Here is a 72,089-nt window from a genome sequence, read left to right on the forward strand (position 1 = left end):
GCCTCTGGATTTTCAAAACTTTTTCTGGTTAAAATGAGTGAGGGGGAAGCAATAACAGTTGGGCAATTCTTTGTCCCTGGTAACTAGTTAAGGGACCAGTAGTGGAAGAAGCTAGAATCTTTATCTCTCCTGTATAATCATTGTAAATAACTCTGGGAGAGATATGTAGTCCCTGGAGAATTGAACTAGTGAGACCAAGAAGTAGTACAAAGGTGCCAGGAGGCAAAGGGCCAAAAAATACCCTATGCAACACCTGAATTCCCAAGTGTTAGGATACTGCTGGTGGATAAAGACAACTCCAACCCTGGGCTTCCAGCCTGTTGCTATGGGTAGGGAGGGATGGCCTGATTGTCTGGGAATGGGGGAAATATTTGAGATGCCTGAGCTTGAGGGGTTGAAGTTTGGGGGACAAACCCTGTATCCCCAGAGGGACCTCAATTAGAAGCCAGCTGGTGCTCAGTTTTATTGGCCTTGCAGTCCATGGCCAAATGTCATGGTTGTTTGCAAATAAAGCAAGCTTTAGGGAGGGTGCCCTGAGTTAGGCCCTGGAATGCAGCTCCAACAGCTATGCCAATAGAATGAGCTGAGCTGATGCCTTCCCAGTACCTGATATAAACAGAAATGTCTTTGCCTTCAGGGTATGGCCATCAGGGAGCTTGGCAGGGAGGTTTGGCAATTTTGAAAGCCAGACCTTTCATGAGATCACTCTCATTTTCATGTGAGCCCAGAATCCGTATGGACATGTCAGTAAGATGGCTGATGAAATTATTATAGAGCTCCTCTGGTTCTTGCTGGATTTTAGGTAGGGAGTTTGTTACAGCTCCCTTAGGGGGATGCTGTTTCCAAGCCTTGAGTCCTGCAGTTTATATTTGATAAAGAAGACCAGGAGGATACTTGACTTGTTGCTTTTTGGTGTCATAGGGGCTATTAGCTCATAATTTTTTCAAAGTCCAGTGTTTGGAATCTCTGCCAGGCACCTCGTTACACCATGAGGTTTCCTTGAAAAATTCATTAAAATCTGACTTCCAGAGGACAAAATCGCCCCCTGATAATACAGCAGGAATCAAAAATTACCCATCATTGGGTGTCAGCCACTTTTCACTAGGAGTTTCATTTATGGACAGTGTGAAGGGAACAACTGTCCCATATTGTGAAACTGCATTTTGTAGTTCTTTTATATATCTAAGCCCATTGCAGCAATACTGTTGTTCATATGTTTCATCCCTCTACCCAGCTGAGGTGGCAGAAATTTCATTTTCATCTGCAGGGGCCCCTTCACTGGAGGTAAGATTCTCCTCCTCATCCTCTCCTTCAACTACAGGGCCTGGGGTGGACTGGCCCTCATTGGCAGGGGGTAGGGCAGGAGCCTGTGCTCTTCTAGGAGTTACAGGAAAATCCTGCAGGGTATAAGGAACCTTGTTCTTTGTCTTTGGAGGGAGGGAGATAGCTTCAGTTAAGGGTTGGGTCAATTCAATGTCCAATTCCATCAGTTCTTCTTTTTTTATTTTTATATTTTTTTAATTAATTATACTTTATTCACTTTGTATCCCCTCATAAGCCCCTCTATCCTCCCCTCCCTATCCTACCCTCTCACCCCCTTCTTCACACATGCCCTTCCCCAAGTCCACTGAGAGGGAAGTTCCTCCTCTCTATCCTTCTGAACTTAGTCTATCAGAGCTCATTAGGAGTGACTGCATTGTCATCTTTTGAGGCCTGGTAAGACTTCTCTCCCCTCAGGGGGAGGTGATCAAAGACCAGGCCAATCAGATTATGTAAATGGCAGTCACTCTTCCCATAACTATGTAACCCAATTGGACAAGAAACTGCCATGGACTACATCTGTGCAGGGGTTCTAGGTTATCTCCATGCATGGTATTTGATAGGAGTATGATTCTCAGGGAAAACCCCTGTGATCAAATTTCTGGTTTTGTTGCTCTCCTTGTAGAGTTATTTTCCTCTCCAGATCTTACTATTTCCCCCTTCTTACATAAGATTCCAGGCACACTGCCCAAAGTTTGGCCATAAGTCTCAGCATCTGCTCTGATAGTCTGTAGAGAACAGCCTTTCAGAAGCCCTCTGTGGATGCTTTTTAGTTTGTTTCAGGTTTCTTCTTCTTCTGATGTCCTTCCTCTTTGCTTTTCAGGATACGGAGTTAGCATTTTAGTCAGGGTCCTCTCTCTTGTGTAGTTTCTTTAGATGTACAGAATTTTAAAGTTTCTTCCTAAATTACATGATGGAATACATGAGTATAGACGGTGTGTGTCTTTCTGCTTCTGGTACAGCTCACTCAGGATGATTGCAGATCCCACCATTTACCTGCAATTTTCATGATTTCCTTATTTTTCATTGCTGAGTAACACTCCATTGTGTAGATGTTCCACAAATTCTGCATCTGTTCTTCAGTTGAGGGGCACCTGGGATGTTTCTAGCTTCTGGCTATTACAAAGAAAGCTGCTAAAAATATGGTTGAGCAAATGTCCTTATGTGTAATTGATCCTCTTTTGGATATATGCCTAGGAGTGGTATGGCTGGTTCTTGAGGAAAGGCTATTCCTAGTTGTCTGAGAAAAAGACATATTCATTATCAGAGTGGTTGTACAAGTTTACATTCCAATCAGCAATGGAGGATGGTTTCCCTTTCTCCACAAACTCTCCAGCATGTGTTTTTGCTTGAGTTTTTCATCTTGGCCATTCTGATAAGTGTAAGGTGAAATATCATGGACTTTTTGATTTGCATTTCCCTGATGGCTAATGACATTGAGCATTTTTTTAAGTGTTTCTCTGCCATTCTATATTCCTTTGCAGAGAATTCTCTGTTGAGCTCTGTTCTCTAGTTTTCAATTGGATTACATGGTTTGCTCTTTTCAGCTTCTTTATTTCTTTATATATACTGTATATTATTGCTCTGTCAGAAAAAAAAAAAAGTTTGTGAATGTCTGACCTGAAGAATATCATTAATCAAAATCCAGTAATAAAATATCTGGACAGGCACCTTTTGTGGACCAGAAGAATCATAAATTTTTTAAAGACAATTTCCAACTTTCTGCCTAAGTCTTAAATCAATAGTGCCTTCTTGTGGAAACTAGTGGTAAATATTAGTAATTGAAACAAGCTAACTATGTCCTCTTTCTTAACCCTTACTGAAGGAGTCTGGTCTCCTAAACCCTTTCTCCTGGTGCCAAAAAGTAGAGCTTTTATAAGCCCCTTCCCAGGAAATTGGAAGGTCCTTCATATGCCCTTGACCAGAATGCAAACTCTCCAAGTTTCGCCAGACTTGGAGAGCCAACCAAAACCAAAAACCAAAGCAGAAAGCCAGCACACAAAAACAAAAAAACAAAGACAAAGAGAAAGAACAATGTCAGTACCTGCTTTTTAAACATTTACATATTTTTTTAGAACCTGTTTTTGTAATATTAAAACAAAGCATGCTCTTTAGGAGTGAAATCATAAAGCAGACTTTTAATTTTAAAAGAAAACCAGACTTTAAAATTTACCGGTGCAAACAATCAAATTTTATTATGGTTAATTTTATTTATTATTACTATTACTATTATTATTTTTATTACTATTAATATTTTTATTTTAATTGTTCTAATTTTCTTAATAACTGAACTTGTTTCCTTTGCAATTGCGCTTTCTCTTGAAGAACAGTAATATCTTCCTTCAGTGGTCCTGGATCTACTGCATATATGGCAGGGAAAGTCATGGCGGGGAGGGGGAGGGCAGAGGGCACAGGCAGCCCGTCTGAATTATGTGACTTGGCAGTTTCTTCCTCTGACTCTCTTTCATCCTCACTATCTAGCTCTTAAATTAATTTCTGCTCTCAAATTACGCAAATCTGTTTGGGCTCCTTTATCAACATTTGAAATAACCTTAGGAGTACTTTTTCTTTTTACTTACCTCTTTGGCTGCTCCATTTTCATTAAGCAATTCTTTAGCTTGTGAGATCAAAATTTTTCATTTTATCTGTCTCATGCCTAGGATCCAACACATCTCTAATTAGATTCCACAGAGGAACAGATATAACAGGTACCTTCTCTGGACCATTATTGGTGTAATACTCTTGCAATCATTTCCCTAAACTTTCCCATGTTTCCATATTTACATACCTTACACTAGGAAGAAGGGACATACTTCATTTACAAACTAAAGTGTATAAGGGCATTTCTCCCAATTCGTCTTGTTTATTTTAACTTTGACTTTAAAGTCCCATAAATAACTCCCTGCTACTGCTCTGCCCAATGATTGAGCTGCCTGCCTACCTTGTCTTCCTCTGTGCAATGGGCAGTATCTCAAAGTACTGTTTTTACTTAGGCATCTGGAGCTCCAAAAACCAGTGTTTCTCACTTTTGACCCTCTTTTTCAAGGTCCCTTTTTTGGGCACCAACTGACCCATCCCACAGGCTAGATGAACAGGATCCACCTGAAAGAGGGAAATTGAGAGACAGAGATGTGAAGAATTGAGGCAAGACAGATTCCTGATCAAGTCTCAATTTACTGAACGTGCAAACAACACTTATAAAGCAAAGGGTACAAGCAATTTTTTTTTCAAGGTAGCAACACATCTGTGCCACCTGGCAAGGCATGCAGAATTAACTCAAGGTTATACAAAGTTTGCTGTCTGGATCCCAAAGTTGAAGGGAGCTTGCTATCTACTTCTCAGTTTCAGAGAAGCCCACCTGTAGAGACTGACCACCAAGGTCAATCTCTGAGCAATAGAACTATTGATAAGACCAGCATCTGCCAAGGCCAGGAGGCAGAATTCCAATTACCAGACTCCTTCACCTTACTCCTCACATCTTGAGGGACTCCTTGAGACCCTGTAAAAATAAGCCATGATTACACCCATTATTCATCATTCTGACTTACCTCTTACTAATTTACTGCTGCAGAAGATTGCAAAACTGTTTTATGGTTTGAGATACCTCCTGCAAGATATCTCAATGTTTCCTTAAGATATCTCAAAGATGATCCAAGACTGAGGAGCTGATGTTCTCACCTAAATCTATCACCCATGACCTAGATTCCTAGTGTAGCTTTTGGTAACTTTTCCACTAATTGGCATTGGCTCCACTAGTTGCCTTTGGCTTCAGTAAATAGCTTTGTATACAGGCATGCCTGTAGTTCCCACCCTCAGGAAGGTACAAACAGGAGGATCACAGAAAGCTTGAGAAGAGCCTGGACTTCATGGCAGGATTTGGTTTCAAAAATGGGAAGAATTCAGGTGGGCGGTTGGTCAACTATCAAGGGAAATGTCTCAGCAATAGCTACTTGCCCCATCTGCACAAGACTCTGACCTCCACCAGCCCCTCCTCTTTCTACTTTCCTCTCTTTCTCCTTCTCCTTCTACACGCCCTCTCACACAAACACAGAAAGAGAGAGAGAAATCTAACTATTTATGTAAAAATTGCCTGTCGTTGTAGTTTTATCAAGCAAAGCATTTTGCAGGCAAATTCAGGTCACTGAAGTATAGTAGAATTAAGCTTCTCAGGATAAGGAAAGAAGTAACAAAAGTTAAAGGAAGTTAGAAGGGATTTCGTAGTCTTATAAAGTCTTCTGTATAAGATGAAATTTTCTGTAAATGGAAAATAAAATTAAGAGAAAGAATTAAGATTGAACTAACATTTCAAAGTTCCTTTCACCCTAGTCAGTTTGCATCCTGGAATAACTTCCTTTGTAAATAAAATGTTTTCAGTCAATTCTTTTAACTGGCCAAAGAAACTAGCAGGACTTCCATAATCATCAGTGAACTGCATATGGTACCAAAATTTGCTAACTAGAAATCTGAGGCTTCTTTTCCTAGGTGCTCATCCCAGAAGAGATCTATGTGGCTCCTTACCAAACCTACTTATGTGACTGGACCAGATGCTTGTCTATTCCATCTTCCAAGGCGACATCATTGTAAGTAACATGTTCTCTGCAAAACCATTTTGTCAAGCTGTCTAGCAACAAGGGTCCCCTTATTGTCTAGCCTGTCTTTGCAGGAATACAATCTGGCAAATGCAATCACGGCTGCAGTTGCTTACCCAGTGTTTGATCCAAACGATGAGGCCATCAAGAAGTATGTCATGGAGAAGAAAGCCATAACTCTATTAAGTGTCAACAGCAGCAGTCAACATTTTTACTTTAAGATTTCTTTTCAAAGCCAGATGCAATGGTGCACACCTGTAATGCCAGCACTTATGAAGGAAATGTCATGAGTATCTCTACGTGTTCAAGGACAGCCTGGTCTACAAAGTGAGTCCAGGACAACCAGAGACACTCTCTTTCAAAAGACAAACAAAAAAGTTTTTTTTCTGTGTGTTTTAAATTTTTTTTATTAATTTTTATTACATTATTTTTTCACTTAGTATCCCAGCTCTGGGCCCCTCCATCATCTCCTCCCAATATCTCTCTCCTTTCCTCTTCTCTCCCTATGCCCCACCCCTAGTCTACTGTTAGGGGAGATCCTCATAACCTTCTATCTGATCCTAGCCTAGCAGTTGTCATTATTAGTGGATGCATTGTCTTCCTCTGTGTCCTGGCAAGGCTGCACTCACCCCCAACCCCCTCAGTGGCAATGATCAGAGAGGCTGCCCATGAGTTCACATTAGAGAGAATCCCTGTATTGCATACTAGTGAAAACACTTGGAGACTGAGTCTATGGCCTACATCTGAGCAGGGGGTTTAGGTCCTCTTTGTGCATGGGACCTCAGAGCCCACAGGTAGGGAAAGGATCTTCCCAAACCTGTATCTGACAGAGGGAGGTGCTTTCTCAGGCAATTAGGACTAGTCCTTCCTCAAAATCCAGCTATACCACTCCTAGGCATATAACCCTTTATTTTTATTTTTAGTGGTGTTATGTGTGCATGTGTGTGTGCATGCCTGCATGAGTTTGTGTGTGTATATGAGTACAGATAGTCACAGAAGCCAGAGGTATAAAATCCAAAAGTGGTATAACTCCCAGAAGTTCCAATATTCATACCAGGAGCTGAACTAGCTTCCTACTTCACACTAATACCAACATTTAACCAGTGAGCCAGCTGTCAAGTGTCATCTACATTTCAATTTTTCAGTCATATGCCATTTAATTTTTTTGTCAAAACCTGTTCATTCAGCACTGCCTACTGAACAGAAAGACCCAAGCATGTCACAAACCTTCCCATGTCACAGCTACTGTGAAAACAAAGAAAGAGAGAAACTAAAATATTTAACAACAACAACAACAACAAAAGGTTCAATATGTACAGCCAAGGTCTAGATCCTCTCCTGCATACAATTGTTGAATGACCTGAAGGGATACAGAAGACATGGTTTCTATGACATATTTATGAAATCAAGTAATCCCCATCTATGATTGCCTTCAATCAGCCACAGTTGATTTGGAAGATTGTTGGCAAGTCAAATGAATACTGACTTTAACTTCTGTGAATATAGAGACAAGCCGTGTTTGGATCAAATGTTAGAAGTGTTAAGAGTGGGGACCTAGAGGTGCTGTCCCAACAACCAGAGGAAATTAGCTCTAGCCTATAAGCTTGTATTCTGCTATGCACAGGGTGTGCTTGGGTTTCACATGATTATAAAATATTGTACACTGTTATATAAAATATACACACTTGCCTTATAAAGCTCACATAGCAGGTGATACTGTTACAGTGAAAAGAAGTGGTGTTACTCACTTCTTCCCTCACCTGAATAGTGTTATATCAGCCCCAACAGGAGTGTGTTAAACTTTCAGAATCCATTCTCAACATCGTTTCTCCAACTAGATATGCTTCTGTTTTACCTCTGTTTTACTCTTGTGGTATTTTTCCTCAGTTTGAATGCTTTCCAAGCTCTCTTGCCCTCCATCAATGCCCACAGTGTCCCATTTCTTAAAGAATATTCTCAGAACATTCTAAACCCACTCCACCCTTTCAGAACAGTAGCACATTTTTCAGATTTTATATGAAGACAGCTGGCATTTTCAGGTCCTTACATGTTTGGTGGGTTCCTCCTTTTCCCAGGGTGCAGCAGAATTTATTGGGAAATTTCTACACACAGAACAGTCCTTAAAAGCTTTTGTTTGCCAAGTTGTCTCAGACTTCCCTAGTGAGCAACTGATCTCCCTATGAAGGGCTCTATGGAATAGTTGTCATTGCTCCCCTTAGGATTCCATGGACTCCTATGGGGTACACAGAACATCCTGGATTTACTCATGTTGAATGAGATGTTTGTGTGTGTGTGTTTGTGTGTGTGTGTGTGTGTGAGTGTGAGTGTGCTCATCCTGATTAGGTATGTTCACATGCATGTGTATATGTGTGCTCATATGCACATGCAAATGCCTTCTGTATAGCAGGTTCTTTCTAGGTCCTTTATAAGTAGCATCACATTTAAAACTCACCACAGTTGTCTGGGTTTAGTGCTATTGTGATACTCATTCCACAGGTCAGTAACCAGAGGCTACTATCACTTATGTGCCTCAGAGTTGGTAGGCCCAACATTTAATCATGAACAGAGTATTTTATATGAGTTTTATGGGTCATGCCCAACTGTCACTACCTCTCCATCTCTTTCTCCCACAGAATAGTTCTCTAATCTCAAAAGAGAGCATCTTCACCTTCTCCTTTCTCATAACAGGTACTCTGAAACAGAGTGAGAACCCGAACTGATGCAGAGGCCATGGAGGGTTGCTGCTTCCTGTCTTGCTTCATATGGCTTGCTCAGTCTGCTTCCTTATAGAACCAAGAACCACCAGCCCATGGATGGCACTACCACAGATAGACTGAGCCCTGCCCCATCCATCACTAAATAAGAAAATGCCCTAAAGGCAGTACTACACCCTGATCTTATGGAGGAATTTCCTTAATTGAGACAGGCACCTCCTCACATGACATAACTTGTCAAGTTGAGATAAAATAGCTACCACAGTTAGGACAAGGTTTATTCACGGCACAGGCCCACCTTATCAGCCACATGTATGGATGCCCAAGTGTTTCATATGAGCAACTGGAGACCTTTATGTGGATGGAAACTATTAGTACATCATAGTCCCTTGCTTCTGCAGCTCCTTGGTCTGGCCAAAGGGGAAAGAGGGAAGTGTAATCTTTTAGCAGGAAACCATCTTTCCTAACTCTGAGAGGATATAAAAATGTAGGGTATGGACACTGTAGCTGTTTTGTAGCTGAAAAGAGTCTTTGTAATGATAGAAATTCTGGGTCTAATGAAAAGGTCATAGGGCTGGCCATGTTTGCTGAGTACTGGGAATAAGGTATGTGCCACCACCCCTGACTGCTGTCTGCATTCTTGAAGAGACTTGGAAAATAGAGAGTTAAAAGATCATTTGGTAACAGCCTAAAACCATGTGATTTTTCTGGGAAGGTTGAGATATAGGGAGAAAAAAAAAAAAAAAACTGGGTCAGTGAGAGAAAGTGGGCATAGAGTTTATTTAGGATGACCATGACTAGTCCCATTGCCAGGGTTGTTGCAACAAAATGAACTAGAAGTAGCAGCAGGGGACTACAGAGCATCAAGAGAAGGGATCAAGAGAAAATAGAGGACTATTGTAGAGAAGTATATCCAGCCTGGTGTGGAAAGGATAATGGTCTCCTTTAGCCACTTTCTTCACAGCATCTACAAGGTCACTTGCAGATGTATCAGGAACAAATGGAGCTGTTATGAGGTAAGAGATATTGGGAGAGATTATATGGAACATCTGAGTACAGGGTAAAGTTCAGTAAGTAAAATATTTAACAGATAGAATAATAATATAAGTATGAGGCTAGTAAGGATGAGAAAGTGATTGAGGGGAGAAAGTTTCCAAAAACTCAGAAATGTTTCTGCCTTCCTCTAATCTAGTTGCTGGGAAAAAAAATCTGTACAGAAACCAAAAAGCACATATTAAATTTCCAGGTCCACTGATCTCTATCACTATTCAACTCTGCCTTTGTAATAAAAAAAATTGACCTCAGACACCATGTAAAATAAATTTCTAAGACTGTGTTCCATAACACACTTTATTTTTTGGCAGTGGTAAAACCAATTTTAATTCACAGCAGACACTCTGTAGAGAGATAACAACAGTAACAACAAAAAAGCCAGACAAGGTCTCAGAATTGACAAGAGTTTAGCCAGAGTCAAAACAGATTCAAAACTTCCTGAATGCATGTTACAGAAATTACATGCTAATGTTAGAGTTTAAAAAAAAAATCCATAAAGCACCTGAGCTATGGTGGCACAGGCCTGTAATCCCAGCACTCTGGAGTCAGAGGTGGATCTCTGAGTGGGAGGCCAGCCTGGTCTACAAAGTGTGTTCCAGACCTAGCCATGGCTAAACAGAGAAGCCCTGTCTCTGGAAAAAAATAACAAAGAAAAATCCATCTAGCAACACTGTACTGCTTTCTGGAGCCCCTTTCTGTGGGTGCTTTACCTGAAGGAAAGAAGTTCCTCTTTTACACATCAAACGGCAATACTCCCAATGGAGGTAATTAGATCTCCTGGTCAAAGAAATACCCTTGGGAAGAATGGGCTCATTTTGTACCATGCTAATGAAATAAATGTAATAGGAGATTGGTGATCCAGGGAGATATTGAAAACCAATTATGAAACCAACTTTCCTCTTGTTCTCTCTATCTCTTTCTCTCTTCTAAGCCTTCCCTAACCTTAGCCATGCTGTGCCTTACAATCCCAGTATAAAGCACCATTTTCCCCTTCAGGGCAGTACAGCAACTCCCTTGCTGGAAGACAAGCAATTCGAGTCCTCTTCAATTAGTAGGACAACTTCAGACAATGAGAGGAGGGATTTCTCCAATTGGTAATGCCAATCTCCAATCTCTCAACATCCTTCTCAGTTTTCAGGGAAAGGTCAGAGTAATGCTTATTGGAGAGAATGAAAGAGGTGATACCTGTCCCAGCACCAGCAGCTCAGAGTCCAAGGAGCACAGTTAGTGTAACAGCAATTATGGCCTCTATTTTGTTCTGAGCAGTGCATGGTCATTTAAGGTGTCACAAAACTGGCAAAAACTTCCCAAGAATAATAAGTTATGTGGGGAATTAATGGGACAATGGCACAGAATGTCATAGTATTGCTTTTGAGGTGAGGGGTATATATATATATATATATACAGGGAGTAATGCCATCACTGCAATTCCATCAGCTATTGTCACCTGGGAGGATATAATTGGGAAAGTGGCTTGACTATGTAATGGTTCCATTACAATGATGTCTGTATCTGAGGAATACAATTCCCTATGCATAACCCAAGGCCAGAAACAGAATGCAGTGTCAATCTAGCCTCAGCTTATTGTGACCATCTGCATTTAGAATGGTCAGAGGAGTAGATTTCCTCAGTGACAGCAATGCCTTCATAAAAGGGAGGAGATGCTTCATAAAAGCCAACGGAACTCAGTAAGCTCATGAATGTATGAATCAGGGCTAAAAACTTATGATTAACAAGGTCTAAAATTATATAGTATGTATCAATCCCATCTTCATATAAGGGGGGGATAGGCTTATCAGCAAAGGAAGGAATCAGGAGTTGGGGAGGCAGGGACAGTTTCTTTAGGCTCTGTCTGTGTGGGAAAATCATTTTTCCTGGGTTCTATCTATGTGGGTGGGGAGAGGACAGGATTGGGTCCAATAGCTACAGGTGGAATACCTGATTCTTTCCTTAGGGTGAGGTAAATGATAACTCCTGGAGCATTCTTGGCACACCAGTACTATAGGTGTAGGCCCCAAGTCAGGCCCCTATGCCAAAGAAGTGATTTTTTTTTCCTTTAGAAGTGAAAGACAGATCTAAGATGGGGACCTGGAGCTGTTGCCACTCCAGCACCATCTTAGCCTGTCACAGGCATTTGTCAAATCATAATGTGATTTCCAGGAGGCAATAGCAATCTTAGATGTATTAGTTATCAAAATGCAATCATCACTATTAAGGTGTCCCCAGCTTCTTGTGGCAATTACAGCTTAGGGTACATATCCCCAGGAGGTACAGTAAAAGGCTCCTGCACCTCCACTTCCCGTAATCCTCTTATAATCTGGGCAGGCATAAATCCCATTTACATGTTCCCATTGGTAACAGGTGAAGAGTGACTCAGGGGCAAGAAAGGACATGTTAGGGTACCACTCAGTATCCAAAGTGACTTATGATTTTACATAATATACATCACCAATTGTTCAAGAAACTTTCCAAGTATATTTATAGGGTTGGTGGACATTGTTCTTCTGGTCCTTAATCACCTTCTGGCCTTGCATTATCACTCCCAGGAATAGTATCCAAAGTGGTTCCATCTGTACAAAAAAAAAAAAAAAAAAAAAAAAAAAAAAAAAAAAGAAGAAGTAGGATATCAGTACGGCTCGCCTCCCTGGATGTCTGGAGTCCATGGTTGTTCTCAGGTTAGTTTTATTTTTTCTGCTGTTTAGAGGAGGGCCTTCTATTTGTCTTATTAGCCCTTCTGGCAGCCATCTGGCTGCTCCTTCCTTGGTGTCAAACAGGCACACTGATCCTTAACCCCAGATGTGTCTGTACCATTCAGTTTGTATGTGAGGGGGTCTTTCCACATGACTGTGACATAATTTAAGATATTTAAGATTGCCAAATTCAGGTAAGTGAGTAACATCCATCTGCCACATGTCTTTTGGGAAGAGGCCTCTGGGATTAACTCCCAAATGGGAAGTGGGCAGAACAGTGACACTAGGGGGACATTGTTTGACAATTTGGCAGGCCTGCTCCCTGGTGGTTTTAAAAAGCAGTCAAAACAAATGGGAATTTAAATGATGTAGGGCACATTTTTTTTTTTTTTTTTCTGGCCTGCTCAACAGGGTATACTGAAATGGAGAATGCCAAACTTGTGGCAGCATAGGCACATGAATTTCCGAAAGACAGAAGACCTGGAAGGTCTTAATGCTCGAGGAGTTGACCAAGATAAAATGGTTGACTTATAGAGTTCATTAACTCCTGGAACTTGACAAAAAGATGAACAACATTTTAGAAGGTCTAATATAGGGAACCCTTTCAAGAAGTGGAACAGAATGGCCAATATAGGCAGGCACTGTCAGTATGTAGTTGAAAAGGGAAATTTACTAAAATATGAAAATAAAAATTTGATTTGCATTGTATTTTTCTTTTAATTTATTTCATGTTTTTATCTGTTACATTTCATTAACTCTGTATCCCAGCCCTGTCCCAATCCCTAAATTCCCTCCCAGTTCCTCCCTCCCTCCCTCATCTCCACCGTGTCCCTTTCCAAGTCCACTGATGGGGGGACCTCCTCCCTATTCATCTGATCCTGTTTTATCAGGTATCTTCAGGACTGGCTGCAAAGCTGTCCTCTGTGGCCTAACAGGACTGCTCCTCCCTTCGGGGGTGGGGAGACCAAAGAGCCAGTCATTGAGTTCCTGTTAGAAATAGTCCTTGTTCCCCTCACTTTGGGAAACCAATGGTTACTGAGCTACCACAGGCTACATCTGAGTGGAGGTTCTAGGTTATATCCATACATGGTCCTTAGTTGAATGTCAGTCTCAGAAAACACCCTGTGCCCAGATATATTTGGTCCTTGTGGAGCTCCTATCCTTTCCCCATCAGACTAACTCCCCTTCTTTCTTATGATTCCCTGTACTCTGCCACAGGTTTGGTCATGAGTCTTTGCTTTGAAAACACTGCTACATAGAGTCTTTCAGATGCGCTCAGTAGACTCCTGTCATATGTTCAATGCACATCCCATCTGTCTTTCTAAATGAGGATTGATCATCTTACCCCATGTCTGTTCAATTGATTATCATTTTTATGTGTATAGATTTCATTATGTTTATCATATCTTATAGGTCTATATAAGTGAGTATATCCCATGTTTGTCTTTCTCCTTCTGGGATATTTCAATCAGAATGATCTTTTCTAGATCCCACCATTTGCCTGCAAATTTCATGATTTCCTCCTGTTTTTGATTGCTGAGTAGTATACCTTTGTGTAAAAATACCACAATTTCTGTACCCATTCCTCCATTGATGGACATCTGGGTTGTTTCCAGGTTCTGGCTATTACAAATAGAGCTGCTATAAACATGGTTGAGCAAGTGTCCTTTTTGTGTACTTGAACAAACTTTGGGTATATACCTAGCAGTGGTATAGCTGGGTCTTGAGGAAGCAGTTTTCCTAATTGTCTTAGAAAGGGTCACATAGCTTTCCAGAGTGGTTGTACCAGTTTACATTCCCACCAGCAGTGGAGGAAGGTTCCCCTTTCTCCACAACCTCTCCAGCATGTGTTTTTGCTTGAGTTTTTCATCTTGGCCATTCTGATGGGTGTAAGTTGATATCTCAGGGTTGTTTTGATTTGCATTTCCCTGCTGGCTAATGAGGATGAGCATTTCTTTAAGTGTTTCTCTGCCATTCGATATCCCTCCTTTGAGAATTCTGTGTTTAGCTCTGTTCCCCATTTTTTAATTGGATTACTTGGTTTGCTGCTTTTCAGCTTCTTTAGTTCTTTGTATATACTGGATATTAGTCCTCTGTCACATAAAGGGTTAGTGAAGATTCTTTCCCAATCTGTAGGCAGTCTTTTTGTTTTGATGATGGTGTCCTTTGCTTTACACAAGCTTTTCAGTTTCATGAGGTCCCATTTATTGATTGTTGCTCTTAGAGCCTGTGCTGTTGGTGTTCTGTTCAGGAAGTTTTCCCATGTACCAATGAGTTCTAGGGTATTTCCCACTTTTTTTCAAGCCGATTTAATGTGTCTGGTTTTATGTTGAGGTCCTTGATCCACTTTGACTTTAGTTTTGTGCAGGGTGATATATATGGATCTATTTTCATTTTTCTGCATGTAGACATCCAGTTGGTCCAGCACCATTTGTTGTAGATGCTGTCTTTTTTCCATTGAATGGATTTAGATTCTTTGTCAAATATCGAGTATTCATAGGTGTTTGGGCTTATTTCTGGGTCTTCTATGCAGTTCCATTGATCCGCCTTTCTGTTTCTATGCCAATACCATGCAGTTGTTATTACTGTTGCCCTGTAGTACAGCTTGAGATCAGGGATGGAGATACCTCCCGATGATCTGTTGTTGTACAGGATTGTTTTGGAGATTCTGGGTTTTTTGTTTCTCCATATGAAGCTGAGAATCTTTTTTTCAAGGTCTATAAAGAATTGAGTTGGTATTTTGATGGGAATTTCATTGAATCTGTAGATTGCTTTTGGCAGGATGGCCATTTTCACAATGTTAATCCTACCAATCCATGAGCACGGGATATCTTTCCATCTTCTGATATCTTCTTCGATTTCTTTCTTCAGAGACTTGAAGTTTTTCTCAAACAGGTCTTTCACTTGCTTGGTTAGAGTCATACCAAGGTACTTTATGTTATTAGTGGCTATTGTGAAGGATGTTGTTTCCCTAATTTCTTTCTCATCCTTTTTGTCTTTGGTATATAGGAGGGCTTCTGATTTTTTTGAGTTGATTTTGTATCCTGCCACTTTGATGAAGGTGTTTATCAGCTGAAGGAGATCTCTAGTTTACTTTTTTGGGTTGCTCATGTATACTATCATATCATCTGCAAATAGTGACACTTTGACCTCTTCCTTTCCGATTTGTATCCTCTTGATCTCCTTTAGTTGTCTTATTGCTGTGGCTAGGACTTCAAGTACTATGTTGAAGAGATATGGGGACAATGGGCAGCCTTGTCTTGTCCCTGATTTCAGTGGGATTGATTTAAGTTTCTCTCCATTGAGTTTGATGTTAGCTATAGGCTTGCTGTATATTGCCTTTACTATCTTTAGATATGTGCCTTGTATCCCTGATCTCTCCAAGACTTTAAACATGAATGGGTGTTGGACTTTGTGTTGGACTTTGTGAAATGCTTTTTCGGCATCTAAGAAGATGATCATGTGGCTTTTCTCCTTCAGTTTGTTTATGTAGTAGAGTACATTGATGGATTTCCATATGTTGAACCACCCTTGCATGCCTGGGATGAAGCCTACTTGGTCATGGTGGATGATATCTTTGATATGTTCTTGGATTCCGTTTGCAAGTATTTTATTGAGTATTTTTGTGTCAATGTTCATAAGAGAGATAGGCCTGAAGTTCTCTTTTTTTGTTGGGTCTTTGTGTGGTTTAGGTATCAAGGTGATTGTAGCTTCATAGAATGAATTTGGTAGTGTTCCTTCTGTTTCTATTTTGTGGAATAGCTTGAGGAGAATTGGAGGTAGCACTTCTTTGAAGGTCTTGTAGAATTCTGTGCTGAAGCCATCTCGTCCAGGGCTATTTTTGGAGGGGAGACTGTTAAGGACTGCTTCGATTTCCTTGGGAGACATAGGGCTATTCAGTCTTTCTACCTGATCTTGACTTAGTTTTGGTAGATGGAATCTTTCAAGAAAATTATCCATTTCATTTAGATTCTCAAATTTTGTGGCATATAGGCTTTTGTAGTATGACCTAATAATTGTTTGGATTTCCTCAGTGTCTGTGGTTATGTCCCCATTTTCATTTCTGATTTTGCTGATCTGGATAGTTTTTCTCTGCTTTTTAGTTAGTTTGGCTAAGGGCTTGTCTATCTTGTTGATTTTCTCAAAGAACCAGCTTTTTGTTTCATTGATTCTTTGGATAGTTATATTTGTTTCTAATTGATTGATTTCAGCCCTTAGTTGGATTATTTCCAGCCATCTGCTCCTCTTGGGTGTATCTGCTTCTTTTTTTTTCTAGGTTTTTCAGTTGGGCCATTAAGTTGTTTGTATGTGATGTTACGAATTTCTTCTTGCAGGTACTTAGTGCTATAAATTTTCCTCTGAGCACTGCTTTCAATGTTTCCCATAAATTTGGGTATGTTGTGCCTTACTTTTCATTGAATTCTAGGAAGTCTTTAATTTCTTTTTTTGTTTCTTCCTTAACCCAGCTGTCATTGAGTAGTAAGTTGTTCAGTTTCCATGTTTCTTTTTGTTGTTTCTGATTTTGTTGATGTCTAGCTTTAGTCCATGGTGGTCAGATAGTATACAACGGATTATTTCAATCATTTTGTATCTGTTGAGGCTTGCTTTATGACCCACTATATGGTCTATTTTGGAAAAGGTTCCATGCAGTGCTGAAAAGAAGATGTACTCTTTTGAGTTTGGGTGAAATAATCTGTAGACATCTATTAGGTCCATTTGATTTAGGGATTCTGTGAGTGCTTTTATTTTCCTATTTGGTGTCTGTCTAGTTGATCTGTCCCTTGGTGAGAGTGGAGTGTTGAAGTCTCCCACTATTAAGGTATTAGGATCAATGTATGATTTAAGCTTTAATAATGTTTCATTTACGAATGTCGGTGCTCTTGAATTTGGGGCATAGATATTCAAGATTGTGATGTCCTCTTGGTCGATTTTTCCTTTGATGAGAATATAGTCACCCTCCTTATCTTTTTTGATTAACTTGGGTTGAAAGTCTATTTTATTAGATATTACGATGGCTACTCCAGCTTGTTTTCTGGAACCATTTGCTTGCAAAACAGTTTTCCAGCCCTTTACTCTGAGGTAGTGTTTATCTTTGTTGCATAGGTGTATTTCTTGGATGCAACAGAATGTTGGATCCTGTTTCCTTAACCATTCTGTTAGCCTGTGTCTTTTTATTGGTGAGTTGAGTCCATTGATATTGATAGATAATAGTGACCAATACATGTTAGTTCCTTTTGTAGTGGAGTCGGTGATCTAACCCTGTTTCATTGCTTGTTTTCTTTTCATTTTTGTTGGGATATTATCTGTATGCCCTGTTTTCTTGGGTGAATTTGTTTTCATCCGATTGGAGTTTTCCTTCTAGTATCTTCTGTAGGGTTGGTTTGCTGTGTAGATATTGTGTAAATTTAGTTTTGTCATGGAATATTTTGTTTTCTCCATCTATGTTGATTGAAAGCTTTGCAGAGTATAGTAGTCTGGGTTGACATTTGTGATCTCTTAGAGTCTCCATGATACTTGCCCAGGCCCTTCTGGTTTTCATAGTTTCTGATGAGAAGTCCGGTGTGGTTCTGATAGGTCTACCTTTATATGTTACTTGGCCTTTTTCCCTTGCTGCTTTTAATATCTTTTCTTTGTTCTGTAGATTTAGTGTTTTGACTATGATGTGACGTGATGTGTTTCTTTTCTGGTCTAGTCTACTTGGAGTTCTGTAGGCCTCTTGTATATTTATGGATATCTCTTTCTTTAAGTTGGGAAAATTTTCTTCTATGATTTTCTTGAAAATATTTTCTGGACCTTGGAGCCTGGAGTCTTCTTTTTCATGAATTCCTATTATTCTTAGATTTTGTCTTTTCATAGCATCCTTGATTTCTTGGATATTTTGTGATTGGAACTTTTCTGATTTTACTTTTTCTTTGAGAGAAATATCCATTTGTGCAAGTGTGTCTTCAGCTCCAGAGATTCTCTCTTCCATCTCTTGTATTCTGTTGGTGACGCTTAATTTTGTGTTTCTTGATCTTTTCTCCAAGTTCTCCAGCTAAAGGGTTTTCTCATTTTGTGTTTTATTTATTGATTCTAATTCTGTTTTCATGCCTTGCACCATTTTTTTCATGTGTTTGAATTTGGATTCCTGTCTCTCTACGATGGCCTCTATTTCTTTTTTCACTTCCTTTTTATATGCCAGTACTTTTTCCTCTACTTGAGTATCTATTTGTTTGTCTATGTTTGCCTGTATTTCTTTAAGGATATTGTCTATTTCTTCTTTCTTTGCCTCCAATTGACTAGCCATCTCTTTGAAAGACTTGTTCATTTCCTCCTTATGAGCCTCAAATAATTGGGCAACCATGTCTTTAAAATCATTTTCCTGTGCTTCTGCTGAATTGGAGTATACATCAATTTTTGGGTTTGCTGGTGAAGTCATGATGTCCTGATTTATGTTGGAAGTGTTCTTTCGCCTACCCCTGGCCATTGGCTTATCTGAAACCTTTCCTGTTTGTTTTTGGATTCTGCAGATCAGACTGGTGCTGTCTCTCTCTGGCATCTGGAGAGTTCTTCAGGAAGCTGAGAACTCTCAGCGTGTGCTGAGGACTAGATGTACCTGTGGGAGGAAAGTACGCAGGTACAAAAGGGCAAATGCAAGCGTGTGTGGCGTGCAAGTGTGGGTGTCTGTGTGTGTGTGAGTGTGTGTGTGTGTGGGCATGTGTGTCTTGAGGAACAGAGTGGCCAATATATGCAGGCACTGTCTGTATATAGATGAAAAGGGAAATTTACTAAAATCTGAAAAATTTTAACTCCTGCAAAATGCTCTATAATTGGTGTTGATTTAAAAGGAGATTGAATAGAATTAATTTTTTTCATTAATAGTATAGGCAGGGACCCAATTATAGGAGCCATCTGTAAACACTAAATGTGCCTCTGATAATGGTTAAGGGGAAGTAATTTTGGAGAAGATGAGAGTGTGGCTTTTAATAATTGAAGTAACTCATTAGTAGGATAATGGTTATCAATTATCCCAGAAAAGTAAGAACAGACAATGGGCCAAATATCGGTAGTTTGCATCAGCTATTCTAACTGACCTTTAGAATAGGGCAGTATTATTTTATCATGAACTTTGCCAAAAAATTGACAGCTTTGTCTGTGTCCCACAAGGATGAGTTCTGCAACCAAAGGAGTATTAGGGGCAAGAACCTTAGTGGGAGAGGTGGAGAGATGAGTCCACAACAGAAGATTATGTTGCCAAAACACCCCAGTGTGCTTATGGGATGAGGAACATAAGACAAAGAGAAGGGGTTCCTTAGAGGAAATAAAATGTACCTAGCTTGTTTTGGATAGTTGTTTCCAAAGCCTGAAGGGCTTCTGTTGCCACTGGGGTTAAGGAGCGAAGAAAATAAGGGTTAGAATCTTTCTTGAGAATATAAAAAAGAAGTTTAAGCTCCCTGTAGTGAGTTTAAGAAAAGGTCTTATCTGATTGATATTTCCTAGGAGCTTTTGGAAATCATTGAAAGTCTTAAATGGCTAGTTTTTAATTGGATCATTTGTGTAGTAATTTTTTGACAATGGAGCTCAACTCCTAAATAAAAATATATCTCTTTTAATTGAATTTTATTTAGTGCAATTTGTAAACCATAATCTATTATTTTTTTGTGAAAATTTTTACAAGAATGAAAAGTGGTTAATACCCTAGAACTCATTGGTACAGGAGGCAACTTCCTGAACAGAACAGCAACAGCACAGGCTCTAAGAGCAACAATCAATAAATGGGACCTCATGAAACTGAAATGCTTCTGCAAAACAAAGGACACCATCATTAAACAAAGCGACCGCCTACAGATTGGGAAAGAATCTTCACCAACCCTTTATCTGACAGAGGACTCATATGCAGTATATATAAAGAACTAAAGAAGCTGAAAAGCAGCAAACCAAGTAATCCACTTAAAAAATGGGGAACAGAGCTAAACAGAGAATTCTCTGTAGAGGAATACTGAATGACAGAGAAGCACTTAAAGAAATGCTCAACCTCACTAGCCATTAGGGAAATGCAAATCAAAACAACCCTGAGATTTTACCTTATACCCATAAGAATGGCCAAGATCAAAAACTCAAGTGACAACACATGCTGGAGAGGTTGTGGAGAAAGGGGAATCCTTCTCCACTGTTGGTGGGAATGTAAACTTGTATAACCACTGTGGAAATCAATCTGGTGCTTTCTCAGACAACTAGGAATAATGCTTCCTCAAGATCCAGCCATACCACTCCTGGGCATATATCCAAAAGAGGTTCAAGTACACAAAAAGGATTTGATTGTAGGTATTGTTGAAATTTGTTTTTGTCATTGAATATCTTGTTTTCTCCATCTATGAGGACTGAGAGCTTTGCGGGGTATAGTAGCCTTGGCTGACATCTGTGTTCTCTTAGGGTCTGCATGATATTTGTCCAGGCCCTTCTGGCTTTCATAGTCTCTGTTGAAAAGTCAGGTGTGATTCTAATGGGTTTGCCATTATATGTTACTTGGCCTTTTTCCCTTGCAGCTTTTAGTATTTTTTTCTTTGTTCTGTATACTTACTGTTTTGATTATTATGTAGAAGGAGGATTTTCTTTTCTGGTCAAATTTGTTGGGTGTTCTGTAGGCCTCATGTATTCTAATTGGCCTCTCCTTTAGCTTGGGGAAATTTTCTTCAATGATTTTGTTGAAAATATTTTCTGGGCCTTGGAGAAGGGAGTCTTCTTTTTCCACTATACCTATTATTCTTAGGTTTTGTCTTTTCATATTGTCTTGCATTTCTTGGACGGTCTTTGTCAGGAATTTTTCGGATTTAACATTTTCTTTGACAGATACATCGATTTCTTCCATTGTATCTTCTACACCTGAGATTCGTTCTTCCATCTCTCATATTTTTTTAAAACCTGTTTGGTAATATTAAAACAAAGCATGCTCTTTAGGAGTGAAATCATAGGGCACATTTATAATTTTAAAAGTAAACCAGACTTTAAAATTCACCAGTGCAAACAATCCGATTTTACTTTGGTTATTATTATTTAGTATTACTGTTATTATTATTATTATTACTATTGATTTTATTTAATTTTTGTAATTCTCTTAATAACTGTATTTGTTTCCCTTCTAATTGGATTTTCTCTTAAAAACAGTAATATCTTCCTGCAGTGGTCCTGTATCTCCTGCACATGTGGCAGGGAAATCCATGGGGGAGAGGGGGTGGGCAGAGGGCAAGGTAGCCAATCTGAATTATGAGACTTGGCAGTTTCTTTCTCTGACTCCCTTTCATCCTCACTATCTAGCTCTTAAATTATTTTTGGCTCTCAAATTACACAAATCCTTTTGGGCTCCTATATAAACCTTTGAAATAACCTTAGAAGTACTTTTTTTTTTTTTTTTTTTTTTTTTTTTTTTTTTTTTTTTTTTTTTTTTACTTACCTCTTTGGCTGCTCCATTTTCTTCAAGCAATTCTTTAGCTTGTGAGATCAAAATTTTTCATTTTATCAGTCTCATGCCTAGGATCCAGCACATCTGTAATTAGATTCCACAGAGGAACAGATATAACAGATACCTTTTCAGGGACCATTATTATTGTAATATTCTTGCAATATTTTCCCTACACTCTCCCACTTTTCCATATTTACATAACTTCAACTGGGAAGGAGGGACATAATTAATTTACAAACTAAAGGGTATAAGGGCATTTCTCCCTATTAGTCCTGTTTATTTTAACATTGACGTTAAAGTCCCATAAATAACTCCCTGCTACTGCTCTGCCCAATGATTGAGCTGCCTGCCTAACTTGTCTTCCTCTGTGCAATGGGCAGTATCATGAAGCACTGTTTTTACTTAGGCATCTGGAGCTCCATAAACCAGTGTTTCTCACTTTTGCCCCTCTTTTTCAAGGTCCCTTTTTGGGGCACCAACCGACCCATCCCACAGGCTAGATGAACAGGATCAACCTGAAAGACGGAAATTGGGAGACAGAGATGTGAATAATGGAGGCAAGACAGATTCCTGATCAAGTCTCAATTTACTGAATGTGCACACAACACTTATAAAGCAAAGGGTACAAGCAAATATTTTTCACAGTAGCAACACATCTGAGCCACCTGGCAAGGCTTGCAGGAATTAACTCAAGGTTACACAAAGTTTGCTGTCTGGTTTCCAAGGGTGCAAGGAGATCGCTATCTACCTCTCAGTCTCAGAGATACCCACCTGCAGAGACTGACCACCAAGGACAATCGCTGAAAAAATGGAACTATTTATAAGACCCACATCTGCCAAGGCCAGGAGGCAGAATTCCAATTACCAGACTCCTTCACCTTACTCCTCCCATCCTGATGAACTCCTTGAGATCCTGTAAAAATAAGTCATGCTTACTCCCATAAATAATCATTCTGACTTACCTCTTACTAATTTACTGCTGCAGAAGATTGCAAAACAGTTTTATGGTTTGAGATACCTCCTGCAAGATATCTCAAGAATGTTTCCTTAAGATATCTCAAGGATGCTCCAAGAATGACAAGCACATGTTCTCACCTAAATCTGTCATCCATGACCTAGGGTCCTAGTGTGGTTTTTGGTAATTTTTCCACTAATTGGCATTGGCTCCACTAAATGGCGTTGGCTTACTAGTTGGCTTTCGCTTCAGTAAATAGCTTTGTATCCAGGCATGCCTGTAGTTCCCAACCTCAGGAAGCTACAACAGGAGGATCACAGAAAGCTTGAGAACAGCCTGGCCTTCATGGCAGGATTCGGTTTCAAAAATGGGAAGAATTAAGGGGGGCGGGTTGTCAACTATCCAGGGAAATGTCTCAGCAATAGCTACTTGCCCCATCTGCAAAAGGCTCTGAACACTCTCTCTCACACACACAGAAAGAGAGAAATATAACTATTTATGTAAAGTTGCCTGTCTTTGTAGTTTTATCAAGCAAAGCATTTTGCAGCCAAATTCAGGTCACTGGAGTATAGTAGACTTAAGGTTCTCAGGATAAGCAAAGAAGTAACAAATGTTAATGGAATTTAGAAATGATTTTGTAGCTGGATCCATAAAGTCTTTTGTATGGGATGAAATTTTCTCTAAATGGAAAACTAAATTAAGAGAAAGAATTAAGATTGAACTAACATTTCGAAGTTCCTTCCAGCCCAGTCAGTTTGCATCCTGGAATAACTTCCTTGGTAAATAAAATGTTTTCAGTCAATTCTTTTAACAGGCCAAAGAAGCCAGCAGGACTTCCATAGTCATCAGTGAACCGCATATGGTACCAAAATTTGCTAACTAGAAATCTGGGGCTTCTTTTCCCAGGTGCTGATCCACAAAGAGGTCTAAGTGGCTCCTCACCAACCCTACTCATGTGACTGGACCAGATGCTTGCCTATTCCATCTTCCAAGGCGACATTATTGAAAGTTACATGTTCTCTGCAAAACCATTTTTCAAACTGTCTAGGAACGAGGGTCCCCTCATTGTCTAGCTTGTCTTCGCAACAATACAATGTGGAAAATGCAATCAAGGCTGCAGGTGCTTACCCAGTGTTTGCTCCAAACAATGAGGCTATCAAGAAGTATGTCAGGGAGAAGAAAGCCACAACTCTAGTAAGTGTCAACAGCAGTAGTCAACATTTTCTTTTTAGAGCCAGATGCAATGTTGCACACCTGTAATGCCAGCACTTATAAAGCAAGGGGCATGAGGATCTCTGTGTGTTCCAGGACAGCCTGATCTACAAAGTGAGTCCAGGACAACCAGAGACACTCTCTTTCAAAAGACAAACAAAAAAGATTTTTATTTTTTGTGTGCTTTTAATTTTTTTATTAATTATTTATTACATTTTTTTTTTACTTTGTATCCCAGCTGTGGGCCCCTCCATCATCTCCTCCCAATCTCTCTCTCTCTCTCTTCCTCTTCTCTCCTCATGCCCCTCTCCTAGTCTACTGTTAGGGGAGATCTTCCTCCCCTTCTCTCTGATCCTAGCCTAGCAGTTCTCATTAGGAGTGGCTGCATTGTCTTCCGCTGTGGCCTGTCAAGGCTACACTCACCCCTACCCCCCTCAGGGTCAGTGATCAGAGGGCCTGCCCATGTGTGTGTGTGTGCTCATCCTGATTGAGGTGTGTTCACATGCATGTGTACATGTGTGCTCATATGCACATGCAAATGCCTTCTGTATAGGAGGTTCTTTCTAGGTCCCTTATATAGTAGCATCACATTCAAAACTCACCACAGTTGTCTGGGTTTAGTGCTATTATTGTCCCCATTCCGCAGGTCAGTAACCAGAGGCTAAGAACACTTACTTGCCTCAGAATTGGTGTCTGTCCATGTGCCAGGCACAACACTTAATCACAAACATAGAGTATTTTATCTGTGTAGTATGGGTCATTCCCAACTGTCACTACCTCTCCATCGCTTTCTCCCACAGAATAGTTCTCTAATCTCAAGATGGAGCATCTTCACCTTACTCCTTTACCACATGTAAGCCTACAGAAATTCTGGGTTTTTGACACCAAATGACTGAGAAGAGATAAATAAAAAACAAGAAGAAGGAAAAGAATTCTTCTAAGTATAGTAGAGAAAAAGTTTTTATTGTAGATAAAAGGTTAAATAGAGGCAGAGGCTGAGACATCTGGGAGAGTCCACAGTGAATATGGCTACGCTGAGCAGGGTCATTTGTGGGGAGAGGAGAAGGGAGAGCAAGAGAGGAGACAGTCATAAACCAAGAGCAGCTGCCTGGGCCAGGAGAGTGAACAAGAGGTAAAAGGGCCAGAACAACCAGCCTACCCATAATAACTGGATAATATAGGGATAAGCAGCTGGCAGAATGGCAGGCTAGGCCTGGAGCTATAGGTTTCAGTGTATGGGCAGGATATGGAAGCCAGGAGGACCCTGAACCAGATAGAAATGGAAGGATGCTTGGAGAACTTGGCTAGCCAGCCTCAGCTTTGATGTATTAACAAGGACAAAACTTAGCAACTTGTCCAGGGTTTGAGATGTGACATTGTGATGATTTCTTTCCTCATCTGTTTTTTTTTAACACAATCCAATTCTTTTGCCTCTTCTCCTACATAATTTAACTCCAGAAATTGCCTAGGACCCTAAGCCTGGAAACCAAAAACCACTCCAGTGCTTGTCCCTTGGATGCTGTGACACCCCTACCAGAAGACCCAACACACACACCCCTGTTGTGTGCCTCCAGGTCCCATTGTTTGCTTCTCATTGGCACTCATTGTACCTGACCCCACCCTGGAGGTTGGACTCTTCCAACTGTAGTTTATGACCCGAATACCTCCAGTAACTCCAACTCCCATGTTCATGTCTTCCCAAGTAAACAAACTAACTTTCAATGCCTCTGTCCATACCTGATGAGACTTCACCCAGGCTTACTCATTTCTATCCAAAGATGTTTTCTATAGGCTATGGCAAAAGCACAGTACAAGTCCAGACATGTTAGCCACATGCCCCAGTGTGGAGCTTCTTCCACATGGACTAAGACTGGGGGCTGTTTGCTTTAGGACCCTCCTTAAGGCCTAGGTATCTAGTAAGCTAGACTTAACCTCAATCAGACAGGTATGTCTTAACTGTAGCCCATAGGTCTTTACACCCCCAGATTACTATGGTCCAAAATTGTTTTATTTAAAACATTATAAAGCCTGCTTTTGCATTTTTCTTTGTAATTGTTCTTCGATCTATGGTTTCCAAGTGTCAACTTTGTAGACAACAACATGGTTTTGTAGTGGCAATAGGTTGCACATGCCTACCTGTAAAGGATCAGTTTTCAACCTGTGGGTCCCAAACCCTTAGAGGAAGAATGACCGTTTCATGGGACTCTCCAAAGACCATCAAAAAGCACAGTTATTTATCATAGGAAAATTACTGTTATGAAGTAGAAAAGAAAATAAGTTTGGTTGTGGGAAGGACAACTTGAGGAACTGTATTAAAGTGTCATGGCACTAGGAAGGTTGAGGACCTCTGCTCTAGAGGAGATTCAGGCCCCTGAATGTGGAGGCCACCTGCAGTTTTTGCTTACAGGCTCACAGAGGTGGGGCACTGGTTCACATCAGCCTAGGGAGGCCGGCTCTGTATACAGCACAGACCAAGTGGGCAGGTGTTGGCTATCCAGAAAGAGACTGAGATGAGGTTTCTATGTTCTCTTTCTGCTCTCCCACCCTCCTTGGAATGAATGGATAAGGAATTGTCAATTCTCTCAGATGCAGCTATATTTTACCAGTGGATAAATGTGAGTCCCATCCTTAGTATGCTAGCACTGACAACATAAATTATTTTACAGAAAAGGAGTTTGTGCAAAAGAAAACTGGCAATGTATCTAGGGGGTGGAGTTGGGAGGTAGCTTAGCAGCTGCTTCTTCTCTTTTTCTGCTCTTTATAATCTATCCCATCCCTGGAGACCCTGACTTAAAAGTCAGTGGAGACTGGTCTGGTCACCAGTGTTAACATGGATAGCCAAGCTGGAAACTTCAGGTAAAGGCCAGGTAGCTGAAAGGGAGGGTGTTTGGCTAGCTTTCTACCTTCTGTGAAGTTCAGGGCTCCAGCACAGGAACTGATATTCCTGAGATTTAAGGTACTTCTTCCTATTTCCTTGTACATGTGCCTTGGGGCTTGTTCCATGGCGAGTACAGAGCTCCTTGAGATTTGCTATTACAAATGGGAAAATCACTTTTATCCAATGGAGTGTCACTGTGTATATTGACCATACTCCAGGGCTGGAGTCATGACTGGGAGTTTATGGTCAGCTCAAAACAAATTCTATGGTTGTATTTCAGGTTTTGTGGGAATTTTTTTTCTCTTTATTTTTTTTGTGTTACGGTCTTTTAGTTTGTTTTGATTTTCATTTGTGTGTGTCTGTGTATTTAAGAGAGAAAGAACATAATGTTATGTGGGGAAGAAAGGAGGGAGGATCTCAGGGGACTTAAGGGAACAGGAAAACGTGAACACAATATATTGCATGTGGCTGTAGAGAAGGCTCAGTAGTTAAGAGCACTGGCTGCCCTTCCAAAGTTCAATTCCCAGCAACCACATGGTGGCTCCCAGCTCTTTGTAGTGCAATCTAACTCCCTCTCCTGGTGGGCCTGAAAGCAAATCACTCATATGCATAAAATAAAGGAATCTTTAAAATATATATTATATGAAAAAAAATAAGAGAAAAGAAAAAAGAAAAGGATTAGCTCTCTGAAGAAGTAATCCAAAATGCAGAGCAGCAAGCTCCTCCTGACATGACCTGGAAAGGGTCAACATATTCAATTCCACACACTTCATTCTGGTGTGTAGTGACACAAACCTCCCAGTGGTTCCATCACCAGTAACAGGATGTCATGTAAGTTAGCTAAACTGCAAGCCTCTGGTGAGTGCCAAATCTGCAGACACAGGTATCTTGGTGATAGAGCAAGGGCGATGTCCACAGAAGTGTAGAGCTCCAGAAAACCTGTTTTCTCTTTCCAGTTTCCTATAGTCTGTTATGGACTCACATGCCACTTCATGGGGTAAGTCTGACTTGATGCCTATGAGGGGTTGGGTGTTAGAGTCTTTCCATGAGTTGACAAGGTACAAATATGTGAGGGTTCTAGCAAGCAACTACTGTCACAATGACTCCTTAGGCAGCAATGACTCAGAGCATCCCACCTTCCCCGTCAGCCTATGAGCACTGGCAAAAGAACCTAGTGAGCTGAGCCTACAGAGCAGGTACATGTGATAGCCTACATGTGCTTTCATGGATATCTTACAAATCTTTGGAAATTCCAGGGACACTCATGTTATTTTCTGAATTGTTTAAAATAAAAATTTGGAGTACAATACGACACTGTGAAAAAAGACTTTAACCTCAGCCCTGGAGAAAACAGAGTCAAGTGGATATCTGGGAGCACTTGTGTGGAGTCCCACATGCAATCTCCAGAGCTCCCACGTAAATCAAGAAATAGCTGGAACAGAGGATTTGAACATTGTCAACACAGGAAGAAAGAAATGATGAGAATGATAGAGAGCTTAAGTTTCCTAATTATTCTACTGTATAGTTTATAAAATTGCACTAAAACACCACACTGCTCACAAGAGGTAATTATCCTTATTAATTTATTTAATTTACAGCATGACTTTGTGTACTCATATAATGTGCTTAGTAAATTCATTGGCATTTCAAACATTCAATTTTTTTTCAAAACATTAACATCTACACTAGCATGCTAAGAGTTCTACAAGTACCAAAATAAATGCATCAAGGTCCTGGCCTACAGAAGATAACCATCAAACACAAATATATCTCAAGTTCATTCCTGTGTCTAATAAAATAAAAATATCCCATTTTAACAAAAGAGGATGTGACAGATGACATGTGATACCACTGTACATGGAACTCATGTGCAGGTTTAAGCAAGTATCCCTCCTTGGTAAGATCACAAAGAAATTGCAAACAAGGGTTCCAGTAAGTGAAAAAAGGAAATCAAAAAAAGAAAAATGGAGGTCAGTTTCCCTTGAATGGTAGATAGTCACCGTCTTATTAGTTTTCAGAGATCACTGTGAAAAGTACCTCCCTTATCAGTGGACTTGGGGAGTGGCATGCATGCAGAAAGGAGAGGGAGGGTGGGATCGGGAGGGGAAGAGGGATGGGCTTATGGGAGGATGCAGAATGAATAAAGTGTAATTGATGAAATATTTTAAAAAAGGAAAAAAAGAAAAGATTATTTAAGAAACTTAAATGACTTTCAAAAGTGTAGGAAAACATGGAGTTAGTCAATTTACATGGAGCATGTCTCGCCCCTGGGGGCAATGGTCTCCTGAACCTACTCAGACCTCTGACACCACCACTGCTAGCTCTAGAACTGATGCAGGATGTTCCAATGAGGGGGTTAAGGCTTCTCATAATATTTCCTATAAGTCCACATCTGTTTGTTTATAACCCCCATTTTTATTCATTGTTAGCCAGATAGAGCCAGGTAATTGTGGTAACGTTACTTGCTTTTTTGCCCAATGCCGGGATGCTAGTGAATTTAACTATGCCCTGGTTACTTACATGCCTCGCTGGGTACCTGTGCCCATTGATGCCCCTCACGCTATAACTCTCTTCAGACAGAAAAGGAATCTTGGAATTACAGCCACCATAGTTACTGCCATCTCATTGGCAGTTTTTGGAGGTACCACTGCGGCATTAGCCATGAGTCATACTATGCAGACTGCTCAGACCCTAAATAATCTTTTAGCCAATGTAGGTCATGCTTTAGATGTACAAGAAGGAATTAATGCTCAACTAAATGGAGACTTGATGGTGTTCAATCAGAGGATTGACCTTGTGCAGGAGCAAATTGATACCCTATGGCAAATCGCTCAACCTTGCTGTCAATGGAAGTTTCCAGGACTTTGTGTCACTAGCACAAAATATTAGAATTTATCCTGAGCTGCAAATCTGTCTAAACAATTGTCTAGCTATATTTTAGGTAATGGGATTGAAGAATTCTATAATATGATGGAGCAGCTGAGAGAGGCCATTGTTACAGCAAATTATACCAGAGTGGACACAGGACTAGCCACAGGATTATCATCATGGATGGCTGCAGTCATGAATCATCAGAAGGAATGGGCAGGCATGGGAGTGTTAGCAGGCCTTCTGGTGTTGGTCTCCTTGGTTTCCCTGTGGTATATATGCAAGATTAGAGTCTCACAACAGTGTAATGCAGCCATGACCATTCAGGTCTTTACAGCCATTGAAGCAGGACAGTCTCCCCAAGCATGGTTGGCTAACATAAAAAGCTAAAATGTTAGGCTCAGGATGCAAAGCTAAGCACTGCACTCAGGGTCAGCCGCTTTTGACCCAGAGAAGAGCATGTCTGATTGCATGTGGGTTGATGCCCCAGGTCCCGCCTCTGAGAAAAAAGGTATCAGACTGGTCTGATGCTCTTTGGGTGGATGACACCTAAATGAACATCTGTACAAAGTCCCAATTTATTTCTAATATCAGAGATCAGACCTCTACTCTTGCCTGATGCATCTAAAACAAAAAGGGGGAACTGTAGAGAGCTGCGGAATGCCGTGCCTTAAAGATGGAGCTGGTTTCCTCCTTCCACCTTCCTGATGGTGAGTGCTCTCTGTCATGAACAATTCCACAATTGTCTAAGGCTGAGGATCTGGCTTGCTTCCATGTATGTGGACCTATCTGCATTGGCCACGTGGCACACTGGGGTTGGATACCCAGAGGCTGTTTAAGCTGTGGGCTGGCTTTCCCCAGGGTCAGATCATTGTTCAAGGTTCCTGAATAAACTGCATTGAAAAAAAAAATGGGAAGAATTAAGGTGGGCGTGTGGTCAAATAGTCAGGGAAATGTCTCACTAATAGCTTCTCGTGCCATTTGCACATGACTCTCAACCCCCTCTCACACACACACAGAAAGAGAGAGAGAAATATAACTATTCATGTGAAATTGCCTGTCCTTTTAGTTTTATCAAGGAAAACAATTTGCAGGCAAATTCAGGTCACTGGAGTATAGTAGAATTAAGGTTCTCAGGATAAGCAAAGAAGTAAGGAAAGTTAATGGAAGTTAGAAGGGATTTTGTAGCTGGATCCATAAAGCCTTTTGTATATGATGAAATTTTCTCTAAATGGAAAACAAAATTAAGAGAAAGAATTAAGAATGAACTAACATTTCAAACATCCTTCCAGCCTAGTCAGTTTGCATCCTGGAATAACTTCCTCTGCCCTTCCCTGATGAGACTTCACCCAGGCTTACTCATTTCTGTCCAAACTTGTTTTCTGTAGGCTGTGGCAAAACTACAGTATAAGTCCAGGCATGATAGCCCCATGCCCCAGTGTGGGGCTTCCTCCACATGGGCTCTGACTGGAGGCTGTTTGCTTTAGGACCCTCCTTAAGGCCTAGGTGTCTAGTAAGCTAGAATTAACCTCAATGGGACAGGCATGTCTTAACTGTAGCCCATAGGTCTCTAAACCCCCACATTACTATGGTCCAAAATTGTTTTATTTAAAACTTTATCAAGCCTGCTCTTGCATTTTTCTTTGTAATTCTTCTTTGTTCTATGGTTTCCAAGTGTCAACTTTGTATACAACAACACGGTTTTGTAGTGGCAATAGGTTGCACATGGCTACCTGTAAAGGAGCAGTTCTCAACCTGTGGTCTCAACCCCTTTGATGTAGAATGACCCTTTCATGGGACTCTCCAAAGACCATCAAAAAGCAAAGTTATTTACCATAGGAAAATTACGGTTATGAAGTAGAAAAGAAAATAATTTTTGGTTGTGGGGAGGACAACTTGATGAACTGTATTAAAGTGTCATGGCACTAGGAATGTTGAGGACCTCTGCTCTAGAGGAGAGTCTATTCCCTGGCTGTGGAGGCCACCTGCAGTTTTTGCTTATAGGCTCACATAGGTGGGGCACTGGTTCACATCAGCCTAGGGAGGCCGGCTCTGTAGACAGCACAGGCCAAGGAGGCAGGTGTTGGCTATCCAGAAAGAGACTGAGATGAGGTTTCTATGTTCTCTTTCTGCTCTCCCATCCTCCTTGGAATGAATGAATAAGGAATTGTCAATTCTCTCAGAAGCAGCTGTATTTTACCAGTGGATAAATGTGAGTATCAGCCTTAGCACACTAGCCCTAACAACATAAATTAGTTTACAGATAAAGAGTTTGTGTAATAGAAAACTGGCAATGTATCTTGGGGGTGGAGATGGGAGGTACCTGAGGATCTGCTCCTCCTCTTTTTCTGCTCAATCAATCCCACCCCTGGAGACCTTGATTTAAAAGTCAGTGGAGCTTGGTGTGGTCACCAGTGTTAACATGGATAGCCAAGCTGGAAACTGCAGGTAAAGGCCATGTAGCTGATTTCCAAGCAATTCAAATGCATAAGAATAGCACTAGCCACCACATGGATTTTAAAGAAATCACTTAGCTTTCTCAGAAAGTTTAATATGACTTAAATAATAATTCACTACAATTTGGACTTACAGTTGTCACCTGGGAACTGCATATATGTTTAGCTCTCTGCCTAACATATTTGTAGAGCTTACTTTCCAACCCCTTGGAGGATCACATAAAAAATTTCATCTCAAGCAGGTTTTGGTGGCATGCCTTTGATCCTAGGCCTCTGGAAGCAGAGGCAGGTGGTTCTCTATGAGTTCAAGGCCAGCCTGTTCTACAGAGAGAGTCCAGGATAGCCAGGGCTGTTACACCCAGAAACACTGTATCAAAAGCAAAGCTAAAAGAATCCAGTCTCCCCTGCCCAGTTTCCAGATCTCTGTCTTCTTGGGCTGAATGGATTGGGATGTCTGACCTAGCCAGACATCATAAAACATTGTCCTTCTATGTAAGTATGGGCCAAAATAGGTCTTCCTCAGCAGCAGTCACTCAGAGAACAGCTCCCTGTATCCTGAAGAACCACTTGTTTCTACAGTGGAGGCTCAGTACAACCCTCTCCATAAAGCAAGGCAGGAAACTGCTTCCTCTCTGGGCATGCTGGCTTCCCTGTGGCTATGCCCAGTCTCACCCCTGGCAATGCCAGCCCAGTAGCAGGTTAGATAGGGCACATTTCCCCACGAATTGCTTTAAATGGTTTTGTGTTCAAACTTGAAAATCTTTCCAAGGATAATATTCACCAGAAATCAGTAAGTTCTTTGTTGGGTTTTCTTGTTGTTGTTTTGTTTTGTTTGTTTTGAGGCAGGGATGTTCTGTGTGGCCTTGGCTGTCCTGAACCCAATTTGTAGACCTGTCTGGACTCTATTTCACATAGATGCACCTTACTCTGACTCCCTGAGTGATGGGAATAGAGCTAAAAAACAACATATCTAAGTTCTATAAATTAAGATTTAGGGGGTATGGGTTGTTTTTTATCTATTTTTGGTTGAATATTTTTCTATTCAATTGTTGAACATAACAGTAACCTTTCAGGGCATGAATGAGACTTTGTCGAGTTTGAGACAGGCCTTCATTCTCTGCAATCTTCTTACTGTAAGACATAGTAGAAGTCACATAGACCTTTGTACACATTTGCACTCAAAAACCCATATGCACACACACAAGGCTCTTTATCTGCCTTTTCATTCCAATTTACAAGTATGACCAAATCAGGAAAATCTTCACTGTTATAAAGATCCACATATGAAGGAGGAAAAACAGATTGAGTCTCAAAAGAGAAAGTGAGTCATCATGCCATGTTCTGGGTGGAGTGGGGAAGGAAAGACTAGGATCTTCCCAGTGTGCCTGGAGTTACATCACATGGGATGCCATCATCTCTGTTATCATATAAGTCTGCTCAGCTAGTAGCTAACAGTACTCAGGCCACTTCCTCTCCTCCTGTGACTCAGAATATTTCCTTGCAGTCCATGCTGACTACCACCTCAAATCTCCCTGTCCTTGTGCCAACCCAGCAAGCCATTGAGGACATGGGCCAGAAAGAGAAACACTTCTGGTTGTCACAGAACAATAATCCAGCCCTGATAAGGTGGGTGTCATTCATCTTGTCTTCCATGGTATATGACTGTAGTCTGGATGAACATTCCTTAATCTGATGCAGAAAAGAGACAAGATCCTTCACCAGCATGGCACAAGCAACCCTTCTCTGAGTCAGGACAATTTATCTGTTAACAGCTGACTCTCAACCAGTGGTTCTCAACCTTCCAAATGTAGCACCCCTTTAATACAGTTCTTCATGTTGTGTTGACCTGAGCCATGAAATTATTTTCATAGCCATGTCATAACTGAAAATTTCCCAGTGTTGTGAATTATCATGTAAATCTGATAGGCAGGGTATCTGATATGGGAACACCAAATGGTTTGCAACCCACATTTGAGGAACCACTGGTAAACCAAGCAATGTGCTTTCTATAAAGCTAAGTTAACCCATCGAACACATTTGAGATGGTTGTTACACTTTTTACAGATGTGAAAAGTGAGGAACAAGTGGTTAAAACTAATTCCAGCCAAGACTCATCACTGCAAAAGTGATTGTGAAGTTTGCATACGGGAGAACATGAAATTTGAATGTCATAATTTGACCTCAGAGCTGATTTTCCTGTTGCATTTATCCCTGATTCATGGATTTATTTTTTATTGTGACCCTTATGACTAGGCGCTTTAGATACCACACAATCCCAGGCACTGACAGAGTGGGGGATCTGCAGACACTGTCTTCCTTGCATATGCTCCCAACATCATTGCTGGGTAACTTCCTTTACCTGGACAAGGCAGATGGGGTAAGAACACTGTCATCTGGCTCTTTGGGGAGTGGTATCTTTCTGAATTGTTGTGATGGAAATTTCTAGGTATGGACACTGAGAGAATAGATGCCTGTGTGAGCATCACCCAGTAACAACAATGATCACACATATCCACATATTAAAGAGAATAAATAGACAGGAAAACAATGACAACAACAACAAAAAACAACTAGGCTACAGCAATATATTCATTAATTTTCTGCCCAGGAATTTAACTAAGTGTCTGAGAAAAGCAACTTAAGTGTTTATTCTGACTCAGAGTTTGAGGGAACAGTCTCAAATCAAGGGGAAATTACCATGGCAAGAGCAGAAAGTAGATGCTCACATTGCCCACAATCAGGAGAGCTTAATGGGAGGGTGCTTGGCTAGCTTTCTACCTTCTGTGAACTTCAGGGTTCCAGCCCAAGAACTGACATTCCTGAGATTTAGGTACTTCTTCCTATTCCCTTGTTCATGAGCTGTGGGACTTGTTCCATGGAGAGTCCAGAGATCATTGAGACTTGCTATTACAAAAGGGAAAATTATTTTTATCCAATGGAGTGTCACTGTGTATATTAACCATATTCCAGGGCTGGACTCATGACTGGGAGTTCATGGTTAGCAGAAAACGAATCTGATGGTTGTATTTCAGGTTTTGTGTGATTTTTTTTTTTTTGCTCTTTATTTTTTTGTCTTACTGCCTTTTTGTTTGTTTTGATTTTCATTTGTGTGTGTCTGTGTATTTAAGAGAGAAAGAACATAATGTTATGTGGGGAAGAAAGGGGTGAGGATTTGCGTGTAGTTAAGGGAACAGGAAAACATGAACAAAATATATTGTATGTTGCTGTAGAGAAGGCTCAGTAGTTAAGAGCACTGGCTGCTCTTCCAGAGTTCAATTCCCAGCAAACACATGGTGGCTCCCAGCTGTCTGTAGTGCATTCTAACTCCCTCTCCTAGTGGGCCTGAAAGCAAATCACTCATATGTATAAAATAAAGGAATCTTTAAAATATATATTATATGAAAAAGAATAAGAAAAAAGGAAAAAGAAAAGGATTAGCTCTCTGAAGCAGTAATCCAAAATGCAGACCAGCAAGCTCCTCCTGACATGACCTGGAAAGGGTCAACATATTCAATTCCACACACTTCATTCTGGTGTGTACTGACACAAACCTCCCAGTGGTTCCATCACCAGTAACAGGATGTCATGTAAGTTAGCTAAACTACAAGCCTATGGTGAGTGCCAACTCTGCAGACACAGGTATCTTGGTGATAGAGCAAGGGCAATGTCCACAGAAGTAAGGAACTCCAGAGAACTTTTTTGTCTTTTTCCAGTTTCCTATAGTCTGTCAAGGACTCCCATGCCACTTCACGGGGTAAGTCTGGCTTGATACCTATGAGGGGTTGGGTGTTAAAGTCTTTCCATGAGTTGACAAGGTACAAATATGCGAGGGTTCTAGCAAGCAACTACTGTCACAATGACTCCTTAGGCAGCAATGGCTCGAAGAATCCGAACTTCCCTGGCACACTATGAGCACTGGCAAAAGAATTTAGTGAGCTGAGCCTACAGAGTATGTACATGTGATAGCCTATGTACATGTGTGTTCATGGATATCTTACAAATCTTTGGAAATTACCGGGATACTCATGTTATTTTCTGAATTGTTTAAATACAAATTTGGAGTACAATAGGGCACTGTGAAAAAAGACTTTAACCTCAGCCCCAGAGAAAACAGAGGCAAGTGGATCTCTGTGAGCAATTGTGTGGAGTCCCACATGTAATCTCCAGAGCTCCCATGTAAAGCATCCAAGTAGCTGGAACAGAGGATTTGAACATTGTCATCCCAGGAAGAAATAAAAGATGAGGATGACAGAGAGCTTAAGTATCCTAATTAGACCACTGCATAGTATATAAAATAGCACTGAAACACCACACTGCTCACAAGAGGTAATTATCCTTATTAATTTATTTAATTTAAAGCATGACTTTGTGTACTCATATAATGTGCTTAGTAAATTCATTGGCATTTCAAACCTTCAATTTTCTCGAAACATTAACATCTACCCTGGTATGCTACAAGTTGTACAAGTCCCAAAATAAATCCATTAAGATCCTGGCCTACAGAAGATAACCATCAAACACAAGTGTTTCTCAAGTTCATTCCTGTGTCTAATACAATAAAATATCCCATTTTAAGAAGATGTTACAGATGACCTGTGATACCACAGCGTTTGTACATGGAACTCATGTGCAGGTTTAAGCAAATGTCCCTCTTCTGTAAGATCACAAAGAAATTGCAAACAGAGGGCCCAGTAAGGGAAAAAAAGGAAACCAAAAAAAGAAAAATGGAGCTCAGTTTCTTTTGAACGGTAGATAGTCACTGTCTCTATTAGTTTGCAGAGATCTCTGTAAAAGGTACAACAAATGAGGGGGCTCTAACAAGAGTTGATATCCTCATAGAGCTGAAGGCCTCTGGCAGGCGAAAATAGGTATTGGCAAGAATTGATTCCCTGGGAGGGAACTGAAGAAAGGAGATGTTCCAGGCTGCATCCTTGGCTTATTGATTTCCATGGTACTGATCTAAAGAAATCTACTTTGAATAGTTCTTTGTTTAAATTCCTTCTACATTTTTTTTTATGAGCTCAAAGAGACTGTGTAAACAGAAACTTTATTCAATTGTTTCAATTGTTGACTAGAAGGCTTACTGCCACTCTCTGCTAACCTAGACATGGAAGGCTGTCAACCTCTGAGACTTACTGATTAATAAGCTCCCCCTTTCTTGTTATTTCTGAGATCTGAGCTGGGTGGTTCAACTCAGCTGTTCTGGCTCAAACTCCTCTTCCAGGTGACTGATTCAATCTGGCTTTTCTCTCAGCTCCTGAATTGCTCTGCTTGACCTCAGACTAACTCCAGCAATGTGCTTAATCTTCTCATTCTCTGGCTCATTTGTTCTTCACCTCAGTCTATCTTGTTCTCTCTCTGAAACCTACCTATCACTGTCCCAATAAAACTGGCTCCCGTTTTCTCTCTCATATCTCTCTTCTATTTCTCTTTCTCTCTGTCTTTTCTCTAAGGAGCTTCTCTCGTCAGTGAAGCCATGTTTTGAATGAAAATTTTCTTCAAGAGTGAAATAGACAGTCAGAGAATACCCCACGTGTAGAATAGGATTGTCTATCAGGTTGTGTTCTCTAATGGGTCACAATTTAAAATAATCAATGGCACAAAACTACATGTATACTGATGCTCAAAAGGTAGAAAACACAGAGGTAATACAAAATCAAGTGCAATCACTTTCCCATTGAATTTGCACTTGCAAAATATCACAATTGGGGGCATCCATTGTGGACGGTGACAATGCAGCAAGAAAAGGAGTGATATACATCATCAACAAGTTAAAGATGCCCCCTCCCACCTGGCAGAGTTGCTTCCCCTCTGTGATGTCTTCCTTTATAGTGCAGTTTGTCAAATGAGTCTGCCTGTGCTTCACTATATTTGCTAGAATCTCATGATGCTCTCTCCCTTCAATCAGACACTGCTCTCTAATTCACCACACCTCTCCTCTCTGGCAGCAGGGCCTCAGTTTCATGTTGCCTCATGCATATTCTCTCTCACATACATGGAAACATCTTAAGAGGCACAAGTCTAAAATCAAGAATAAGGGAGAAAGACATTGGTTATCATTATTCACTCCCCTCCATGTGACAAGGTATCCTAAGAAAGAAGAGGAATAGAAGAATCTAATGGAAAGAAAACTAGGAAAACATCCAAAAAATTTTCACTTTTCACCTAAGTCCCAATTCAAAAGTACTCATAGGCATGCAAAAGAAGAAAAACGTGGAAAATGGGTTGTCAGCTAACTCATGAGTTCCAGTTACTATGTTAGCATCTTCATTTTAGAAGAAATTTCCAGCACACAGGAAATGTTCAGGAGGTATAAGTCTAGGGAGAGAATTATTACCTTGTATTTTCAATAAATTGTTCTCATTTGGCATTTATATCCTCAATTTCTAAAAACCTTAACAGGACAATTTCTGTTCAAAAGAGTGGATGTTTGGAGGTCTCCATGATTTTGACAGTCCTTCCAATCCCCCTGCATTATCCAGACACTTTTCTCACAGCAGTGTTAAGTAAGAGATTTAGCTTTTATGGGAAATTATGATTCCATATACTGCCAAGTGACACTGCTTACCATAGTTTTCTCTCTAGTCTTGCTTTCCAGAGTACTAAAATGCCTATAAAATATGATTAAAAGAACATAAAATTGGACTGTGGAGATGGCTCAGTAGGTATACTGCTTGTCTCACTGAATTCAGAGCTGAATTCAGACTGTTAGTGTCCACATAAAAAGCTGGGTACAGTTTCATGGATCTGTAACCCCAGCACAGGAGAGAAGAAACAAAATGATCTTTAGCCAGCCAGTCTAGATGAAATACTGAACTCCAGGCACAGTGAACACAAAATACACACACTCACATCTTCTCCCTTCTTACATCTTTTGAATAGACAGGGCTTCCTTAGTAAGATGGCACCTCAACCAACCTCTTACTCTGAGCTTATCACCACGGAATAGTGAGTCCCAAAACTTCATTGTCCTTCCCACACAGTCCATAGCTGCAAAGTATGTTAAAATGATAGAGTCTGCGAGTAACCAGGGTATATCTAACTTTACTAGCATTCCAGCATTGGGCAAAAAAGCAAGTATCATTACCACAATTACATGGCTCTATTTGGCTAATAATGAATAAAAATGGGGGATATAGACAAACAGGTGTGGGCTTATAGGAAATATTATGAGAAGCCTTAACCCCTCGTTGGATCATCCTGCGTCAGTTCTAGAACTAGCAGTGGTGGTGTCCGAGGTCTGAGTAGGTTCAGGAGACCATTGCCCCCAGGGGCGAGACATGCTCCATGCCAATTGACTAACTCCATGTTTTCCTCCAATTTTGAAAGTCATTTAAGGTTCTTAAATTATTTTTTCCCTTTTTTCTTAAATTTTTCATCAATTACACTTTATTCATTCTGCATCCCCCCTTAAGTTCCTCCCTCCTCTCCTCCCAATCCCACCCTCCCTCCTCCCTCTGCTTGCATGCCACTCCCCAAGTCCACTAATATGGGAGGTTCTCCTCTCCTTTCTGATCTTAGTCTGTCAGTTCATATCAAAAGTGGCTGTATTGTCCTCTACTGTGGCCTGGTAAGGCTGCTCCTCCCCCCCCCCCCAGAGGGAGGTGATCAAAGAGCAGGCCAATCAGATTATGTCAGAGGCAGTCCCTCTTCACATTACTATGTAACCCAATTGGACTCTGAACTGCCCTGGGCTACATCTGTGCAGGGGTTCTAGGTTATCTCCATGAATAGTCCTTGGTTGGAGTATGAGTCTCTGGGAAGTTCCCTGTGTTCAAATTTTCTTGTTCTGTTGCTCTCCTATTGGAGACCCTGTCCTCTCCAACTCTTACTATTTCCCAGTTCTTACCTAAAATTCCATTCACCTGCCCAACAGTTGCCCATCCGGCTCAGCATCTGCTTTGATAGTCTGAAGGGCAGAGGCTTTCAGAGGCCCTCTGTGGTAGGTTCCTAGGTTGTTTCCTGTTTTCTTCTTCTTCTGATGTCCATCCTCTTTGCCTTTCTGGATGGGGATTGGACGTTTTAGTTAGGGTCCTCTCTCTTGCTTAGTTTCTTTAGATGCACAGGTTTTAGTGGGTTTGTAGCATGCCTCACTGGGTGCCTGTGCCCATTGATGCCCCTCACGCTATGACTCTCTTCAGACAGAAAAGGGATCTTGGAACTACAGCCACCAGTGTTACTACCATCTCATTGACGGCTGTTGGAGCTACCACCAGGGCATTAGCCATGAGTCATACTGGGCAGACTGCTCAGACCCTGAATAATCATTTAGCCAATGTAGCTCATGCCTTAGTTGTACATAAAGGAATTAATGCTCAACTAAAAGGAAGCTTGATGGTGTTCAATCAGAGGATTGACCTCTTGCAGGAGCAAATTGATACCCTATGGCAAATTGCTCAACCTGGCTGTCAATGAAAGTATGCTGGACTTTGTGTCACTAGCATACAACATGAGAATTTTTCCTGTGCTGCAAATCTGTCTAAACAATTGTCGAGCTATATTTTAGGTAATTGGACTGGAGAATTCGATACTACGATGGAGCAGCTGAGAGTGGCCATTGTCACAGTAAATTCTACCGGAGTGGACGCAGGACTAGCCACAGGATTATCAACATGGATTGCTGCAGCCATGAATTATCTGAAGGAATGGGCGGGCATGGGAGTGTTAGCATGCCTTCTGGTGTTGGTCTCCTTGGTTTGCCTGTGGTATATATGCAAGATTAGAGTCTCACAACAGAGTAATGCAGCCATGAGCATTCAGGCATTTACAGCCACTGAAGCAGGACAGTCTTCCCAAGCATGTTTGGCTACCATAAAAAGCCAAAATGTTACGCTCAGGATGCGAGGCTAAGCACTGCACTCAGGGACAGCTGCTTTCGATGCAGAGAAGAGCATGTCTGATTGCATGCGGGTTGATGCCCCAGGTCCCGCCTCTGAGAAAAAGGTATCTGAAGGGTCTGATGCTCTTTGGGTGGGTGACACCTAAATGAACATCAGTACAAAGTCCCAATATATTTCTAATATCAGAGATCAGACCTCTACTCTTGCCTGATGCGTCTAAAACAAAAAGGGGAACTGTAGAGAGCTGCGGAACGCTATGCCTTAAGATGGAGCTGGTTTCTGCCTTCCACCTTCCTGATGGTGAGTGCTCTCTGTCACGAACAACTCCACATTTGGCTAAGTCCGAGGATCTGGCTTGCTTCCATGTATGTGGACCTATCTGCATTGCCCCCTTGGCACGCCTGGGTTGGCTACCCAGAGGCTATTTAAGCTGTGGGCTGGCTTTCCCCAGGGTCCGAGGATTGTTCAATGTTCCTGAATAAACAGCATTGAAAAAAAAAAAAAAAAACAAAACAAAGGGGGTGGTGCTATCATAAAGGCTGATGCCCAGAGTAATCCTCTGTCCTCCACAGGAATGCATGTTAATGATCTACATTAACACATACACACATATATTTATATATACACTCACTCCCCAAGATATATGTTGTTACTTTTGTGTATGTTTTTAGCATATTTTTAAAGCATGATATTCCTCTGGGAATAAAATCATTATTGAAGAAAACCATAAAAAAAATGATAGAGTCTGAGTTCTTCACTAGCTGAATAATCTTCTGGAAGTCATCTAATCCCTCTAAGCTTCATTTACCTTTCTTTGTGAAGATTAAATAACACCCTCTACTTCAAGGCTTGCCAGTAAAGGACCTTCAATAAATGCTGGATTGATTCCCTTCTTGCTTTGAACTCCCTTGGGAAATTCTGTTTAGAATGTACTTGGCAGGACCACTATCCATCCTATACATGATGCCTGTTTCATGCTATAATTTAGTGACTCTGTCCTGGAGGCTTCAGAACAAACTCCTTGCCCTATGTATGATAATTGAAACTTCTGTAGGTCCATTAGATTCCACATACCACACCCCCACCTGGTGTTCCATGTGTTTCTTATAATACTAAAATGTGAGTGAGTGCTATATAATCCTCTTGTCACAGATGAGGCAACACTGTAGGAATAATATGGTGTCCTTCCTTCAAGTGTAACATGTAGGCATTGGCTAACATAAATGTTGTCAAACAGAGGGGGCAGGTCAGCTCTCCTTTTCTGAGCTGAGTTACAACATTAACCTGAGACCACATCTTAACATACAAGGGCACCAGTGATGTGGAATATATGCTTGAGAGGATAGCCAGGTGGACCTCCTGTTCTCCAATCTCCTCTCTTGGCAGAGTGATGATGGAATCAAGATGGGGGAACAACAAGTTGCCATCAGCATCTAGGCTCAACTGGAGGCCCCTGTTAAGATAATCCAAAAACAGCTTCTTCCTCCCCAGGTGTTTAATTTTGCTGTGCTCCAAGAGACCCTGAATGCTGTGGAAAGTAAATGGGCAAAACAGGCATCCCAAGCCATGTGTGAGTAAGTAGTACATTAGCTCCTCCTCTGAGACTAGGCATTGGCAGGAGAGGCAATGCATGGGCCTCTCTCTTGTCCACTTCAGAGACGGTGCACTCACGGCCAGCTTTACTGGTTCAAAGTTCTCCCTGGAATTGAACTCACTTTTTAGCCCCTTACATGTGAGCCTGGTAAACACAGGATGGGAATAACACATTGCAAACAGGGCAGATTTTCCACTGCTTGGCCTGGGTGGCAACCAAATTCATATCCACCTCAGGTGAGGAGACCTGAACAAATATGATCTGGTCTGCATTGCTTATCAGCCCCGGTGAGAAGGACAAGCTGGCTGGAGCACTGGAAATCGGCATACCCACACTGTGGGGTAGGAATTAGGTGGACACCTAGGTTGAAACTGTCATGATGGTAGAGCCCTAAGGAATTGTCAGAGTGACAGTCATGGGGTCCAGCATGTAAAGGGGCTTCCCATTGAACTGTGAGCCTGTTGGAAGCAGCTTCCTGAAAACAGAGCCTGACTTGAGGAACAGGGTGTTCTGTGAAGTATCAGCTCTTACTAACTGGCTCTCCAGCAGGAAGCTGGTGCCAACAGACTGACTGAGCTGAAACATGCCAAGCCCAACAGATGGACCTGAGTTAACAGGCTGACCAAGCAGAGGAATACCAGTGCTCACACCCTGCTTCACAAGGACATCTGTGACCACCACAGTTTGGGTGGGTAGCAACCCAGATGATACCACTTGACCTGTAGGGAAAACCCTATCAGACATTGTAAGAGGTAAGAACCTGTGAGGAGACTGTCTGACCTATATGGGGAACTGTGGACTGGACTGCTTGATCAATGGGGAGAACGCCAGAAGCTGCACTCTGTGCAGCAATCACAGAAGCAGATGTCATCTGACCCTCAGGAAGGCCTGCCAATGAAACCAGCTCACCCACAGAAATTGTTCCTGGTGGCGTGGTTTGGAGAAACCCAGGGTTGTTTGATTAGCCAGAAGTCAGAGGACCAGGCCTGACCAGTCCACTTGTGGGCTCCACTGGCCTACTTGTAAGCCCCACTGATCTGACTGCAGGTCCTGCTGGTTGACTTGTAGACGCCATGGGCTGTGTGGGTGGTAAAATCCCAGGCTGGATGGCTTGACTCACTGAGTGATTGCTCACTCCAACAGACTTATTCACAGGCCCAATTGGCTGGCTCACAGATAGTGCAGGAGGGTCTACAGGCTTCTTAGGTGAAGCCTTGCCTGAAAATAGGTCAGTTGAGGGAGATGAAGGCCTCAACTCCAACAAAGTGTGAGGTTAGTCTGACCCACAGGTAGAGGGCTAAAAGCCACATGAAACTGGGCCACATACTTCTGACCTTGTCCAGATTTTCCACAGGCACCTGAAACATTCTTAAAATGTTCTGCCCTGCAATAAGAGAGCATTTGCTTAAGACACATCTCGGGCATGAGAACCAGCCCTTACCTGCCTCCTTCAACCTCAGCTGGCCATGTCTTCAGCCCTCCATTCCACTCCCCTCCCCCAGCTCAGTCACACACTGCCACCCCTGCTTCAGTCCTTCCTGGGCTTTTAGTCACACACAGGCCTTGCATCACATTCTTCCCCTATGGCTTCACCTCACATCAGAGCCTCCAGCCACAGTCCTTCCCAGGCCTCGGTTCATACCTGGGCCTAGAGACACAGTCCTCCCCTGTCCTCCATTATACCCAGGGCTGCCATCAGCGCCCTCCACAGTTGTTCCCTCTCCTCCAGTCACCCTAGAGCCACCACAGCCCTCCACAGTCGGCCCCCGGCCCCCAAACCCACACAGACCTCCGCAGTCCGCCCCTGTCCTTCAGTCACACACTGGACGCCATAGCCTTCCTCAGTCCTCCCCAGGACTAAGGTCGCACACAGCCCTGCACAGGCCTCCCCCAGCCTCTAGTCACAAACAGCCCTCCACAGTCCTCTGTCCTCCATCACACACAGGCCTGCCTTCACAGTCCTCCACAGTCCTCCCTTGTCCTCAGGTCACTCACAGGCCTCCAAAGTCCTTCCGTGGCCTCTGGTCACACAGAGCACTCCACAGCCCTCCACAGTCCTCCATAGTCCTCCTTCTGTCTCAGGTCACACACAGCTGTCCACAGTCCTCCCCAGGTCTCCATTCACACACAGCCCTCCAAAGCCCACTACAACCCTCCACAGTCCTCCCCCGACCTCCAGTCACACACAGCCCTCCACTGCCCTCCACAGTCCTTCCCCGGCCTCATATCACAAACAGCCCTCCACAGTCCTTCCCCAGCCTCCAGTTACACACAACTGTCCATAGCCGTCAACAGCCCTCCACAGTCCTCCCCTGGCCTCTGGCCACACAGCCTTCCACAGTCCTCCCCTGGCCTCCATTCACACACAGCCATCCACAGCCCTCCATAGTCCTCCAGTGGCCTCACATCACACACATCCCTCCACAGCCCTCCATAGTCCTCTCCTGTCCTCTGGTCACACAGTGGCCTGACATCTCAGCCTTCCCCTGTGGCCTCCAGTCACAGTAGGTCCTCGTCCTTCCCTGCCTCCTCCAGTCACACAACAGCCTTCTAGCCCCCGAGACCCCAAAATTCACTTACACTGGGAGGTCCTCAAGCTTCTCCTCTGCCTGCTACTTGGCACAGCTCACCACCCACAAGCCTTCCTCCACCTGAAAATGCATTCCAAACAGCATATATAGGAAGTGATGTTTCCTCATTTGCATATTTGCACCAGGCTACCAATGGCATGAAGTGTGCTTGAGGGTCCAAACTGGCCTTGCCTTTTCCCGTTCCGCCCACCCTTCCTCCAGGCATTGACCTCATGCTTCTTGTCAGTGTTGTCTGGTATCCTGTCATATCTCTTCAAGGGTGAGATACAGACCTCATCCACGTTCGTGGCTCCACATCCTGAGCCATACTAGGTACCCACTAAATGTCAGTTCAAGACTGATGGAAGAAGGAAACAAAAGGCTACAGCATTGAGTGTTTCTGTTTGACAAGTTCCTAGAAGTAGAAGATTGCACTAGTTACTTTGCCCAAGGATTTCCATGCTAGGCTCAGAAATGGTAGTGTCCCTGAGGACCCAATAGGGCCTGGTTGAGATGGGGGAGGAGCAGCAACATATAACTGCTGCTGCTTCTCATTACAGAAGAATGACCTTTAACAAAGTAGACTCAAAGAGCTCAGACTGAGTGTGGTAATACATGCCTGTGTCCGGACCCACGGGGGTTCAATGGCTTTCAAAATGGGGGGCCGGGTATGTGTGTGGGGAAAGAATGGGTAGGACACAGAGACACAAGGAGGGAGCCTAAGTCTGTTTGTCTGATCAAAGCCTCTTTTATTTGAAATTTTTACACAACTATATAAGAGAAGGTAGGAAAAGGGGGAAGGCTAATTTACTGCTGCAGAAGATAGCAAAGGTGTTTTGTGGTTTGAGGAACCTTCTTTAAGTTACCTCAAGAATGTTTCTGTAAGATATCTCAAGGATGTTCCAAGACTGACTAGAAGATGTTCTCACATAAATCTATCACCCATGACCTAGGGTCCTATTGCAGCTGTTGGTAAATTTCCACTTACGGGCATTGGCTCCACTAAATGGCTTTGGCTCACTAATTGGCTTTGGCTTCAGTAAATAACTTTAGATCCCACCATCTCCTCCCTTCTTAAACCATTTAAGAGTCTAGTAGGTAGGCTTTGACCTCATAAGGTCTTTAGCAGATGGTTGCCCCTGAATAGCGAGGACTCTGAGGTGGAGTTATCAAGGAGGACACCTACCTATAAAATAAGAATGGGTGGGAGAAGAAATGGAGACCAGGGAGTAAGGATTCTTGTCGAGGTCTCAATAATATTGAAACAGTTTAGGCTTTTTATAGTTTTGGAGGACAGGGGGTAGCAGTGGTGGAGAGACCACCACAACTGGTGGGAAAATACCAGAGGCTTCAGAGGGGAGGTGAAGTAGATCAGATAAGCCTGTTGGCAGTTGCAATAAGCCTATCACAGGCACATATTGTGACTCTTCTCAGGACCTTGTCCTGAGGGGTCATAATTCTGTATGAAAGTACCCTTGTGCACTTTCCCAGAGCAGACTCTCCTTGGGGCCTTCATATGGTTCCAACATAGGGGGAAGTGTTGACCTGATCCTCCAAAGGCATTTTATATCCTTTTTGGGGAGGAGAAGTAGACCCCATCAACACCTGAGGGCGTCCCCAGCAGGTTGTGTTTAGGGGTAATCAGACACCAACCTCAATGCAATCAGGTTTGATTCTCAGGGGACTCAAAAACTGGCAATTGGGTCCTCCCACTGCCCTACCTCATTTTGTACCCCTTAGAGGTACCCAAGCTACTTCAGGCAAGCATTTTCTGAGTTTCATGCTCTTCTCATTAGAGCCAAATGCAGGCAGTCAAGACCCTTGAGATAGACTCTCAGCAGTTGCCCTGGGGCTCATCTAAGCCTCTGTCAGCAAAACTAAGTCTGTGATAATGAACTTGTAAGGGTATAGATGCCAGGGAATCAATTTGCTGTTTTATAAATCTACTTAAGTCTTTTAATGTCCCATGGGCCAATAGATATGAGGACAAGGAAACCCCCAATGGGTCCCACAATTGAAAATAGGAGATTGGTGATCCAGGGAGACATTGAAAACCCATTATAAAACCAACTTTCCTCTTGTTCTCTCTATCTCTTCCTCTCTTTTAAGCCTTCCCTAACCTTAGCCATGCTGTGCCTTACAATCCCAGTATAAAGCAGCACTCTTCCCTTCAGGGCAGCATGGCGTCCCCCTTGCTGGAAGACAAGCAAGTTTAGTCCTCTTCAATTTGTAGGACAACTTCAGACAGTGAGAGGAGGGATTTCTCCAATTGGTAATGCCAATCTCCAATCTCTCAACATCCTTCTCAGTTTTCAGGGAAAGGTCAGAGTAATGCTTATTGGAGAGAATGAAAGAGGTCATACCTGTCCCAGCACCAGCAGCTCAGAGTCCAAGGAGCACAGTTAGTGTAACAGCAATTATGGCCTCTATTTTTGTTTTGAGCAATGCATGGTCATTAATGGGGTCCCCAAACTGGCAATAATCTTCCCAAGAATAATAAGTTATGTGGGGAATTGATTGGACAATGACACAGATTGTTGTAGTATTGCTTTTGAGGTGAGGGGTGTATATATACAGGGAGTAAGGCCATCACTGCTATTCCATCAGCTATTGTCACCTGGGAGGAAATAATTGGTAAAGTGTCTTGACTGTGTAATGGTTCCATTACAAAGATGTCTGTATCTGAGGAATACAATAACCTATGCATAACCCAAGGACAGAAACAGAAGGCAGTGTCAATCTAGCCTCAACTTGTTGCGACCATCTGCATTTAGAATGGTCAGAGGAGTAGATTTCCTCAGTGACAGCAATGCCTTTGTAAAAGGGAGGGGCAGCATCATAACAAAACCAACAGGACTCAGTAAGCTCAGGAATGTATGAGTCAGAGATAAAATTTATGATTAACAAGGTCTAAAATAATACAGCATCTATCAATCCCATCTTCAAATAAGGAGGGGATAGGCTTAGCAGCAAAGGAAGGAGTTGGGGAGGCAGGGACAGTTTCTTTAGGCTCTGTCTGTGTGGGAAAATAATTTTTCCTGGGTTCTGTCTATGTGGGTGGGGAGAGGTCAGGATTGGGTCCAAAAGCTACAGGTGGAATACCTGATTCTTTCCTTAGGGTGAGGTAAATGATAACTCCTGGAGCATTCTTGGCACACCAGTAGTATAGGTGTAGGCCCCAAGTCAGGCCCCTATGCCAGAGAAGTGATTTTTGTTTTCCTTTAGAAGTGAAAGACAGCTCTAAGATGGGGACCTGGAACTGCTTCCAGCTCCAGCACCATCTTAGCCTGTCACTGGTATTTTTCAAATCACAATGTGATTTCCAGGAGTTAATATCAATCTTAGATATATTAGTTATCACAATGTAATCATCACTATTAAGGTGTCCCCAGCTTCCTGTGGCAATACCAACTGAGGGTTCACATCCCCTGGAGGCACAGTAAAAGGCTCCAGCACCACCACATCCTTTAATCCTCTTATAATCTGGCCAGGTATAAAGCCCATTTGCCTGTTCCCATTGCTAACAGGTGAAGAGTGACTCAGGGGCAAGAAAGGACATGTCAGGGCACCACTCAGTATCCAAAGTGACTTGTGATTGTGCATAATATACCTCACCATTTTCTCCAGAAACTTTCCAAGTATATTTATAGGGTTGGTGAACATTGTTCTTCTGCTCCATAATCACCTTCTGGCCTTGCATTATCACTCCCAGGAATATTATCCAAAGTGGTTTCATCTGAACAACAACAACAAAAAAAAAAGAAGTAGGATTGCAGAGGGCTGGCTATGCTGGATGTCTGGAGTCCATGGTTTCTCTCAGGCTAGTTTTATTTTTTTTTTTTTTTTTTTGGTGTTTAGAGGAGTGCAGTCTATTTGTAATATTAGCCTTTCTGGCAGCCATCTGGCTGCTCCCTTCTTGGTGTCAGTCAGGCAAACTGATCCTCAACACTGGATGTGTCTGGACCATTCCATTTGGATGTGAAGGGATCTTTCCTCATGACTGTGGCATAATTTTTGTTTCAGGACTCCAAACGTGATAAGCAGGTTACTTGCCATAGGCATGCAAGCTTATGAAATTAAGAGCAAACAGTGCATGATAAAGAATATTTCTTGGGGATGTGTTTAATTTGTAATTGATGGCAAAATTACTGAAAGGTTTTTCCAGAGTAAGCAGGACCATTATGTGTTCTTAAAACCTTAGTTTTGCCCATAAATGAGATGCATTTTAAAACATGAGCTATAACATTTTTTGAGGCTTCTCCTGTATGTAAACTGGCAAAAATGAATCCACTGAAGATATCTACTGTTTCACTAAGATATTTAACATTGCCAAATTCAGGTAAGTGAGTAACATCCATCTGCCAAATGTCATTTGGGAAGAGGCCTCTGGGATTAATGCCCAAATAGGGAATGGGCAAGAGAGTGACACTGGGGGGGGACAGTGTTTGACAATTTGGCATGCCTGCTCTCAGGTGATTTTAAAAAGCAGTCAAAACATATGGGAATTTAAATGATGCAGGGCACATTTTTTGTTTCTGGCCTGCTCAACAAGGATAACTGAAATAGGGAATGCCAAACATGTGGAAGCATAGGCACATGAATTTCCCAAAGAGAGAAGAACTGGAAGTTCTGAGTGCTCTAGGAGGTGACCAAGATAAAAGGGTTGACTTCTAGAGTTCATTAATTCCTGGAAATTGAAAAAAAGAGGAGCAACATATGTAGAAGGTCTAATATAGGTAACCCATTCAAGAAGTGGAACAGAGTGGCCAATATAGGCAGGCACTGTCAGTATATAGATGAAAAGGGAAATTTACTAAAATATGAAAAATTTTAACTACTGCAAAATGCTCTATAAGTGGTGCTGATTTAAAAGGAGATTGGATAGAATTAGTTTTTCCATTAATAATATAGGCAGGGACCCCATTGTAGGACCCATCTGTAAACACTAAATGTGCCTCTGATATTGGTTGAGGGGAAGTAATTTTGGATAAGATGAGAGTGTGGGTGTTTTATAATTGAAGTAACTCATTAGCAGGATAATGGTTATCAATTATCCCAGAAAAGGAAGAACAGACAATGGGCCAAATATCAGTAGTTTGCATCAGCCATTCTCACTGACCTTTAGAATAGGGCAGTATTATTTTATCACAAACTTTGCCAAAAAATTGACAGCTTTGTCTGTTTCCCACAAAGATGATTTCTGCAAGCAAAGCAGTATTAGGGGCAAGAACCTTAGTGGGAGAGGTGGAGAGATGAGTCCACAACAGGGGATTATGTTGCCAAAACACCCCAGTGTTCTTATAGGATGAGGTACACAGGACAAAGAGAAGGGGTTCCTTAGAAGTAATAAAATGTACCTCCCAGATTTTGGATAGTTGTTTCCAAAACCTAAAGGGCCTCTGTCCCTGCTGGTGTTAAAGAGCAAAGGGAAGAAGGGAGAGAGTCTCCCTTGACAATATAAAAAAAGTTTAAGCTCCCTGTAGTGAGTTTAAGAAAAGGTCTTATCTGATTGATATTTCCTAGGAGATTGTGAAAATCATTGAAAGTCTTAAATGGCTAGTTTTTTTTTTCTTTTTTCTTTTTTTTTTTCTTTTTTTTTTATCAGTTACATTTTATTAACTCTGTATCCCAGCCATGTCCCGATCCCTCATTCCCTCCCAGTCCCTCCCTCCCTCCCTCCCTCATCTCCACCGTGCCCCTTTCCAAGTCCACTGATGGGGGGGACCTCCTCCCCATTCATCTGATCCTGTTTTATCAGGTATCTTCAGGACTGGCTGCAAAGCCCTCCTCTGTGACCTAACAGGACTGCTCCTCCCTTCAGGGGTGGGGAGACCAAAGAGCCAGTCATCGAGTTCCTGTTAGAAATAGTCCCTGTTCCCCTCACTTTGGGAAACCAATTGGTTACTGAGCTACCACAGGCTACATCTGAGTGGAGGTTCTAGGTTATATCCATACATGGTTCTTGGTGGAATGTCAGTCTCAGAAAAGACCCTGTGCCCAGATATATTTGGTCCTTGTGGAGCTCCTATCCTTTCCCCATCAGACTAACTCCCCTTCTTTCTTATGATTCCCTGTACTCTGCCAAAGGTTTGGTCATGAGTCTTTGCTTTGAAAACACTGCTAGTTAGAGTCTTTCAGATGTGCTCAGTAGACTCCTGTCATACATTCAATGCACATCCCATCTGTCTTTCTAAATGAGGATTGATCATCTTACCCCATGTCCGCTCAATTGATTATCTTTTTTAGGTGTATAGATTTCATTATGTTTATCATATCTTATAGGTCTATATAAGTGAGTATATCCCATGTTTGTCTTTCTCCTTCTGGGATATTTCACTCAGAATGATCTTTTCTAGATCCCACCATTTGCCTGCAAATTTCATGATTTCCTCCTTTTTGATTGCTGAGTAGTATTCCATTGTATAAAAATACCACAATTTCTGTACCCATTCCACCGTTGATGGACATCTGGGTTGTTTCCAGGTTCTGGCTATTACAAATAGAGCTGCTATAAACATGGTTGAGCAAGTGTCCTTTTTGTGTACTTGAACAAACTTTGGGTATATACCTAGCAGTGGTATAGCTGGGTCTTGAGGAAGCAGTATTCCTATTTGTCTTAGAAAGCGTCAGATAGCTTTCCAGAGTGGTTGTACCAGTTTACATTCCCACCAGCAGTGGAGCAGGGTTCCCCTTTCTCCACAACCTCTCCAGCATGTGTTATCACTTGAGTTTTTCATCTTGGCCATTCTAATGGGTGTAAGGTGATATCTCAGGGTCGTTTTGATTTGCATTTCCCTGATGGCTAATGAGGATGAGCATTTCTTTAAGTGTTTTTCTGCCATTCGATATTCCTCTGTCGAGAATTCTCTGTTTAGCTCTGTTCCCCATTTTTTAATTGGATTACTTGGATTGCTGCTTTTCAGCTTCTTTAGTTCTTTGTATATACTGGATATTAGTCCTCTGTCAGATAAAGGGTTAGTGAAGATTCTTTCCCAATCTGTAGGCAGTCGTTTTGTTTTGATGACGGTATCCTTTGCTTTACAGAAACTTTTCAGTTTCATGAGATCCCATTTATTGATTGTTGCTCTTAGAGCCTGTGCTGTTGGTGTTCTGTTCAGGAAGTTGTCTCCTATGCCAATGAGTTCTAGGCTGTTCCCCACTTTTTTTTCCAATTGATTTAGGGTATCTGGTTTTATGTTGAGGTCCTTGATCCACTTTGACTTTAGTTTTGTGCAGGGTGATAAATATGGATCTATTTTCATTTTTCTGCATGTAGACATCCAGTTGGTCCAGCACCATTTGTTGAAGATGCTGTCTTTTTCCCATTGAATGGAATTGGCTTCTTTGTCGAATATCGAGTATTCATAGGTGTGTGGATTTATTTCTGGGTCTTCTATGCGGTTCCATTGATCCTCCTTTCTGTTTCTATGCCAGTACCATGCAGTTTTTATTACTGTTGCCCTGTAGTACAGCTTGAGATCAGGGATGGAGATACCTCCAGATGATCTGTTGTACAGGATCGTTTTGGAGATTCTGGGTTTTTTGTTTCTCCATATGAAGCTGAGAATCTTTTTTTCAAGGTCTGTAAAGAATTGAGTTGGTATTTTGATGGGAATTGCATTGAATCTGTAGATTGCTTTTGGCAGGATGGCCATTTTCACAATGTTAATCCTACCAATCCATGAGCACGGGAGATCTTTCCATCTTCTGATATCTTCTTCGATTTCTTTCTTCAGAGACTTGAAGTTTTTCTCAAACAGGTCTTTCACTTGCTTGGTTAGGGTCACACCAAGGTACTTTATGTTATTAGTGGCTATTGTGAAGGGTGTTGTTTCCCTAATTTCTTTCTCAGCCGTTTTGTCTTTGGTATATAGGAGGGCTTCTGATTTTTTTTGAGTTGATTTTGTATCCTGCCACTTTGCTGAAGGTGTTTATCAGCTGAAGGAGTTCTCTGGTTGAATTTTTGGGGTCGCTCATGTATACTATCATATCATCTGCAAATAGTGACACTTTGACCTCTTCCTTTCCGATTTGTATCCCCTTGATCTCCTTTAGTTGTCTTATTGCTCTGGCTAGGACTTCAAGTACTATGTTGAAGAGATATGGGCACAATGGACAGCCTTGTCTTGTCCCTGATTTCAGTGGGATTGATTTAAGTTTCTCTCCATTTAGTTTGATGTTAGCTATAGGCTTGCTATATATTGCCTTAACTATGTTTAGGTATGTGCCTTGTATCCCTGATCTCTCCAAGACTTTAAACATGAATGGGTGTTGGACTTTGTCAAATGCTTTTTCGGCGTCTAAGGAGATGATCATGAGGTTTTTCTCCTTCAGTTTGTTTATGTAGTAGATTACATTGATGGATTTCCATATGTTGAACCACCCTTGCATGCCTGGGATGAAGCCTACTTGGTCATGGTGGATGATATCTTTGATGTGTTCTTGGATTCGGTTTGCAAGTATTTTATTGAGTATTTTTGCGTCAATGTTCATAAGAGAGATAGGCCTAAAGTTCTCTTTTTTTGTTGGGTCTTTGTGTGGTTTAGGTATTAAGGTGACTGTGGCTTCATAGAATGAGTTTGGTAGTGTTCCTTCTGTTTCTATTTTGTGGAATAGCTTGAGGAGAATTGGAGTTAGCACTTCCTTGAAGGTCTTGTAGAATTCTGCGCTGAAGCCATCTGGTCCAGGGCTTTTTTTGGAGGGGAGACTGTTAATGACTGCTTCGATTTCCTTGGGAGACATAGGGCTATTCAGTCTTTCTACCTGATCTTGACTTAGTTTTGGTAGATGGAATCTTTCAAGAAAATTATCCATTTCATTTAGATTCTCAAATTTTGTGGCATATAGGCTTTTGTAGTATGACCTAATAATTGTTTGGATTTCCTCAATGTCTGTGGTTATGTCCCCATTTTCATTTCTGATTTTGCTGATCTGGATAGTTTCTCTCTGCTTTTTAGTTAGTTTGGCTAAGGGTTTGTCTATCTTGTTGATTTTCTCAAAGAACCAGCTTTTTGTTTCATTGATTCTTTGGATAGTTTTATTTGTTTCTAGTTGATTGATTTCAGCCCTTAGTTTGATTATTTCCAGCCATCTGCTCCTTTTGGGTGTATCTGCTTCTTTTTGTTCTAGGGTTTTCAGTTGGGCCATTAAGTTGTTTGTATGTGATGTTATGAATTTCTTCTTGCAGGCACTTAGTGCTATAAATTTTCCTCTGAGCACTGCTTTCAGTGTGTCCCATAAATTTGGGTATGTTGTGCCTTCCTTTTCATTGAATTCTAGGAAGTCTTTAATTTCTTTCTTTATTTCTTCCTTAACGCAGCTGTCATTGAGTAGTAAGTTGTTTAGTTTCCATGTGCGTGTCGGCTTTTTGTTGTTTCTGTTGTTGTTGAGGTCGAGCTTTAGTCCATGGTGGTCAGATAGTATACAAGGGATTATTTCAATCCTTTTGTATCTGTTGAGGCTTGCTTTGTGGCCCACTATATGGTCTATTTTGGAAAAGGTTCCATGGGGTGCTGAAAAGAAGGTGTACTCTTTTGAGTTTGGGTGAAATGATCTGTAGACGTCTATTAGGTCCATTTGATTTAGGGATTCTGTGAGTGCTTTTATTTCCCTATTTGGTGTCTGTCTAGTTGATCTGTCCCTTGGTGAGAGTGGAGTGTTGAAGTCTCCCACTATTAAGGTATTAGGATCAATGTATGATTTAAGCTTTAATAATGTTTCATTTACGAATGTCGGTGCTCTTGTATTTGGGGCATAGATATTCAAGATTGTGATGTCCTCTTGGTGGATTTTTCCATTGATGAGAATATAGTGGCCCTCATCTTTTTTGATTAACTTGGGTTGAAAGTCTATTTTATTAGATATTAGGATGGCTACTCCAGCTTGTTTTCTGGAACCGTTTGCTTGAAAAACAGTTTTCCAGCCCTTTACTCTGAGGTAGTGTTTGTCTTTGTTGCATAGGTGTGTTTCTTGGATGCAACAGAATGTTGGATCCTGTTTCCTTAACCATTCTGTTAGCCTGTGTCTTTTTATTGGTGAGTTGAGTCCATTGATATTGATAGATAATAGTGACCAATGCATGTTAGTTCCTTTTGTAATGGAGTCGATGATCTAACCCTGATTCATTGCTTGTTTTCTTTTCATTTTTGTTGGGACATTATCTGTATGCCCTGTTTTCTTGGGTGAATTTGTTTTCATTGGATTGGAGTTTTCCTTCTAGTATCTTCTGTAGGGATGGTTTGCTGTGTAGATATTGTACAAATTTAGTTTTGTCATGGAATATTTTGTTTTCTCCATCTATGTTGATTGAAAGCTTTGCAGGGTATAGTAGTCTGGGTTGACATTTGTGATCTCTTAGAGTCTCCATGATACTTGCCCAGGCCCTTCTGGCTTTCATGGTTTCTGATGAGAAGTCCGGCGTGATTCTGATAGGTCTACCTTCATATGTTACTTGGCCTTTTTCCCTTGCTGCTTTTAATATCTTTTCTTTGTTCTGTAGATTTAGTGTTTTGACTATGATGTGACGTGATGTGTTTCTTTTCTGGTCTAGTCTATTTGGAGTTCTGTAGGCCACTTGTATATTTATGGACATCTCTTTCTTTAAGTTGGGAAAATTTTCTTCTATGATTTTCTTGAAAATATTTTCTGGACCTTGGAGTCTGGAGTCTTCTTTTTCGTGAATTCCTATTATTCTTAGATTTTGTCTTTTCATAGCATCCTTGATTTCTTGGATATTTTGTGATTGGAACTTTTCTGATTTTACTTTTTCTTTGAGAGAAGTATCCATTTGTGCAAGTGTATATTCAGCTCTCCCTTGAGAATATAAAAAAAGTTTAAGCTCCCTCTAGTGAGTTTAAGAAAAGGTCTTCTCTGATTGATATTTCCTAGGAGATTGTGAAAATCATTGAAAGTCTTAAAATGGCTAGTTTTTAACTGGATCTTTTGTGTAGTACTTTTTGACAAAGGAGCTCAACTCCTAAATAAAAATATGGGTCTTTTAATTGAATTTTATCTAGTGCAAGTTGTAAACCATAATCTATTAATTTTTTGAAAGTTTTTGACAAGAATGAAGCAACAGTGAGCCATCAGGTACAGCTAAAGGGATATAATCCATATAACATACTTTAAAAATAGAAGGGCAAAAATTTCTAAAAGGATGAATAATTTGGGCTACACACTTTTGACACAGAGTGGGATTATTAGCCATGCCTTGGGGCAAAACTTTCCATTGGAAGCAAGGTAGAGGCCCTTTGAAGTTTGTTACTGGCAGGCTTAAAGAAAAGCACTTTTTACCCTGTGGATGCAGGGGGATGGTAAAAAAGCAGTCTTTAAGATCCATAACTGTCTTATAAAGTCAGTAGGAATGTCTCCAGGGGTAGGCAGTCCTAGTTGTAAAGCACCGTGGTAAGCATATTATCATTAACTTCTCTAAGGTCTTGCACTAATCTCCATTTCCCAGACTTTTCTTAACAACAAAAATAGCTTTTTTTTTCCAAGGAGGAGGAGTAGGTTCAATGTAATCAGTGGCAACCTGTTCCTGTAGTAATGCCATACTTGCTGCTAACATTTCTGAACCTAAAGGCCATTGGTCAACCCAAACAGCTTCAACACATTTCCAAGTGATATTGTCTGCATGAAACTGAGGGATTCCAAGAACCCTTAGGCTAAATTTGTCATGCCTAAGCCCACATGGTCTTGTTTTCAATTACCTGGATAGGTTGTTTTATTCCCTTAGAATTTTTTCATAAGCCTTATCTGTGAAGGAAAGTCTGTTTTATTTTTAGCATTTGGTGGGTAAAAATTTCATTTGGACTACACATAATGACATTTAACTCAGAAAGAATATCCAAACACCAGAGATTAACTGTTAGGCCATGCACACACTGTATTTCATTCCTCATCTGTCCATGTGAGGAGTTTAGAACTTTGCTGGGGATTGGACTGTCATCCCATGATCCTGATGTTGGTTAGGAAGCTGAAAGGGGCCAGGAGGAAGGCCATTTATGTGGGGGGGGGTGGGTGTGTGTGTGTAATTATGGTGGCATCAAAGCTTTTTCCATCCAATTTTAAATTGAGGAAGGTTCAATCCTGAGTAATAGTCTGAATCCAGTAAGCATGGAAGGAACCAAAATTATTGCTGCCTCTGGAATTGGCCTTGCATTCCTTGGCAAAATGTCCTGGTTTTTTGCCCTTAAAGTAAGCTTTAGGGAGGTTGCCCTGAGTTAGTCCGTGGAATGCAGCTCCAACAGCTATGCCAATAGAATGAGCTGAGCTGATGTCTGCACAGTACTTGATCTAAACAGAAATGTCTTTGGCTTCAGGGTATGGCAATAAGGCAGCTTGGAAGAAAGGGTTAGCATTTTGGAAAGCCAGAGGTTTTATTAATTCACTCTCATTTTCATGTGAGCCCAGAATCCATTCTGAAATGTCAGTAAGATGGCTGATGATATTACTGTAGGGCTCCTCTGGTCCTTGCTGGATTTTAGCTAGGGAGTTTCTTAAGGCTTCCTTAGCGGGAAGCTGTTCCCAAGCCTTGAGTCCTGCAGTTTGTATTTGATAAAGAAGACCAGGAGGATACTTGACTTGTTGCTTATTGGTGTCATAGGGGTTATTAGCTCATAATTTTTGCAATTTTTGAATTGTCCAGTGTTTGAATCTCTGCCAAGCCACAGCATTACACCATTTGGTTTCTTTGCAAAATTCTTTAAAATCTGACTTCTAGAGGACAAAATCGCCCCCTGATAATACAGCAGGAATCAAAAATTACCCATCACTGGGTGTCAGCCACTTTTCACTAGGAGCTTCATTTACGGACAGTGTGACAGGAACAACTGGCCTATATTGTGACACTGCATCTTTTAGTTCTTTTATATATCTAAGCCCAATGTGGAAATACTGTTTTTCATATGTTCCATCCCACTACCCAGCTGAGGTGGCAGAAATTTCATTTTCATCTGCAGGGGCCCCTTCACTGGAGGTAAGATTCTCCTCCTCATCCTCTCCTTCAACTACAGGGCCTGAGGTGGACTGGACCTCTTTGGCAGGGGGTAGGGCAGGAGCCTGTGCTCTGATAGGAGTTACAGGAAAATCCTGCAATGTTTTAGGAACCTTGTTCTTGTCTTGGGAGGGAGAAAGGCAGCTTCAGTTAGGGGTTGGGTGAATTCAATGTCCAATTCCATCAGTTATTCTTTTTTATTTTTATATTTCTTTTAATTAATTACACTTTATTCACTTTGTATCCCCTCATAAGCCTCTCTATCTTCCCCTCCTTATCCTACCCTCTCACCCCCTTCTTCACACATGCCCTTCCCCAAGTCCACTGAGAGGAAATTTCCTCCTCTCTATCCTTCTGTGCTTAGTCTAACAGAGCTCATCAGCAGTGACTGCATTGTCATCTTTTGAGGCCTGGTACGACTTCTCTCCCCTCAGGTGGAAGTGATCAAAGAGCAGGCCAATCAGATTATGTAAAATCAGTCCCTCTTCCCATGACTATGTAATCCACTTGGACACAAAACTGCCAGGAGCTACATCTATGCAAGTATTCTAGGGTATCTCCATGCAGGTACTTGATTGGAGTATGAGTCTCTGGAGACCCCTGTGTTCAAATTTCTGGTTCTGTTGCTCTCCTTGTGGAGTTATTGTCCTCTCCAGATCTTACTATTTCCTACTTCTTATATAAGATCCCATGAACACTGCCCAAAGTTTGGCCATAAGTCTCAGCATCTGCTCTGATAGTCTGTAGAGAAGAGCCTTTCAGAGGCCATCTGTGGCTGCTTTCTAGCTTGTTTCCAGTTTTTTTTTTTTTTTTTCTTCTTTGGATGTCCTTCTGCTTTTGCTTTTCAGGATAGGGAGTTAGCATTTTAGTCAGGGTCCTCTCTCTTTTGTAGGTTCTTTAGATGTACAGATTTTAAAAGGTTCTTCCTATATTACATATCTGAATGCATGAGTATAGACTGTGTGTGTCTTTCTGCTTCTGGAACAGCTCACTCAGGATGAGTCCAGATTCCACCATTTACCTGCAAGTTTCATGATTTCCTTATTTTTCATTGCTGAGTACTCCATTGTGTAGTTGTACCACACATTCTGCATCCATTCTTCAGTTGAGGGGCAACTGGCCTGTTTCCAACTTCTGGCTATTACACTGAAAGTTGCTAAAAACATGGTTGAGCAAATGTTCTTATGTGTAATTGAGCCTCTTTTAGATATATGCCTAGGTGTGGTATGGCTGGATCTTGAGGAAGCGCTATTCCTAGTTGTCTGAGAAAATGACAGATTGATTACCAGAGTGGTTGAGGAAGATTACATTCCAATTAGCAGTAGAGGATGGTCCTCCTTTCTCCACAACCTCTCCAGCATGTGTTGTCTATTGTTTCATTTTTCATCTTGGCCATTCTGATAAGTGTAAGGTGAAATCTCAGAGTCTTTTAAATTTGCATTTCCCTGATGGCTAATGACATTGAGCATTTCTCTAAGTGTTTCTCTGCCATTCTATATTCCTCTGCGGAGAATTCTCTGTTGAGCTCTGTTCTCCAGTTTTCAATTGGATTACATGGTTTGCTTCTTTTCAGCTTCTTTATTTCTTTATATATACTGTATATTAATGCTCTGTCAAAAAAAAAAAGATTAGTGAAGATTCTTTTCAAATCTGGATGCAGTCATTTTGTTTTGATGACAGTGTTCTTTGATTTACAAAATCTTTGCAGTTTCATGACATCCACTTTATTGATTGTTGATCTTAGAGCCTATGCTGTTGGTGTTCTTTTCAGGAAGTTCAAATCTCTATATGCCACAAAATTTGAAAATCTAAATGAAATGGACAATTTTCGTGATCAATTTCACTTAACCAAAACTGAAGCAAGACCAGGTAAATAAATTAAATAATGCTATATCCCCCAGGGAAATAGAAGTTCTCATCGAAAGTCTCCCATCCCAAAGAAGGCCAGGACCAAATGAAATCAGCACAGAATTCTACCAGAATTTCAAAGACCTAACACCAGTTCTCTACAAAAGATTCTACAAAACAGAAACAGAAGGAGCACTACCAAACTCATTCTATGAAGTCACAGTCACTTCAGAAAGTAAACTTCTCAAAGACCCAACAAAGAAAGAGTATTTCAGGCCAATGTCCCTTATGAACATTGATGCGAAAATACTCAAAAAAATCCTTGCAAACGGAATACAACATCACACCAAAGATATCATCCACTATGACCAAGTAGACTACATCCCAGGCATGCAAGGGTGGTTTAAAATATGGGAATCCATCAATGTGATCCACCATAATAACAAACTGAATGAAAAAAATAATAATACACATGATAATCTCCTTAGATGTTTAAAATGTATTTCACAAAATCAAACATCCTTTCATGTTTAAAGTCTTGGAGAGATCAGAGATAAAAGGCACATAACTCAACATCAAACTGAACAGAGAGAGAAACTTAAAGCAATCCCATTGAAATTAGAGACAAGGCAAGGCTGCCCACTCTCTCTTCAACATAGTTGTGGAATTCCTTGCTCAAGCAATAACAGAGTTGAAGGAGTTCAAGGGGATGCAAATTAGAAAGGAAGAACTCAAATTATCACTATGTGCAGATGATATGATAGTTTACATGAGTGACCCCAAAAATCCTACCACGGAACTCCTACAGCTGATAAACAACTGTACCAAAGTGGCCTGATAACAAATATATCAAAAAATTCAACAGCCCTCCAGTATACAAAAGATAAAATGGCTGAGAAAGAAATTAGGAAAACAACACCCTTCACAATAGCCACAAATGACATAACCAAGCAAGTCAAAGACTTGTTTGAAAAAAAATTCAAGTTTCTGAAGAAAGAATTAGAAGAAGAGATCAGAAGAAGGAAAGATCTCCCATGCTTGTGGCTAGGCAGGATTAACATAGTAAAAATGGCCATCTTACCAAAAGCAATGTACAGATTCAATGCAATTCCCACAAAATTACCAACACAATTCTTTACAGACCTGGAAAGATAAATTCTCAATGTCCTATGGAATAACAAAAAACCCAGAATTGCTAAAACAATCCTCTATAATAAAATCTCTTCTGGAGGTATCTCCTTCCCTGATCTTAAACTGTACTATAGAGCAACAGTAATAACAACTGCATGGTACTGGCATAGAAACAGAATGGTGGCTCAAATGAACTGAACAGAAGAAGCAGAAATAAATACACACACACACACTTATGGACACGTGATCTTTGACAAAGATGCCAAAACCATACAATGGAAAAATATATCATCTTCATGAAATGGTGCTGGTCAAACTGGATATCTACATGTAGAAAAATGCAAATAGTTCCATACTTATCAGACTGCACAAAACTAAACTTCCAGTGGATCAAAGACCTCAACATAATACCAGACACATTAAATCAAATTGAAAAAAGAGTGGGGGAGGCCATAGAACTCATTGGTACAGGAGACAACTTGCTGCAGTTCTTTATGACATGTTAAATGCTCTCTTTTCTTTTGAAGCAGTTCCCCTGAGGGATTTGAACTCCTGACTGAGTTTAGTTTTAGTGTACTGAGATGCATCCTGTATGTCAGATTCAAAAGATAAGGCTGGTGCACAGAAAGGAGGAACTTTAATATATGGAGTCAATAAATAGTGGGCAGCTGCCAGAACCAGGAAAGACAGAAGGCGATGCCAGTCTACATTACAGTATCTGGCAACTTTTTCCTCAAGGGTAGTGGCCTTTTCAGGGAAAGTTAGGTCATTATGAATGTCCTGTGTCTACAAGTGAAGAGTTGTAAAGGAGGGGTAAAGGAAATGGGCTGCAGGACTGAACTAGGACTGGAGCCTCTGGTTCGGGCATAGGTATGGAGATAGGGAGGGAACTCAGAAATGTTGGGGTAGTGCAGCCATGTCACTACCTACTTCAAGGGATTTGGGACTGCCTCTAGAATCCTTTTTGAGGAACTTTTCAGTTGAGAAACTACCTCAGCCAAGTCAGGTTGGGAATGTCTGACCTGAAGAATATCATTAATCAAATTCCAGTTATAAAATGTCTGGACAGGCACCTTTTGTGGACCAGAATAATAATAATTGTTTTAAGACAATTTCAAGTTTTCCGCCAGAGTCTCTTACATCAATAGGGCCTTTTTGTGGAAACCAGGGGCAAATATTAGTAATTGAAACAATGAAGCTAACCAAATCATTTTCCTTAACACTTACTGAAGTAGTCTGGTAATTGGAATTCTGCCTCCTGTCCTTGGCAGAGGCGGGTCTTATCCATCATTCCATTTCTCAGAGACTGTCCTTGGCAGTCAGTCTCTGCAGGCAGGGTGCTCTGAGCCTGAGAAGTAGATAGCAAGCTCCCTGCAACCTTGAGAAACAGACTGCAAACTTTGTGCAACCTGGAGTGAGACCTCTCATGTTTTGGTTAAGTAAAATTGCCTGCGTGAGAAACTGCTTGCACACTTTTGCCTATGTTAAGTGTTAACCTGACACCCATTAAATCAGCATGTAGACTAGGTGTCCTTCTTTGGGTTGCCCTGTCTCTCTTTGTGTCCCAATGTCTCTCTCTTTGTCCAGTTTTATCTCAGCTGGTATTTAGCTGACACTCCTGGCAGGTGACATCCAGGCTTTTTAAATGAAGAATGTATTTCATAGTTTTTTTTTTTGTTGTTGTTGTTGTTTTTTTTTTTACATGATGTATTGTAATAACTGAAATTTTTGTTTAGTTGGCTCAAAGAGCATGGCTTCATTATTACTTCTCAAAATTAATGAAATAAATACCAAGGTCTTTTGAACTTGCCCTAAGGTTTGAGAAACTGATTTAAGTTTCTTGTTAGACTGACCAAGGCTTATTGTTTTAAAATACCTGATAAATTTTAAAATGTATTGTAAAATTTAATTCTGAAGGTCCAGGACCTTCAGAATTAAAACTCAGAGGTGTTGAGTCAAACTGTCTCAATTTTATATTAGTATAAAAATATTAATATATGTCTAACAATATTAATATCATCAGCCAGATATGAAAATATCATCTGTTTGTCCACAAATAAACATATACACACATAGAGGCATAGCAAAGGAACATAGAAATCTTCCATTGTCACATTGGAGTAAACAGAATACTCAAATACCAGGGCTTGACCAGCCTCTACCAGACACAAGTACCATAAATTCCAGAAGGACTGGACTCCCTCATGGGTCTCTTCCACACTCATAGATACCAGAAGGAGCAGAGCACCCATGGCCTTCTCCACAGCTTCCAAATGGAGAGTGGGCTCCAGCAGCCCTATTATCACACAAAATACGGTCTCAGCGAACCTTTCTCCTGATTCCAAAACAAAAGTAGAGCTTTTATAAGCTCCTTCTCAGGGAATTGGAGGGTCCTTCATGTTCCCTTGACTAGATTGCAAACTCTCCATGTTTCTACGGACTTCAAGAGCAAATCAATACCAGAATCCATAGTAGACAGCCAGCACACAAACACAAAAAAAACAGAGACAAAGAGAAAGAACAATGTTGGTACCTGCTTTTTAAACATTTACATATTTTTTTAAAACCTGTTTTTGTAATATTAAAACACAGCATGCTCTTTAGGAGTGAAATCATAAAGCACATTTATAATTTTAAAAGTAAACCAACTTTAAAATTTACCAGTGCAAACAATCCAATTTTATTATTGTTATTATTTACTCTTATTATTTTTATTATTTATTACTATGGTTTTTATTTTAATTTTTCTAATTCTCTTAATAACTTAAGTTGTTTCCTTTCCAATTGTACTTTCTTTTGAATAACAGTAATATCTTCCTGCAGAGGTCCTTTATCTCCTGCACATATGGCAGGGAAAGCCATGGGCGGAAGGGGGTGGGCAGAGGACATAGGCAGCCAGTCTGAATTATGAGACTTGGCAGTTTTTTAGTCTGACTCCCTTTCATCATCACTATCTAGCTCTTAAATTATTTTCTGCTCTCAAATAACACAAATTTGTTTGAGCTCCTTTATGAACATTTGAAAGAACATTAGAAGTACTATTTTTTTTTCCTCCCTGTTTGGCTGCTCCAATTTCTTTAAGCCATTCTTTAGCTTGTGAGATCAAAATTTTTCATTCTATCAGTTTCATGCCTAGGATCCAACACATCTCTAATTAGATTCCACAGAGGAACATATATAACAGGTACCATCTCAGGACCATTATTAGTGTAAATACTCTTGCAATCGTTTCCCTACAATCTCCATTTTTCCATATTTACATACCTTACACTGGGAAGGAGGGACATACTTCACTTACAATCTAAACAGTATAAGGGCATTTCCCCCAATTTGTCCTGTTTATTTTAACATTGACATTAAAGTCCCATAAATAACTCACTACTGCTCAGCCCAATCATTGAGCTGCCTGCCTACATCATCTTCCTCTGTGTGATGGGCGGTATCATGAAACACTGTTTTTTTTTTTTTTTTTTTTTTTTTTTTTTTTTTTACGTTTACCAATCTTTTTTTTTTTTTTTCAATGCAGTTTATTCAGGAACATTGAACAATCCTCGGACCCCGGGGAAAGCCACTCCACAGCTTAAATAGCCTCTGGGTAGCCAATCCAGGCGTTCCACGGGGGCAATGCAGATAGGTCCACATACATGGAAGCAAGCCAGATCCTCGGCCTTAGCCAAATGTGGAGTTGTTCGTGACAGAGAGCACTCACCATCAGGAAGGTGGAAGGCGGAAACCAGCTCCATCTTTAAGGCATAGCATTCCACAGCTCTCTACAGTTCCCCCTTTTTGTTTTAGACGCATCAGGCAAGAGTAGAGGTCTGATCTCTGATATTAGAAATAAATTGGGACTTTGTACAGATGTTCATTTAGGTGTCATCCACCCAAAGAGCATCAGACCCTTCTGATACCTTTTTCTCAGAGGCGGGACCTGGGGCATCAACCCGCATGCAATCAGACATGCTCTTCTCTGGGTCCAAAGCGGCTGACCCTGAGTGCAGTGCTTAGCCTCACATCCTGAGCGTATCATTTTAGCTTTTTATGGTATCCAACCATGCTTGGGGAGAATGTCCTGCTTCAATGGCTGTAAAGGCCTGAATGATCATGGCTGCATCACACTGTTGTGAGACTCTAATCTTGCATATATACCACAGGCAAACCAAGGAGACCTACACCAGAAGGCCTGCTAACACTCCCATGCCCGCCCATTCCTTCAGCTGATTCATGGCTGCAGCAATTCATGTTGATAATCCTGTGGCTAGTCTTGCGTCCACTCCGGTAGAATTTACTGTGACAATGGCCACTCTCAGCTGCTCCATCGTAGTATCGAATTCTCCAGTCCAATTACCTAAAATATAGCTCAACAATTGTTTAGACAGATTTGCAGCGCAGGAGAAATCCTCATGTTGTATGCTAGTGACACAAAGTCCAGCATACTTTCATTGACAGCCAGGTTGAGCGATTTGCCATAGGGTATCAATTTGCTCCTGCAAGAGGTCAATCCTCTGATTGAACACCATCAAGCTTCCTTTTAGTTGAGCATTAATTCCTTTATGTACAACTAAGGCATGAGCTACATTGTCTAAATGATTATTCAGGCTGAGCACTGTTTTTACTTAGGCATCTGGAGCTCCAAAAACCAATGTTTCTCACTTTTGACCCTCATTTTCAAGGTCCCTTTTTTGGGCAACAACTGACCGATTCCACAGGCTAGATGAAGAGGATCCACATGAAAGGGGGAAATTGGGAGACAGAGATGTGAATAATAGAGGCAAGACAGATTCCTGATCAAGTCTCAATTTACTGAACGTGCAAACAAAACTTATAAAGCAAATGTTACAAGCATTTTTGTTTTCACAGTAGCAACACATCTGTGCCACCTGGCAAGGCATGCAAAATTAACTCAAGGTTATACAAAGTTTGCTCTTTGGATCCCAAGGGTGCAGGGAGCTTGCTATCTACTACTCAGTCTCAGAGAACCCCACCTGCAGAGACTGAGTGCCAAGGACAATCTCTGAAAAAATGGAACTACTGATAAGACCAGCATCTGCCAAGGCCAGGAGGCAGAATTCCAATTACCAGACTCCTTCACCTTACTCCTCCCATCTTGAGGGACTCCTTGAGACCCTGTAAAAATAAGTCATGCTTACTCCCATAATTCATCATTCTGACTTACCTCTTACTAATTTACTGCTGCAGAAGATTGCAAAACATTTTTATGGTTTTAGATACCTCCTGCAAGATATCTCAGGAAAGTTTCCTTAAGATGTCTCAAAGATGATCCAAGACTGACAAGCAGATGTTCTCACCTGAATCAATCACCCATGACCTAGGGTCCTAGTGCAGCTTTTGGTAACTTTTCCACTATTTGGCATTGGCTCCACTAAATGGCTTTGGCTCACTAGTTGGCTTTGGCTTAAGTAAATTGCTTTGAATCCAGGCATGCCTGTAGTTCCTACCCTCAGGAAGCTACAAACAGGAGGATCACAGAAAGCTTGAGAACAGCCTTGACTTCATGGCAGGATTCTGTTTCAAAAATGGGAAGAATTAAAGGGGGCTGGTATTAAACTAGTCAGGGAAATGTCTCACCAATACCTTCTTTCCCCATCTGCACACCACTCTCAACCCCCTCTCACACACACACAGAAAGAGAGAGAGAAATATAAGTATTTATTTGAAATTGCTTGTCATTGTAGTTTTATCAAGGAAAACAATTGGCAGGCAAATTCAGGTCACTGGAGTATAGTAGAATTAAGGTTCTCAGGATAAGCAAAGAAGTAACAAAAGTTAATGGAAGTTAGAAGAGATTTCCAGCTGGATCCATAAAGCCTTTTGTATATGATGAAATTTTCTCTAAATGGAAAACAAAATTAAGAGAAAGAATTAAAAATGAACTAACATTTCAAACTTCCTTCCAGCCTAGTCAGTTTGCATCCTGGAATAACTTCCTCTGCCCATCCCTGTTGAGACTTCACCCAGGCTTACTCATTTCTATCCAAACTTGTTTTCTGTAGGCTGTGGCAAAACTACAGTATAAGTCCAGGCATGTTAGCCCCATGCCCCAGTGTGGGGCTTCCTCCACATGGACCCTGACTGGGGGATGTTTGCTTTAGGACCCTCCTTAAGGCCTAGGTGTCTACTAAGCTAGACCTCACCTCAATGGGACAGGCGTGTCTTAAATGTACAGCCCATAGGTCTGTACACATCCTGATTACTATGGTCCAAAATTCTTTTATTTAAAACATTATAAAGCCTATTCTTGCATTTTTCTTTGTAATTCTTCTTTGTTCTATCGTTTCCAAGTTCAACTCTGTAGACAACAACACGGTTTTGTACTGGCAATAGGTTGCACATGCCTACCTGTAAAGGAGCAGTTCTTAACCTGTGGGTCGCAACATCTTTGATGTAGAATGACCCTTTCATGGGACTCTCCTAAGACCATCAAAAAGCACAGGTATTTACCATAGGAAAATTACGGTTATGAAGTAGCAAAGAAAATAATTTTTGGTTGTGGGGAGGACACCACAACTTGAGGATCTGTATTAAAGTGTCATGGCACTAGAAAGGATGAGGACCTCTGCGCTAGAGGAGATTCAGGCCCCTGACTGTGGAGGCCACCTGCAGTTTTGCTTATAGGCTCACATAGGTAAGGTGCTGGTTCACATCAGTCTGGGGAGGCCAGCTCTGTAGACAGCACAGGCTAAGGGGGCAGATGTTGGCTATCCAGAAAGAGATTGAGATGACGATTCTATGTTCTAGTTCTGCCCTCTCACCCTCCTTTGAATAAATGAATAATTAATTGTCATTACTCTCAGAAGCAGCTAGAGTTTAGCAGTGGATAAATGTGAGTCCCAGCCTTAGCATGCTACCCCTGACAACATAAATTAGTTTACAGATAAGGAGTTTCTGCAATAAAAAACTGGCAATGTATATTGGGGGTGGAGTTGGGAGGAATTTGAGGAGCTGCTCCTCCTCTTTTTCTGCTCCTTACAATCTATCCCACCACTGGAGACCCTCATTTAAATGTCAGTGGGGCTTGGTCTGGTCACCAGTGTTAACACGGATAGCCAGGCTGAAAACTGCAGGTAAAGGCCAGGTAGCTGATTTCCAAGCAATTCAAATACATAAGAAAAGCACTTGGCACCACATGGATTTTAAAGCTATGTGATTACATAGCTTTGTCAGAAAGTTTAATGTGACTTACCTCATAATTCAGTACAATTTGGACTTACAGTTGTGACCTGGGAACTGCATAGATGTTTAGCTCTTTGCCTAACATATTTGTAGAGCTTACTTTCCAACCCTGTGGAGGAACAAATAAAAAATTTCATCTCAAGGAGGTTTTGGTGGCATGCCTTTGTTCCTAATCTCTGGAGGCGGAAACACATGGTTCTCTATGAGTTCAAGCCAGCCTGTTCTACAGAGAGAGTCCAGGACAGTCAGGGCTGTCACACCCAGAAATACTGTATCAAAAGCAAAGCTAAAAGAATCCAGTCTCACCCTGCCCAATTATCTAGATCTCTGCCCTCTTTGGCTGAATGGATTGGGATGTCTGACCTAGCCTGACATCATAACAGATTGTCCTTCTCTGTAAGTATGGTCCAAAATAGGTCTTCCTCAGGCAGCAGTCACTCAGAGAACAGCTCCCTGTTTCCTGAAGAAGCACTTGTTTCTTCAGTGGAGGCTCAGTACAACCCTCTCCATAAAGCAAGGCAGGGAACTCCTTCCTCTCTGGGCATGCTGGGTTCCATGTGGCTATGCCCAGTCTCATCCCTTGCAACGCCAGTTCAGTAGCAGGTTTGATAGGGCACATTTCCCCACCTGCTTTAAATGGTTTTGTGTTCAAAGTTGAAAATCATTCCAAGGAGAATATTGACTATAAATCTGTAAGTTCTTTTTTGGGTTTTGTCATTAATGTTGTTGTTGTTTTGTTTTGTTTTGAGGCAGGGATTTTCTGTGTGGCCTAGGCCATCCTGAACTCAATTTGTAGACCAGTCTAGTCCCTAATTCAAAGAGATTCACCTGTGTCTGACTCCCTGAGTGATGGGAATACAGGTACAGGCCAAAATATCTGGCTTCAGTAAGTTCTATAAACCAAGATTTAGGGGATTTGGGTTGTTTTCTATTTATTTTTGGTTGAATATTTTTCTATCCAATTGTTGAACATAACAATAAACTTTCTGGGCATGAATGAGACATTGTTGAGTTTGAGACAGGCTTCATTCTCTGCTATCTTCTTACTCTAAAGACATAGTAGAAGTCACATAGTCCTTTGTACACATTTTCACACACAAACACATATACACACACACAAGACTCTTTATCTGCCTTTTCATTCCAATTTACAAGTATGTCCCAATCAGGAAAATCTTCACTGTTATAAAGATACACACATTAAAGAGGAAAAATAGATTGAGTCTCAAAAGTGAAAGTGAGTCATCAAGCCAAGTTCGGTTTGGAGTGGGGAAGGAAAGGCTAGAATCTTCCCACTGTGCCCGGAGTTACATCGCATGGGATGCCATCATCTCTGATATCATATAAGTCTGCTCAGCTAGTAGCTAACATTACTCAGGCCACTTTCTCTCCTCCTGTGACTCAGAATGTTTCCTTTCAGTCCATGCTGACTACCACCTCAAATCTCACTGTTGTTTTGCCAAACCAGCAAGCCATTGAGGACATGGACCAGAAAGAGAAACACTTCTGGTTGTCACAGAACAATAATCCAGCCCTGATAAGGGGGGTGTCCTTTATCTTATCTTCCATGCTATATGTCTGTAGTCTGGGTGAACATTCCTTAATCAGATGCAGAAAAGGGACAAGTTACTTCACCAGAATGGCACATGTAACCCTTCCCTGAGTCAGGACAATTTATCTGTTAACAGCTGACTCTCAACCAGTGGTTCTCAACCTTCCAAATGTAGCACCCCTTTAATAGAGTTCCTCATGTTGTGTTGACCTGAACCATTAAATTATTTTCACAGCCATGTCATAACTGTAAATTTCCATTGTTATGAATTGTCATGTAAGTCTGATAGGCAAGGTATCTGATATGGGACCCCCAAAGGGTTTGCAACCCACATTTGAAGAACCACTGGTAAACCAAGCAATGTGCTTTCAATAAAGCTCAGTTATCTTTTCATATTTTCTTCGATTTCTTGGACAGTCTGTCAGGAATTTTACAGATTTAACATTTTTCTTTGACAGATACATGGATTTCTTCCATTGTATCTTCTACACCTGAGATTCTTTCTTCCATCTCTTGTAGTCTGTTGGTTATGCTTACCTCTGTAGTTCCTGTTTTCTTCCCTAGATTCTTCCTTTCCATTATTTCTTCCATTTGTGTTTTCTTTAATTTTCCAATTCTATCTTCAGGTCTTGAGTTGTTTTGTTTACTTCCTTCACCTGTCTGATTATACTTTCCTGTTTTTCTTTTAGTTCCTTCAACTCTGTTTCTTTTATTTCATTCAGTGTTTTAAGCATTTCCTTTCTAAAGGCCATAAACTGTTTGGCTGCAGTTTCCTTTATTTCTTTACAGATGGCAATATTCTGTTTGAGTTTATCTTCCTCTATGTCTTTATGTATCTTATTTGTTTCCTTTGTTATCATCTTCATGACCATAGTTGTTAGGTCATCTACTTGGATTTCAGTTATGCTGGGGTGTCCAGGGCTACTTGCCCCTAGGTAACTGGGTTTTGGAGATGTCATATCGCTCTGTCTTTTGTTGCTTGAGCTTTTACACTGGCCTTTACCCATTGTGCCATCTTCGGTGTTTGGGGTTATTTTCTGGTGGTTCCTGGGGATCCTGTGGTGGAGAGAATCCCCTTTGCAGAAAGCTGGTTTTTCCTGAAGGATGTCTTCTCAGCTTTTAGGGTATAGTCCCTGGATGGCTGGTGTTTTTTTCAGGAGTTGCTCACCTCAGGGATATAGACCCTAGTGGTAACTGTGGTCTTTGTTAGTTAAGAGGGTTCTCCTCTCACCCAGGGAAGTCCTGAGGGCAGCTGCCCTGTTTCTAGGTTTCTTGTTGTAAATTTAATGATCAGCTGCTGTGACCCAGTTGGACATCAGGCATGCATCGTGAGTGCTCTCTGTCAGGAACAACTCAGCATTTGGCTAAGGCTGAGGATCTGGATTGCTTCCTTGTATGTGGACCTATCTGCATTGCCCATGTGGCATGATGGAGTTGGTTACCCAGAGGATATTTAAGCTGTGGGCTGGCTTTCCCCAGGGTCAGATGATTGTTCAAGGTTCCTGAATAAACTCTATTGAAAAAAAAAAAAAAAAAGAAAATGGAAAGATCTCCCATGCTCATGGCTTGGCAGGATTGACATAGTGAAAATGGCCATCTTACCAAAAGCAATGTACAGATTCAATGCAATTCCCATCAAATTACCAACACAATTTTTTGCAGACTTGGAAAAATAAATTCTCAATGTCCTATGGAATAACAAAAAAACCCAGAATTGCTAAAACAATTCTCTACAATAACAGCTCTTCTGGAGATATCTCCTTCCCAGATTTTAAGCTGTATTATAGAACAAAGTAATAAAAACTGCATGGTACTGGCATAGAAACAGGATGGTGGAACAAATGGACTAAACAGAAGTAGCAGAAATAAACCCACACACACACAATTATGGACACCTGATCTTTGACAAAGATGCCAAAACCATACAATGGAATAAGATAGCATCTTCAAGAAATGGTGCTGGTCAAAAATGCTGGTCTACATGCATGATCTATTTGCATGTAGAAAAATGCAAATAGATCCATACTTATCAGACTGCACAAAACTAAACTTCCAGTGGATCAAAGACCTCAACATAAAACCAGACACATTAAATCAATTAGAATAAAGAGTGGGGGAGGCCATAGAACTCATTGGTACAGGAGACAACTTCTTGCAGTTTTTTAAGATGTGTTAAATGCTCTCTTTTCTTTGGA

The sequence above is a fragment of the Meriones unguiculatus genome (assembly GCF_030254825.1).
Source record: "Meriones unguiculatus strain TT.TT164.6M chromosome Y unlocalized genomic scaffold, Bangor_MerUng_6.1 ChrY_unordered_Scaffold_32, whole genome shotgun sequence".
NCBI classification, from domain to species: Eukaryota; Metazoa; Chordata; class Mammalia; order Rodentia; family Muridae; genus Meriones; species Meriones unguiculatus.